Below are 72,089 nucleotides of genomic sequence, written 5' to 3'. Positions count from 1 at the left end.
AGGGGCTACGTTATTAGTAGCATTCAAAGAAAAGGGGTGTGCATAGCCACCCAGTTTCTTGCAAGAAAAGTGATGAGAAAATGTTGTGGCAATGAGGTACCAGCAACGGTCATTGCGCTGGCCGAACAATGCACAGAGGGGGTACGCTTCAATTGGGTGTAGTTCCTCTATGAGGAGTTTCTGACAAACTGCAGGGAGGCCCAAGAGCAAGGTAAGACCTTCCACTATGTGTGTTTACTCTTATCCAACCTGTTGGTTGTAGGGGAATTGCCTCAGGACAGTCAGTTTCCTTCCCTTGACCAGGACTTGCCAGAGGTAGCAAAATACGCATCGCTGTGGGCGACAAAGGATTCCACACGAATCTGCGAGACCAAGATCTTTAGGATACTTATGGAGGCAAGTGTACGTATGTGGATTAACAAATGGCCATGCATCTCCCCCATGGTATACAACATTCTATGGAGCTTTGCAGACTTTAAGGCAAATATGCACAATGTGTACATTAGGGCACGGAAGGATCTAGAGCAGAAATGGACCACACTCCCCTTCATTGCGATTGATGATGTTGTTTTCACGGTGCTTGACTCATGGCCACCTGAATGGCATGCCCTGGATCTGACGGTGCGCGATGAGATGGAAATTCAATGACAGAAGGATGCCATCAAGATGCTAACACGACAGAAGTGGCACAAGCAATTTGCTAAAGAGGTAAGGGCTTCCCATGAGGCAGCAAAAGCCGCCGCGGAGCTAACCAAGTCCGCGGGAAAAGCAGCAGTAGCACCGGCATCTAGGGCAACCACGATGTAGGAGGAAAGAGGCCTAGACCTGACCACAGGACAGGGTACAGATGACACGATAGCAGGCATGGACCCAACCATATCATCGACACAGCTAAAACAGTCACACAGTATGGAACAGACAAGGCCCCGGAAGAATACCAAGGCTTCCAAATTAGATGGGGAACCTATTACACTGACCGAGGGTGACCTATATGACATTGGCGACACAGTTCGCAAGGTCACCAAGGAAGTGCTCTAGGAAGCAATGACGGAGCAGCAGAATGTGTTGGGGGCACTCAGGGCACAACTGCAGGGACTTCAGGTGCGGCCCCCACAAGAGGGAACAGTAGCCATCTACGAGGCTACGGGTACATTAGAAACAGAGCAGTTGCTGTGGGCCAAAATGGCTAATACCATCGTGCTGCCGGAAGGAGCACTGACAGCAAACAGCATGGAGGACAGAGCCACGATAGGCCAGATCAAGGGACTTGGCCTAAACTTGGTTGCCCTTTCACGAGAAATATTATACCAGCTAAAAGACGGAGCGACGACAGAGCTCTGCGCTAGGGAAGGATGTGCAGTGCAAATGCTTAGTGAATAGCGAATCAACATCAAGCAACTGAGCCTCTAACACGATGAAGCGGTAGTGCAGAATAAGCAGCTGGAGTAGACCGTCGAGGAAGCATGTCGCTGCATCCCAGAGCTAGAGATTGTGATAGACCTACCAGTAGGAGTGCAAATCCACAAATTGGCCAGTAGATTCTGCGAGGCAAAGGAGGAAGCCATGAGGATCCAGCTAAACCTCAACCTGCAAATTGTGGAACTGCGGCTGAAGGCACAACCCTCTACACCCCTGGAAGTCAGAGAGCAGCGCAACCACGCCATTCAATTGGGGTTGGAAGCAATATAGCACGCTGTATAGGATTGCATAGGCTTGTTGGATCAGTCACTCTTCACACTCACCTCACTGCAAGAAGATCCAACTATACAGCATCTAGAAATAGAAGCGCGGTAGTTTTAGTAGGCATATGAAAATGTTCAGGGGACCACACAGATGGTCACCCTTACTCAGCGACTGGCCAAGATGAAGGAGGCCCAGGCGCTAAAGGAATAGGTGGACATCACACGTCAGGAAAACGCAGTGCTTAAAGTGTGCATCCAGCCTTGGCTCGAGGAAGCATTCATAGTCACCGCCAAGATTGAGGGAACATTAACACAGATGCAGGGCATATATGCGCTAAGGCAAGGAGGTGTCCCTGACAATGACGCATCGGAGATACGCGCCCAACTGGTACAGCAGACAACAGAAGAATGTGTTGCGGACTTACGCAAAGCGCAGAAGCTGTTGGATGGACTCCGCATGAAGATCACCACACCAACAGAGTGACTCGAGGGTGAGTCATGATGTTTGTGTTGGGGGCCTGTTGGGCATCGGATCCCCCGCGCAATAGTTTTGGGGCCTTAAAGCCCAAATTTTGGGAAAATTGTATTGTAAAGACTCTGTGAAGTGCGCGGAGCACGAGAGTCTAGGGTTGTCCACCCTAAAATAATGTAATTTAATGTAAAATGTGTCAACCTACCCATGGTCCACGGACCATGGGATTGTATAAATAGAGTGAGGCTCTAAGTGTAAAAGTCAGAATTCAGAGTTTTGAGAAGGAATAGATAGATGTGAAGGCATGGTTAAAAGATAGAAGTGAATCTGAATTGTATTGGGTCATAGTAGTAGGCAGAGGCTCTGCAGCTGAGTGCACAGAGGCTTAGTAGAGTCTGCAGCTAAGTGCGCAGACCCTTACAGCTGAGTGCACAGGGTGGAGTCGAGTCTGTACTGGATCAAACTTTGAAGGCATCATTAATAAAGATTAGTTGGTTTGACATATTGTGCATCTGGTTCATAGATCTGTATTTGAATGTTATGTGTTGATGATATCTGTTTATTTATCTGCACGCACTTATATGTATGCTTATGAATGAGAATCTTCTTAGTAATTAACGAACAAACCCTAATTAAGGAAGACTTGGGTAATTAACACTGGTCACACTATAGCAAGAGCCGTGTGAAGGTAGTCCCACAGAACGCCAGAAGTTTGCAGGTGCGCATAATCTAGTAAGCGTGAAGGTTGAATTAGGTATCGATCTCCCAAATCAAGACATCCCTAGGGTGCAGAAACCTGGTTCCAGTACCCTCCCATACTACTTCGGGTGAGACCTCAGTCTGCGCTCCACATATTGTTGCCAAAAGGGCCAGTAGTACCAGGATTTTCTTGGCCAAACTCACTGTTGAACCCGGTTCAAGCCCCACATAGCCAACATACATTATGAACGCGATTGTATGAATCCAATGCAGCCATCATGCTTGTATTGTACATTGTTTGATCATGATATAGAGCACTGTCCAATACTGATAGCGAGGTTACGCGTTAAAGGAGCACTCCAACCCCCCCTGACTCAGAACCTGCAAATGATGAGGTCTGAGATGCACGAGGAAGACCCTAATGTAAATATCGTGCTCTGGAGTGGTATTATGACAGGGGATGACAAAGGCAAGCAACCTCAAGAAAGCACCTGGGTTCGCAATGCTCCAATGAAGGAACTAGAATTTGATTTGGAGCATGCTAAGGAGACCTTCATGGAAGCTAAGAGGAGGTTCGTTGATGCCTACACTTTAGGAAGTAAAGACAGACTGGAGCTGGGCATTGACCCATCGATGCTCACTACGTTCTTGGAGACATGCATGAAGCTGTTATGCGACAGCAAGGTAGTAAAGGGGCTGCAAGAACTCATAACTAGATGTGATGGGACCGTGCCAGGAGAACTGCATGTAGTCTAGAAGCTCGGGAAGCACACGACACGAACAGGAAGGGAGATGAGATTGACCGCGGAGATCTGGGAATAAGAGATAGACCAATTGATTCTGGATATAGGATCGGACACGAATGTCCTGCCAAAGCAGACATGGGAGCGCATGGGCAGGACTGTGTTACAATGGTCTCATATCCAACTGCAAATGGCGAACCAACAAAATATCCTACCTATCGGGAGACTACAGGGGATCACAGTACATATTGAAGGAGCAAGCGTGCTAGCATATTTCGAAGTAATAGAGATTGTCGATGACAGGAATCCCTACCCCATGCTATTGGGAATAGATTGGACCACTGACATGAATGGAGTAATAAATCTAAAGAAGCACAAGATGATCTTTGAGAAAAAGTCACTATGTGTAGTGGTACCTTTAGATCCTGCAAAAGGATTCTGCTACATAGATCCAGTGCGCGACTACGACAGTGACGATGATTTGGATTATATCTACAAAATAACCGCATGGGAGCGGGACTGGGTAAATCCAACTGTGGATGGCTGAATCTTGTGGGAGCGCAAAAGCTCCTACACATCAGGTTCTGACGAGGATATAGAGCGATGGCAGAACCAGTTACACGAGGTAACCACGCTCAACTATAACATGATGACAAGGTCGCTGCACTACGTAGCAACAAAGGTAAGAGATCTGCCTATGTATGACGGGTTGAGTGAGGTGGATGACTTCCTAAACAAAGTTGAAAGAGAAGTACTGGAATAGTAGCGTTTCGACGCTCTAAAATGGGTACTAAGAGCTACGCCCGCAAGATCGTGGGGTATGCACCAAAGAAGTTTTGAGGACTGGCGCGAAAAGTAGAAGGATGATGCATGTGTGGTTTGGGAAGCCTCAAATGCGATTGAAATACATGTATGACAGACAAATTGGCCCACGCACCCACCTATCCAGGTGGATACAGGCATATGGTGCGAAACCTGCACGAATGCACACCATCCTCACGGTAGGAGACATGATCAGTAAGTAGGTGCAATAAAGGCAATGGCACGAACAACCCCTCCGGTTGGGACCACGAAGTATGGAAAGAACAAATGTGTAGAAGAATATCCATGCAGAAGCTATCAACAAAGTATGTGAAGTGTCGAACAAGGTCCACAAAGTGAAGCGGACTAAATAGGCATGCGCGTACCAGTGGTTCTCTGGGCTTATAGGACTGCATGAAAAAAACCTGACCACGCAGGCACCACCAAGGCTGGAGTATGAAGCAACCACAGTAAGCCCTATAGTACTTGGAGGACTTAGAATGTGCATGATAGCATTGATAGATATGACGGTTCGTGGAACCTTGGAAGCAGAAATCCAACAAGGAAATTTTAGACTCCATGAACATGAAGAAGAAAAGGTACGATTAAGGAAGAAAAGTGCTCTGGTGGATGCGGAAGTCAAGAAGCTAGAGGACGAGATAAAGGAATATTTTATTGGCAAAAAGACCAGGGTGATAAGGTAGGATGCATATGATCACGATAATAGGTTTAATACCTATCTCTGTGAATTGATCAGTCTGATGCCTTGGCTTGGACCGCACATTACTAAGTGAATAGACCAGGGTAGCATGTTGCAAATGGTAAAGCATGCGAGACCGAACATAACAATAAAAGGTGGGTATTCTCCAGGAAACATGATGGATGACAGGATGAAACTTTCCACGGGTGGTGAGACCACCTGAATAGCCAAATGAAGAACAATCTTAGTGCTCCAGGCAGTTGAAAGGGAGCGCAAAACTATAAACTATTCTGCCCGGGAGTTGCGCGATGTTGGAGTTGCACGTAGAAGAAAACAGTCACAAGGTCCTTGACCATGCACGGGGGGTTGTGATACCGTGCAAGTTGACCCAAAAGTGACCATTGAAGTCACTATTCATGATGGGATGCTCAACTTGAGACCAAATGGAGCAGGTAGCAAGCATTTAAGACATGATTTATGGGCAAGATTTGGGAAAATCTGCCACCAAGGGAGCATTAATGAGCTGAATTTGAGGGGAACGGTCGAATTCAAATTCACAAAATGCTATTAAATACAAAGGGCTACCCAGCGAACAACACTTGGCCATTTGCAAATTAAGCTACTCAGTAGAGCCCTGATTGTTGTGTGCCAAGCGTTGATTGAGCCCCTGAGTTCGCGAATGCAAGATTTCTGGATAGATACGATGGCATCAGTTGAGGATGTTGTCGAGATAACCAAAATTACCACTGAGGAGGGCCGCGTAGGCCCTGTATGTGGGGGATGCTCCGGAAGGTGCCGGGATTGTGGCAAAAATCCAGAAATCACTGTGCATGCCAAGACCCAAGAAGGACAAACAAGCAATGGTTCCCATACGTGTGTTCCCGCGGAACCCACTGCACAATAATCTGGCAATGGAGGAGAAGGGGAAAGTCGTCACCATAGAGACCGATGAAGAAGAGGAAGACCTAGAGGACTTAATCATCGCAGAAGACAGGGATGAAGGCATGGAGGAGGAAACTCAGCCGGCGCACCCCTCGGCAAAGTTGGCCACCTATGTCCCCCCATGAAAAAGGAAGGCTAAAGTACCTAAGGACTTGGACGAGACCAAGAGCTCGCTCCAAACCCTGCTCCTCCCAGACAGCATTAAGTTTGAGGGCACGCACTTGGGACGTGTTCCGAGCCTAAAATTCGAAGACTAGGACCTCGCTGACCACGAGAAGTTCCCTCACCTTGAGACCAAGCACCTCATGAAGCCCAAGCAGAACATGGCAACAGGGGTTACAGAACTAGAGCCGTGAAAAAGGTTGCGCAGGGTGAAAAAGGTTGGACTATTGAACCTGCTCTAGGTGCCGCATTTCCACCATGCCCCAATAACCATTTTCGTCATCAGGCAGCTGCTCTACCTGGTGCATGATGGGTGTTTGTGGCTGGAGGAGCCCATCCCCATCACGGAAGACTTGATTCACCATATCTCCTGGCTCCCATGCAAAGGAGAGGACCCCGCAGACATCTCAGAAGGGAAGAGCAGTGACTTGGCCATTGCGGAGGCCATGAAGAAAAAATACAAGCTGGCGAAGAAGAAAAGGGGCTACGCCATATCTAGCATCACTGACAAAGTAGTAAAAGTGGCAACCCAAACACTGGTTGGTAAGGTTATGCGCAAGTTTCGCGCAGACGAAGTACCCGTGCTGGTGGTCACATTGGCTGAGCAGTGTGCGAAGGGGGTCTAGTTTAACTGGTTCGAGTTCCTCTGCAAGGAGTTTTTAGAGAACTGTTGCAAAGCTCAAGAACAGGGAAATGTGTTCCACTATACATGGCTTCTGCTATCCATAGTGCTCGTGGCAGGGGAATTACCAGAGGATAGTCAATTCCCCATAATTGACAGGGACCTGCCAAAGGCCACGAAGTATGCTTCGCTCTGGGCCACAAAGGATGCCAAGACAATCCGCGACAGTAAAATATTCTGGGTGTTCATGGTTGATGAACCTCAGAATGGAGATCAACCACAAGCCACGGTTGTTGCCCACTGTCTACAACAGCCTACAGAGTTTTGTGGAATTCAAAGTGGATATCCACAACATTTATATCAGAGCGCGCAAGGACTTGACCAAACAATGGATAAAGCTACCCTTCGTAACCACAGACGACGTCATTTTTAATGTACTAGAGGCATGGCCGCAGAAGTGGCATGTCCCAGACATCATGGAGATAGAAGAGTCGGCAGCACAAAGAAAGAAAGACGAGGCCAAGCTACGCATCGCACAGTTGGCCGAAAAGCGAAGGAAGGAAGCAACAGCAACAAAAGTGCGAGTGGCACGGTATAGTGCACAGACAACACTTGAGTAGGAATAGGAAGCAGCAGCAACATCAGCAATGCAAGAGGTAGACGCAAAGGGCACATGAGGGACAACCGTCACCTTTGCATGGGCAATAAGAAGAGGAAGAAGAAGAAGGCACGGACCCCCGAACCACTTCAACACAGTTAAAGCACTAGCACCCAACCGAGCAGGCCGGGTCGTGTAAGAAGGTCAAGGCATCAAAGTTGTCGATTGACCTGATCACCCTAACCGAGGGTGATCTGCATGACATCGGCGAGATAGTGCATTATGTCACCTCTGAGGCCCTCCATAATTTCATGCAAGAGAACCAGATTGTGTTGGGGGCCCTCAAAGCGTAGCTGCAAGAGTTACAGGTGCGCCCTCCTCATGCTAGTACCCTTTCAATGAACCTCGTAGTCAGCTCAACAACAACAAAACAAATGTTGCGCACGTGAATGATGAATACCATAGTGCTGCTGGAAGGGGCACTAGTGACATCAAATGAAGCCAATAGGACTACGGTCAGCACACTGAAAGGTCTCAGTCTCAATATGGCTACACTCCTGCGAGAGACCTTATATATTTTGCAAGATGGGATAACTGCAAAGTTGTGAGCTAGAGAGAGCCCATGCACTGCAAGTCCTCGGGTAGCATAAAATCAATATGGAACAACTGGGCTTGCAGCATGACGAAGTGGTGTTGCAGAATCAATAGCTGGTACAGGTAATAGATGACGCTTTCCAAAGTGTCCCAAAGCTGGCTATCCTAGCAGACATGCCAGCAGAGGCGCAGATCCATAGGTTAGCAGCAGGGGTCCGTGAGGCGAGGGAAGAAATGATAAAGGTTCAGCTGGAGCTAAACCTTTAGATCGCCGAGCTGCGATTAAAGGCGTAGTCATCCACCCCTTCATAAGTTAGAGAATAGCGTGCTAGCACTATCACAGCTGGACTGGAGGAAATTGGCAGTGCAGTACGAGACTGCACCAGCATGTTGGAAGAATCATTTGAGGTCCTCACAAATCTTTAGGAGGACCCCAACATCCAACACTTAGAGACAGAGGCGCAAGAACTCCAACAATATTATGACAATGTCAAAGGAACCGCGTAGACGGTGGCCCTCACTCAGAGGCTCGTGCAGATGCAACAAGCTAAAGTGCTGAAAGAATAGGTGGATGCGGCATGACACAAGGAAGTAGTCCTGAAGGTGCACATTCAGCCTTGGATCAATGAGGCCTTCATCATCACAGTAGAAATTTAAAGCAATCTCACACAAATGCAGGGGATTCACACCTTAACGCAGAGAAGCACTTCCGACACAGAGGTCTCAAAACAACGTATGCAGCATATCCAACAAGCAGCAACTCAATGTGTTGCTGACCTTGCCGCAGTTCGAGAACAGTTGGAGGGACTCCGCGAAAAGATCTTCGTGCCGAAAGAGTGACTCGAGGTGAGTCACGATGTTTGTGTTGGGGGCCTGTTGGGCATGGAATCCCCCCCAAGGCACATTTTGGGGCTTAAAGCCATAGTTTTGACCGAATCTTGTTGTAAAAGCTCCACGAATTGCCCGCACAGGGAGCGAAAGTGTAATAGAGTCACAGGATTGTCCACCCTAGTTTTTTTAATGTAATGTCAGCTGGATAGACCTACCCATTGTCCACGAGACCATAGGATTGTAAAAATAGAGCAGGGCTCTAAGTGTAGAAGATAACTAAGAAGGAACCAAGGAACTATTAGAAGGATGAGAAGTCTAAGTGACTGAGTCGAAGTGTAAAGCATTTTTGTGGGTCGTAGAGTAGGAGAAGGCTCTGCAGCTGAGTGCGCAGAGGCCTAGTAGTCCGTAGCTGAGTGTGCGGACCCCTGCAGCTGAGTGCACAGGGCAGGTCGAGTCTGTAACCATTGGAAGAATCAATAAAGAGAAGTTTTGCTATAATTTTGTGTATCTTTTCCTGGTTTAATGCATGATTGGATATAATTTGCAAGTATACTATTTATTTACTACGTGCACTTGTATGAATATTTTGTATTGTTAAGTATAACTTAAGACATTTAAGTAGGCGAAGGTGCTTAATTAATACTGGAAGATAAATAAGATTTCGGGTAATAGCGGAAAGCGCGACACAACCCCTGGTTAGGGCTACGTGAAGGTAGGGAATCAAGCCGCAAGGAACAGAAGGTGTGCAAAGCCACCTGCATGTAGGAACAAACAAAAGACCAGTTGAACCTATCAGACATCTCAAGGGTGTGGAAACCTGGTTCTAGCACCCTCCCATACTACTTTGAGTGGGACCTTAGTTCGTGCTCCACGGACTGTTACCGAAAGGGCCAATAGTACAGGGATTTGTTTGGCTAATTAAACCCAAACCTGGGTCAAGCCCCAACAAGACAACATTAATGGGTGGAGCAGGATGAGTGAGTTGTGGTTGAGATGGAGGTGGAGGAAGTGAAGCAGGAGGTTGGTTGAGTTGAGGCCTCCACCATTGTTATGGGTTATTCCACTGAGGATGTGGAGAAGCATATGTCTGAAATGGTTAATTGACAGGTTGGGGAGGATATTGAGGTGCATAAGGCCAAGAAGGAGGTGTGGGCCATGATAGATGAGTGTAAGAGTACCAAGGTGGCAAGTGTGCATTCTCGTTGGGATGGTAATAAGAGTAGGATGCACCTTGCATGCCCTATTGGTATGGTCGAGGTCCTTGAGGAATCTTTTGATTGATAAAAGAGAGTTGCTCAGCCCCACCTTCTACCCCTTGGTAGACAACTTTCAATCCAGGAAAGGAAGGACATTTATCTGTGGCATGGTTTTTCTCACAAACTAAGAAGACCTCTATGACATTTAAGAGGCATTCATTTATGGGGTGCCTTCTAGCGCACTTAGGGAAAAAAATAGCTAAGCCCCTCTCTGATTCCTCTTGTCTCCTCTTGATCTGCATGGTATCCATTTGCAAAGTAAAGGTATGCAACATTTCACTGTTAAAGTCCTCCAACATGTTTCCAATTTCATTCTTGATGGATGTTTTGGAGGGAGAGGAACTCACCAAAGATTGACTAGTTCTACTCTTCTTCCTAGTAGCCCTAGAGTCATTCTTGAACACTGTTTTGATGTCTTCATAGGATAAATGATATATGTCTCCACCAAACAACATGTTTAGGGTTTCTAGCATGTCCTCCCTGATCCCTCAGAGAAGAACTAACTGAATCAAGGGTGCATCTGGCCCTCCTATAACTCAGCTCGAATCTTTCCTCATATTCCTCTAGGGATTCATCAAGTCCAAGAGTCATTCTATAGATTTCTTCTTTGGTTTCTTTGGATCTACAGTAGTCCCTATACTTGTTGTTAAAGGCTTGTTTCATTTGAGCCCAGGTAGTGGAATTATCCTTAGGCATACCCATAAACCAACGCAAGGTTGCATCCTTAAAGGTAGATGGGAATAACTTTAGCTTCTGGTCATTAGAGGTATATTCATAGGTCCTATAGACAACAACAAACTCAAACATAAAAGTAGCAGGGTCATTATAGGTTAAGCCATGGAAGCGAGGAAGGGCGGTAGGGCTTATATTCTTCATTCTAGCCTCTCCATTAGTCTCTCTGATAGGGAAAACTTACTCATTCCTATTTTCATCAATGGTTTGAGTAGGTGAAATGGATTCTTATTCTTCCCCAATAGGTTCTTCAAAAATCTCAGGTTGTTCCCCTAAGGGGTCTTCTAACTCCCCTGTAGTCAGAGAGGGAAGTTGACAGTCATTGAAGAAGAGTGAAGGTTGACTATTTGATGGTGTGGGGGTGTTTGGTAAGAATTTTCCTTGAGTATATCTATTCCTATGAGGCATGAAAGAAAAAATTCTTCTTTTATGTGACTTTTTCAAAACTGAATGTAAAATAGAAAAAAATTCTTAAGCAGAAATAACATCTACCTTGACACCTCCCCGACAACAGTGAGAAAAAGTGGTGAGCCCTGGTATTCCAACAAGAGTGTTGCAACTCCCAAGGTCTCCTCAACTCTATTTATTAACCTGGGGTTTTTACAAACTTTGAGGTGACATTGCTATATACACAATAGATAGAACTCCACTTTTGCCACCCTCAACTAGTTCATTTGATCATTAGATCTCCAATACCATTCTTCTATTGAATTAGGGGAAATTAACTATTGAAAGTGCAATTCAAAAGCTATCTCTAATGTAGAAAAAGTAAATTCTTTTCAAATCTAACTTGTAAATTATACCAACTTGTAAATGCTATTGAATCAATTCATGAAAGAACACAAGAATTATGCTACCTGCAGAAAGGAAACTACACTAATTGCAATCAACCATCTAGCTATCAAATTCACTTGAAAACAAGAAATTATTCTACCAACTCATAGCTCAATATTTCATGCACCATCTATCTAATTCACACTTTCATATAAAGCAATGTCCTACTTTCCAAATCTGCGATAACGAAACTAATGTTTTTTTCTCTTGTAGTGAAGAAAAAGGAATGGTAGGAATGGCCTAGGTGCTACCTCTGATCATGGAGTCCAATATGGGGGGTCAACCTACTTCTAAACTAAGGAAAACTTGCATTATAGGTCAAAACAAGGGCAAAATAGGCTACTACAAGCATGGTATAAGAAGTTGCTATAGGAAGTCTTGTAATGCTACAGGAAGGTTGCTGAGAGGGTTTGGAAGGTAATAATGATGATATCAAGGGATGGCAAGATGGATGAAGGTTGTGGTGGTGTTGTGCTCTACAACAACCCCCCATTTCATATTATTATTCTTTTTATTTATTATCATATGAAATGGGTCCCTTTAGAAGTTAGTTGGTATCAATACTTCATTATTTCAAAAAAACCGATAATCAAATGAAATCATTATATAAAACCCTTTTTGTAAAACCCATAAAATGGAATAAAGCAAATCTTTGTCATTGCGATAAAGCGATCACAAGATCGCATATCGCAATGACATAAGGAATACAAATAAGCTGCACATTAATCTCCGCCGATGCGATATCGCAATCGACAATCGACGATACTTTATGCAGGTTTTAGAGCACCCACATGCCATTAGTTCCGATGCGATATGCTATCGGCGATCGGCGTTCGGCGATATTCTATAAAACATTCTTCATGCGCCCAAAGCTCTCCACCCCGATGCGATGCGATATCGCAATCGGGGATCGGCAATATCCAATGCACAATAAAAAAGGCGCTCAGGTCATACCCCCGACGCGATGCGATATCGCTATCGGCGATCGGAGGTTGTGAATAGTGTCAATACAAGAAGGTTTAAGGTTGTCCCAATGCCCGATTGCGATAAAGCACAGATTTCAATAAAAAGCCGTTAAGTGATGGGATATCACGGTTCATTCATATTTAAAGCTTGATCGGTTAAGCAATCATTCACCTGCGCTCAACCGGCAAAATGCCCACTGCACGCTTAAATGAATCATTCGGCCTATTAACGATATAATGGGCATTTAAGGGATGACAGGTTTTAAACAACCAATTAATGTGATCATAAGTCCTAAAATCTTCCCATGGATTATGTCCACGCCCATTTTAAAGGCTAATCCCTTATTACGCATCTGTCCATATTTTCTCATCACTTGCAAGTTTTCATTGCTATTTCTCTGTATTACGTATATTTGTGCCGCTGTGCAGAATTCATCCATAGAAGGAAGCTTAAATAAGATGGGGAAGAAATCTAAGAAGATCGCAGGCGCTTCCACTACACCAGCTGCAGGACAAGCTCTCGTGGACAAGAAGAAGGGCTTAATATCTGATACTACATGCACGGGTCTCACCAGAGTTACTTGGCAAGGCACTTACAACCTAATTGAAGCCGAAGAACCAGAAAAGACAGTAACAGAAGCTACTGCGGATCCTACTCGGAAGTCTGAATGTACTCTCAAGGATTTAGCCGACTCTTTCCTTCACAGAATAGCGGCCAGGGAGCAAATTCTCCCATACACAGATGTAGTGCGGTGGGCGATTCAAGAAATCCCAATCTTGGATAGAACTTTCAGCACTAGAGATGGAAGAATCTTTGGATCATTTAGGGCGGATGATCTAAGGCAAATGTATCATTTGCCCGAGCTGGAGAAGATATATAACAAAGCGTTCCTGGAGAAGTTTGCAAGCGAAAATGAAGTTGAATCCGAACCCATCCGGGATTGGAGACAAAATCCAGCCAAACACAAACACGAATCTTCCGGTAAGTACTCGGTTGATTCTCTGGCTTCTCCTTATTGCAATGCGGGAATAATGATGTGTAGATTATGGGGATTGCATGACTCTGCTAATTTTACCATAGAAATGGTTCCTCTAATGGAGGCAGCAGTAAACAATATAATTATGGATTGGGCCACCATCCTTTCTGAAAAATTAGCACAAGCTGTGCGTGATTTTAGAAATCAAACAGTCATCACTGAAAGGAAAATTCCCCCATTCTATTACAGTGCATATATCTTAGATACACTATGTTTCAATTCTGAATTTCCTGTGCTCGGCTGGAGGTGGACACCACAATATCTCATGGCTATCCACATATACCATCAGAAACTATGGAAGTCCTCTTACAAGCACCATCTGTACCAAATTTGCAATGGCTTTATGGTGCCTATTCATTATTCTATTTTTTATAAACCCATTCCCAAGATTTCCTATCAAGCTTCGTTTGATATAACAGCGGTAGAAAGTTGGTTTGGAGAGGAGAAATTTACCTACATAAGAGTTTTCGGCAATCAAGCCAACCCACATGTTCTCCCTTTGTATATACCAGATAAACTGCTAGCAAGAGAAATCGCTTATTAGATTATGGCTGAGAGTGTTACACAGACTCTCAAGAAAGAAAAGAAGAGGGGCTGGCCCTCTTTTCCCTTTAGGTGTGGTGTCTATACTCTGCATGATCTCAAACATGCAGAAAAGGAAGCCACAAAGCTTCAATCCTTAACTCTGGCAACTATCCCAAACAGGCCATATGATCCAAGCAAAGTTGCCTACAATGCACTAGAACAGGCCAAATTGACAAAATTTGAGCACAAAGAAGATATGTTTGACGACCTATTCGTTGCAGCCGAAACAATAGGTCAGGCTAAAGAACTCGCTCGAATGAAATATAATGATGAAGGGCTGACTGAGTTTAATAAGCTTAGAGAACAGAGGTTGCAAACTCTGCCTCTAGATTTACTAGCAACAACCCCGGCGACATCATCAAGTGAGCCTGTTCGGCAACAGTCAAAGGAACCTCCGGTTGTAACAAAGGATCATAAAAAGGAACAGGAGGAGAAACAGAGAAAAGAGCATGAGGAAAGGCAACAGAGGGAACAAGAGGAGCAACAGAAGAAAGAGCAAGAGAAAGAGCGAAAGGAGTCCCAAGCCGAAAAGGAGAAACAGACCACCACTGATGTCAATGTGGACACTACCATAGACCCCAAATTGCTCCAGGAATGGCAGCAGTTTCATTCCATCATCAGTGGATAGGAATGTTCGAAAGATACGGACACTTCCAAGACAAATGATACACAGGACATCACTTCACCTCAGGTTCTAAGTGGAACCAGCGGCCCACCCATTTCTAAGGATGTTGAGGTAATACCAAAAGACCCCTCCGACCAAATCATTCTCCAGGTAGAAGATATTCCTCCCCTAGATGTTTTCTATAGCCCGAGGCATAAGGCAGTGGTAAAAAGACAAAGGAAAAGGAGGAAGATTGATCAACCTCCCCTTTTTCCAGAACAAACTGTAACGGGCAGCGTGGTTTGGAAGGAGGAATTCGACCCCTCCGATGACCTAACAAAACTGTCACAGTATGCGGGAGCCTATTCGGCAGTGACAATCGAAAAGGCATCAGAGGTAAGTCTTCTACTAAAGACTAAGGACCAAGAAATTTTTGCATTACAGGCACAATTGACTGAAACAAAGCAGAAGGCAGAGCAAGTAGAGGAGCAATTGTTGCCACAACAGCAAATGAACAATCAATTAACCCAGCAGTTGCAGGAAGAAAGGCAAAGGATCAACCAAAACGCGATCCAGAAACAAAAGGAATTGTCGGAGGCATTGGCACAATTAAGAGCAGCGAATGAGCAAATGATGAAAACAAAGGATGAGCAAATCGCTCAATTGTCATTGCATCTCGAAAAAGCAAAGGGCACTTCACAAGTGGCAGAATTCAGAACGGAAGCATCACTAATCAACAGTCCATTGATATCCCAGGTTAAGCTCTTATGTCAGCAAATCGCTCAAGCAGAGCCATTATGTGAGTTAACGACATCTATAAATCAGCAGGTAGAGAAGGCCAGAAATGAATTAGATCAAGTTGAAGAGGTCATAACTGCATTTCTTGATTGGCAAGATTCTGAGCAAGGGAGAGAAACAAATTTGCCCAGGATCTCGGAAACACATAAAGACATACTCTTCACTGAATGGCATTCTCAGATGATGAAAGCAGAGAGGGCAGCTTCAAGATGTAAAGCAACTTCCAGCAATCTAGTGGAACTAGTTAACAACACTCTCTACTTATCAAATATGATTTCTCAATGCACACCAGAAAAGATCACAACAAAAAACACATTAGAGCAATCATGTTATCCTGAATTAGAGGAAAAGGGGAGATTAATCGTTGGGATTAATAGTTTAAGCTTGGAAGCATATTGGCTCTTTCTGATTAAGACGCATACACAAAGAGCCGCCCTTAAGTGCCTAACAGATGCAATCGGGTATATAATTCCCGATATTCAGGATGCCACCTATGCCGCTCAGCTCAGTTCGTGCCTCAACAAACCTCCTGAAGTAGAGCCAATGCTTGCGATAAGTCAGCTCAGATTCAAAGGAAAGCAACCGACTTGATGAATCATGCTCCCGCTTGCCAGATCGCATGGAAAAAATAGGATCAAAAGTTATTGATGCCAATTAAGTAGGATTTCTGTTTATTAGATATTTAGATTAGTTTAGTATTTATAGACCCTTTCGTTGTTTTGGAAAGGGTCGTAAATTTTTGTACCAGACTTAAAGACTGAAGTTTGCACTATTGTGCTTCAGTCAATATTCTTTTATGAAACTGGACCAGTTTTTCTTAATTCAACAAAGAGGCTTTTTATGCAATTGTGCACTATTGTCATTGTTGTGAATTTTTCTGCGTTGAAGAAAGAATTACAAGTAGCGATTGATATCAGGAGTGTCAAAGCGGCTCATATGGTATTTCTATCTATGTCTGAATTCATTCCTGTTATGTGAATTGTTATTTGATTATCCTTGCTATTGTTGATTATATGCATGCGCTGTAACAGCAGATCTACATTCATACCACTATTGGATGTTTTATGATATGCTTTCCTTTTAATTATGTATATGTCGATAATATAAATGATGAGTGTGGTAATATCGCATTAATCGCTGGGCTTAACTATTTAGGCATAATAATTTTAAATGAATTAATATCTATGTCTGATTGATGGAGTCATCTATATGCCTGTCTTTAGACACAGACCATCAAACGCTGCACTTTAAAAGCTTAATAGATTCCCGGGATAGGTCATAGTTCTTTTATTCTTGTCAATAGTTTTAGTTATTCGCCCATCGCTAGCTTAGTTTTATAAATCATCCATTCATCCCGTTTATCTACTTTTGGGAAACTGGTCCCATTATCCCCAGTCGGAGCCACTATTCCAAACGGAAAAGGAGCTGTACTAAGGTCCGGACTGGGTGGTTATCCCCGATGTTGTTGCAGCGATTTTCGAGGCATCAACATTTTTGGCTCTAGAAGGAGGGCCTCGATTGTGAATGGCACATAAGCCAAAACCTATAAGCCATTCTAAGAGTAATTCTCCCTCCGAATCCCCTCGATCTTCCTATTTGCATACTGGTTCGCCAGTATCCAAACAAGAAGAAGAGGAATCAACTACCACTGCTCAAACCCATCATACTCCAGAACAACTAAGTCTTGAATCACCTGAAGTCCAGTCTCTTATCCATAAACTTCAGAGCTTCTCGATTTCACCACAGAAATCTGAGGTATCACAAAGCAGTGCGACTTCACAGTTCAATTTACCTCACCCTCTCACCAGACTTCAGAACGAAAAGCTCGGTATTGAACCCACTAAGTTCCCTTTACCCAAAAGGAAAAAGGCGAAGAAATATACTAAGGATTTGATAGTGAAGAGCTTTCATCCACATCCTCCATTGCATCTTCCCCTCTGCAAAGTCTACCATCCACTTCCCCATTACATATTGTTGTTCACCAGGGATTAGAAGCTTCAACATCCCAACCTGCCCACTCCTCAGTATTATTTCCTTCCCATACATCTGGAATTCCAACAGTAGTATCAACCACTGTCACTATTACAATGGCAGATCCATGGACCAGACCTGGTGTAGTCAACATGCTTGCGCCATTGCATCCATTACCAGATTATCCTGAAAAATGGCTACCCAAGTTTAATCCAGATGATGGAACCCAAGGTGAAGAACACATCAATAATTTCATGCTAGCTGTCAACTTAAAAGGAGTAACAGAACAAGATGTTGTTGTTAGACTTTTCCCTTATACCTTGCAAGGATCAGCAGGATCCTGGTATTTCTCTTTACCCTCTGGTTCCATTACCAGTTGGAACACTTGCCAAGAGCAGTTTCTTACCAAATATGGAGATGATAGGTCTTTGGCAACTTTAATAAACGATCTCTCCAATCTGAGAATAGAACATAGGGAACCAATTAAGGAATTTAATGCACGATTTAATAAACTCCTAAATAAAATCCCTACAGCCTCCAAACCAAGCGAACAAATTCGGAGCGAATGGTATATAACAGCTCTGCCTGCCAATATAGCCATCTTTGTAGATAGAGCCGGGAAACCTACCTTAGCCGAAAACATGAAAGAAGCGCTTGCTGTGGAGAAACGCATCAATGCTCTAGAGAAGAAAGCTGCTTTAGAAGACAGAAAAGCCAAAAAAGTCTCATTCAAAGAGGATTCCAAGAAGAAAACCCCAAAAGACCCATATGACATGGAGGGTTTGCAAAAGGTCCTGAAAACTTTGTCTAACGAAATGGTTGAAATAAAGAAACAGGTGGCCGAAACCTCAAACAAAAGACCATTTAGGACTTATAAGAAAAATGAGTCAAAACCCCCAAATGTCATATCTAATGCGGACTCAGAGCAAGAAGAAGAAGAGGAAGAGGAAACAATCACACCGACTGATGATGAAGAAGAAGTAGTAGAATTTCATGGAATGTGGGATTTTATACTCCCCAACTCCGATATAGATAATGAGGAAGAGGCGTTCCCAATCACTACTAGGAGCAAAAGTATTTCTGAACCTGTTCAGGTATCATCAAAGAAAAGGAGTGCAGGTTCCGCTACAACCAAAGAAAAAACACCTGCAAAGAAATCACCTCCAGCAGTTCCCCAAAACCAGCCTTCAACTTCTAATACTCCTTCAACATCCAAAACATTAGTGGTATCTGATTCAATGGAATATAACATTGTTGATGACATGAAGAAAACTAAAGCAAACATAACTATGTTTGAACTTAGTAAATTAAAGCATCAGCAAAAATTACTTCTTAAAGAATTGAATGCTATTCCCTCTACACCCCTTCCCAGTGCAAAAGCTGCTCATGATTCAGGCCAAACTCCTCCAGGTATGGTTGAAGCTACCGATTCAGTTATGATTGGAGATAGATCAAATTCTCATACTCCACCCTTCCTTCTAACCTATGAGATCTATAACAGAAACCTGCACAACTGTTTAATTGACTCAGGGGCATCATCTAACATAATGCCAGCTTCAGTTTGCTCTAAACTGAACATTGAACCCCAGAAGTCTGCTATTCATATTGTACAGTTGGACAGGACCAAAGTACAGGTTGTGGGAGAAATTAATTCCATAACCATCAGGTTGTCTGTTGATCCCAGAGTAGTACAAAGAATTGACATCCTAATAGTCGATATACCTGAATTTTACGGTTTAATTTTGAGTAGGGATTGGTCCGAAAAATTGCATGGGTATATTTCCACTGATTGGTCACATATGTGGCTTCCCTATAAGGGTAAGCCAAATCAAATAAGGATCGATCGAGAAAAACATATGACCCACACAGTTACTGAATTTGAACAAGAAAACCAACCCGTAGCATTCAACAATAACATTTTGGGAAATTATTCATCAGAGTCATTCTTTGGCAACTTTGTTGCCCAACCATCTCCTTTTTCAGCCAATCATTTTACATCTCAGATTGAGAATTTTTCACAAACTGATAGGTATAGATGTTTCAATGATGCTGAGAAAACTGTAAATACATTTGTTAATACCTCTTTATTTTGGTCTTTATATTTTGATGGCTCCAAGTCCAGCGAAGGCTCAGGAGCAGGTTGCATTTTGGTTAGTCCACAAGGAGAAAAGACAATGCTGTCCTGTAGGCTAGAATTTGAATGCACTAACAATACAGCCGAATATGAAGCCTTAGTCCAAGGACTGTATAAAGCGATCGGTCTTAAAGTGCAATATTTGAAAGTATTCGGTGATTCTGAAATTATTGTTAAACAGGTGAGGAATGCAATCCATTGTCTTTCAAATCACCTCAAGCACTATCAATCGCTAGTACAAGAACTTACTTCGCACTTTTCCGCATTCAACATTTCCTCCATCCCCAGGACTCAAAACTCAGCAGCCGATCTCCTAGCCAATGTAGCTTCTAAGCTTCTACCTTCTGAAGACTACAGCCTTGATAGATTTTCCGTAGAATTACTTTTTAGGCCTTCAATTCCTGACAATGTCACTAATTGGAGAGTATTCAATCATGATGAGGATATTTTACAATTTCTAACTTCTGAAAAGTCCTATGACGATCAAATTATTGAGGAAAATGACCATGATCTACAAATGAAAGAAACACCTCAGGAAAATTCAATTCCTAAGCCAGTGGTAAAGCTCGAAGATCTTTATGATATCAAAGACAGGTTTAAACCTGTAATTAATGCAAAGCTCCAAAGTTCTACCCTTAGGTTTGAATTGATAAATCTAGGTACTGACCATGCTCCTCAAAATATTAATTTAGGATTAGGACTTTCCTTAGAAGAGAAGGAGGCATTCATCAAACTGTTAAGGAAAAATAAACAGGTTTTTTCTTGGAAATATGATGATTTGAAGACTTATGATACATCCATTATCCAGCATACCATTCCTATGCTTCCCGATCAGAAACTGATTCAGCAGAAGTTAAGAAAAATACATCCAAATTTAGAGAGCCAGATAAAGTCGGAACTTAACAAACTCTTGAAAGCCAAGATTATTTTTCCTGTCCGACACTCAAACTGGGTCTCTAATATGGTGCCAGTCAGAAAGAAAAATGGCGACATTCGAATTTGTATTGATTTCAGAAATTTAAACAAAGCAAGCTTGAAAGACAATTTCCCATTACCTACTATGGAACAAATACTCCAATCAGTAGCAGGCTCTGAATTAATGTCCTTTCTTGATGGTTTCTCAAGATATAACCAAGTTCTGGTTCATCCTGATGACCAACTTAAAACCACATTCAGAACAAAATGGGGAACATATGCGTATCAGAAAATGCCTTTCGGACTTATAAATGCAGGAGCGACATTCCAAAGGGCTATGGATATAGCTTTTAGAGGGTTAATTAATAGAACAGTAGTCGTCTATCTAGACGATATAACTGTATTCTCTAAAGAGAGGTCTAATCATTTGCATGACTTGAGTCAAATCTTTCAACGCTCCAAAAGATATGGTATTTCTCTTAACCCTAAAAAGTCGTTCTTTGCTCTTGATCAAGGGAAACTCTTGGGTTTTATTGTGTCTAAAGATGGCATTTATATTGATCCTGATCGGATCAAAGAAATCTCTGAAATCCCTTTCCCACGCAATAAAAAATCAATGCAGTCATTTTTAGGCCAGATCAATTTTGTTAAAAGATTTGTTCCAGATTTTTCTCAAATTATTTTGCCACTTCAAACAATGATCAAGAAGAATTCAGTCTTTAAGTGGGGATCAGCAGAAAAGGAATCTTTTGATCTAATCAAGCAATCAATAATCAATTCCCCAGCCTTGAATACTCCAAATTTTTCTAATCATTTTACATTGTATACCATTGCATCCGACTTGTCTTATGCTGCAGTACTCACGCAACTAAATGATCACAATTTGGAAGCACCCATTTCTTTCTTCAGCTCAAATCTTCAGGGTGCTGAATTGAATTACTCCGATGTAGAAAAACAAGCCTTTGTTGTATTTAAAGCAGTCAAGCATTATAGACCCTTCCTTTTGAAAACCCACACAAAAGTGATAGTTCCTTTCCCGGCAGTTAGGCAACTATTAATCCAAAAAGAGCTGGGTGAAAAGAGGGCAAATTGGGTCACAGCGCTTCAAGAGTATGACTTAGAAATTAGGCCAGCAAAGATTGTTAGGGGCCAAGGTTTTTGCAGGATATTGGCAGGAGCATCCAACATTCCTGAATCAAGCGATACAGATCAAACTGAAGAAATCAATCAGATAAGTGTTACTGATTCTGGATCTCAATATGCAGATTTAATCTTTTATTTAAAGAATGGTTATGCACCTCCAAATCTGTCTTACAAAAACAAAAGGGCCATTAGGTTAAAAGCGAAGAATTTTACAATTATTGATGATGTGCTTTTTAAGAAGAATTATGATTCTGTTTTATTAAGATGCCTTGAGAAACCTGAAGCCCAAAAGGTTTTGCAGGAGTTACATGATGGACCAGCAGGAGGACATTTTGGAGCTGACACAACAGCTCACAAGATTATTCATGCTGGATATTATTGGCCCACTCTATTTAGAGATGCCCACGAATATGTAAGGAAATGCCTCAATTGCCAAACTTCTAGTGGAAGACAACGGAAACCGGCTTTCCCTTTGCAACCAGTCAACATTGAACAACCATTTGAGCAATGGGGATTGGATATCATTGGGGAAATTAATCCACCTTCTTCCAAACAGCATAAGTATATCCTTACTGCTACCGATTATTTTACTAAATGGGTTGAGGCAATCCCTTTGAAGGCAACAAATTCTGAAGCAATCATTGAATTTATAGATCAATTCATCATTACCAGGTTTGGTGTCCCAAATGCTCTTGTTTTTGATAATGCTTCTTATTTCTCAGGCAATGCTATGTTCGATTTCGCTATTAGAAGAGGATTTAAGTTAAAGTATTCTGCTAATTAATATCCCCAAGGTAATGGTTTAGCGGAGTCTACTAATAAGAATCTGATCAAAATCATTAAGCGAACTATCAAACAAAATCATAAAAACTGGCACAAATCTTTAGTGTTTGCATTATGGGCTGATAGGATAACACAGAAAGCTTCTATAGGATCTTCTCCGTTCAATCTTGTGTATGGAAAAGAAGCAGTACTACCCACAAATCTTGTTCTTCCTTCTTTAGCCCTAGTGCAGTTCATTGAAGAAAGTCCTTCCTCTTCTATTCAGCTTAGACATGACCAAATTCTAAAATTAGAAGAGGAAAGAGAAAAAGCCAGAATTATTCATGCCAAACATCAGCAAGTCATCATAGCAGCTTTTGATTCAGTCTCATCCGGTTCAAAACAATTCCAAGTCGGTGATTTAGTTCTGAAATGGGACAAAGCCCATGAGGACAAGGGCAAACACTCCAAGTTCCAGAAGTTGTGGCTTGGACCATTTCAGATCTGTGAGAAGATAGGCCATTCCTTTATATTGCAAGATTTATCAGGTTTGAGAGATTCTCTCCCTGTTAATGGCCTTATCTTGAAGAAATTCTTTAATTGAGGAGGTAACCCCTTCTCCTTTCATTTTGGTAGGATTTTATTGTTTGTAGGATTTTTAGAAAATAAGGTTGTGAGATATCTTCCATTGACCTTTTGCTCTGTTTGAAAAGTTGTCCCACAGAACTAGTATGAATATTTGCTTTTAAATAAATAGAACTTTTAACCAAAAAGGATAATTTCTAGGAAATTAGATATCATTGTATTCTGAAACCACAGTTCAAGTTTGTCAACTCCTCTCAAAGCATAGAAGTATTGTAAATCATTTTCTGTTTTCAAATTGGTCTCAAAAGGTTATCAATATCAAGATAGAAGTCAATCCAATTTCAGCATCTTCAACTCTTACCCTGTCATCCATTTACTCTTAACGAGAAGATTGTTCATCCCATTCACTAAAGTTTATGATTATTCAGAGTGTAATTCTAAAATATAAGATATTAAAGATAAGAGGTATTATTACAAGCCTGCTTACCATGTTCATAGGGAAATAGTTTATGTGACATTACCAATACTGCAAACCAAAACAGGGTAATGGCTTGAAATTACAAGACAAGGGGTCTCATCACGAGCCAGCTTGTTCAGTTAGACTACTACCAGTGAATGGAATTGTCAACAGCTGGCCACCAAACCAGGACAATGGCTTTTTATCTTATCAACAACAGAAAAGGAAATGAAATACAAAATATGAAAACATGTTTTGAATTCATTCTGTTAATCGCACTCTTAATTGGATGGGACAATGGACAATCACATGGTTAAAAGGTATCCCTGTTGAAACTATAGATGTTTGCTGGCAGCAGAGGCTCTACCTATGACAGATGAGTTTACTATAAAAGCTGATTTGGAAAGGTTTTCTATTTTATCATTATAAACCAATAAAGGCCTATTTTAAACTTAGAATGTATTTATTTTCTTAAAAAAGGGAGGAAGTCAACAAAATAGTTTCATTTTACTCAGAATGCATAGAAATCTAGTTATATTAGAATTTTCCCCTTTGATTGAAACTCTATTCTGAAAAAGCTTAAGTATTTCTATGATTTCTAGAGATAACTGGTTCTTCCAGCGAATCGCCAATTGTTGTGCTCTACAACAACCCCCCATTTCATATTATTATTCTTTTTATTTATTATCATATGAAATGGGTCCCTTTAGAAGTTAGTTGGTATCAATACTTCATTATTTCAAAAAAACCGATAATCAAATGAAATCATTATATAAAACCCTTTTTGTAAAACCCATAAAATGGAATAAAGCAAATCTTTGTCATTGCGATAAAGCGATCGCAAGATCGCATATCGCAATGACATAAGGAATACAAATAAGCGGCACATTAATCTCCGCCGATGCGATATCGCAATCGGCAATCGGCGATACTTTATGCAGGTTTTAAAGCACCCACATGCCATTAGTTCCGATGCGATATGCTATCGGCGATCGGCGTTCGGCGATATTCTATAAAACATTCTTGATGCGCCCAAAGCTCTCCACCCCGATGCGATGCGATATCGCAATCGGGGATCGGCAATATCCAATGCACAATAAAAAAGGCGCTCAGGTCATACCCCCGACGCGATGCGATATCGCTATCGGCGATCGGAGGTTGTGAATAGTGTCAATACAAGAAGGTTTAAGGTTGTCCCGATGCCCGATTGCGATAAAGCACAGATTTCAATAAAAAGCCGTTAAGTGATGGGATATCACGGTTCATTCATATTTAAAGCTTGATCGGTTAAGCAATCATTCACCTGCGCTCAACCGCCAAAATGCCCACTGCATGCTTAAATGAATCATTCAGCCTATTAACGATATAATGGGCATTTAAGGGATGACAGGTTTTAAACAGCCAATTAATGTGATCATAAGTCCTAAAATCTTCCCATGGATTGTGTCCGCGCCCATTTTAAAGGCTAATCCCTTATTACGCATCTGTCCATATTTTCTCATCACTTGCAAGTTTTCATTGCTATTTCTCTGTATTACGTATATTTGCGCCGCTGTATAGAATTCATCCATAGAAGGAAGCTTAAATAAGATGGGGAAGAAATCTAAGAAGACCGCAGGTGCTTCCACTACACCAGCTGCAGGACAAGCTCTCGTGGACAAGAAGAAGGGCTTAATATCTGATACTACATGCATGGGTCTCACCAGAGTTACTTGGCAAGGCACTTACAACCTAATTGAAGCCGAAGAACCAGAAAAGACAGTAACAGAAGCTACTGCGGATCCTACTCGGAAGTCTGAATGTACTCTCAAGGATTTAGCCGACTCTTTCCTTCACAGAATAGCGGCCAGGGAGCAAATTCTCCCATACACAGATGTAGTGCGGTGGGCGATTCAAGAAATCCCAATCTTGGATAGAACTTTCAGCACTAGAGATGGAAGAATCTTTGGATCGTTCAGGGCGGATGATCTAAGGCAAATGTATCATTTTCCCGAGCCGGAGAAGATATATAACAAAGCGTTCCTGGAGAAGTTTGCAAGAAAAAATGAAGTTGAATCCGAACCCATCCGGGATTGGAGACAAAATCCAGCCAAACACAAACACGAATCTTCCGGTAAGTACTCGGTTGATTCTCTGGCTTCTCCTTATTGCTATGCGGGAATAATGATGTGTAGATTATGGGGATTGCATGAATCTGCTAATTTTACCATAGAAATGGTTCCTCTAATGGAGGCAACAGTAAACAGTATAATTATGGATTGGGCCACCATCCTTTCTGACAAATTAGCACAAGCTGTGCGTGATTTTAGAAATCAAACAGTCGTCACTGAAAGGAAAATTCCCCCATTCTATTACAGTGCATATATCTTAGATACACTATGTTTCAATTCTGAATTTCCTGTGCTCGGCTGGAGGTGGACGCCACAAGATCCCACGGCTATCCACATATACCATCAGAAACTATGGAAGTCCTCTTACAAGCACCATCTGTACCAAATTTGCAATGGCTTTATGGTGCCTATTCATTATTCTATTTTTGATAAACCCATTCCCAAGATTTCCTATCAAGCTTCGTTTGATATAATAGCGGTAGCAAGTTGGTTTGGAGAGGATAAATTTACCTACATAAGAGTTTTCGGCAGTCAAGCCAACCCACATGTTCTCCCTTTGTATATACCAGATAAACTGCTAGCAAGAGAAATCGCTTATCAGATTATGGCTGAGAGTGTTACACAGACTCTCAAGAAAGAAAAGAAGAGGGGCTGGCCCTCTTTTCCCTTTAGGTGTGGTGTCTATACTCTGCATGATCTCAAACATGCAGAAAAGGAAGCCACAAAGCTTCAATCCTTAACTCTGGCGACTATCCCAAACAGGCCATATGATCCAAGCAAAGTTGCCTACAATGCACTAGAACAGGCCAAATTGACAAAATTTGAGCACAAAGAAGATATGTTTGACGACCTATTCGTTGCAGCCGAAACAATAGGTCAGGCTAAAGAACTCGCTCGAATGAAATATAATGATGAAGGGCTGACTGAGTTTAATAAGCTTAGAGAACAGAGGTTGCAAACTCTGCCTCTAGATTTACTAGCAACAACCCCGGCGACATCATCAAGCGAGCCTGTTCGGCAACAGTCAAAGGAACCTCCGGTTGTAACAAAGGATCATAAAAAGGAACAGGAGGAGAAACAAAGAAAAGAGCATGAGGAAAGGCAACAGAGGGAACAAGAGGAGCAACAGAAGAAAGAGCAAGAAAAAGAGTGGAAGGAGTCCCAAGCCAAAAAGGAGAAACAGACCACCACTGATGTCAATGTGGACACTACCATAGACCCCAAATTGCTCCAGGAATGGCAATAGTTTCATTCCATCATCAGTGGATTGGAATGTTCAAAAGATACAGACACTTCCAAGACAAATGATACACATGACATCACTTCACCTCAGGTTCTAAGTGGAACCAGCGGCCCACCCATTTCTAAGGATGTTGAGGTAATACCAAAAGACCCCTCCAACCAAATCATTCTCCAGGTAGAAGATATTCCTCCCCTGGATGTTTTCTATAGCTCGAGGCATAAGGCAGTGGTAAAAAGACAAAGGAAAAGGAGGAAGATTGATCAACCTCCCCTTTTTCCAGAACAAACTGTAACGGGCAGCGTGGTTTGGAAGGAGGAATTCGACCCCTCCGATGACCTAAAAAAACTGTCACAGTATGCGGGAGCCTATTCGGCAGCGAAAATCGACAAGGCATCGGAGGTAAGTCTTCTACTAAAGACTAAGGACCAAGAAATTTTTGCATTACAGGCACAATTGACTGAAACGGAGCAGAAGGTAGAGCAAGCAGAGGAGCAATTGTTGGCACAACAGCAAATGAACAATCAATTAACCCAGCAATTGCAGGAAGAAAGGCAAAGGATTGACCAAAACGCGATCCAGAAACAAAAGGAATTGTCGGAGGCATTGGCACAATTAAGAGCAGCGAATGAGCAAATGATGAAAACAAAGGATGAGCAAATCGCTCAATTGTCATCGCAGCTCGAAAAAGCAAAGGGCACTTCACAAGTGGCAGAATTCAGAACGGAAGCATCACTAATCAACAGTGCATTGATATCCCAGGTTAAGCTCTTGTGTCAGCAAATCGCTCAAGCAGAGCCATTATGTGAGTTAACGACATCTATAAATCAGCAGGTAGAGAAGGCCAGAAATGAATTAGATCAAGCTGAAGAGGTCATAACTGCATTTCTTGATTGGCAAGATTCTGAGCAAGGGAGAGAAACAAATTTGCCCAGGATCTCAGAAACACATAAAGACATACTCTTCACCGAATGGCATTCTCAGATGATGAAAGCAGAGAGGGCAGCTTCAAGATGTAAAGCAACTTCCAGCAATCTAGTGGAACTAGTTAACAACACTCTCTACTTATCAAATATGATTTCTCAATGCACACCAGGAAAGATCACAACAACAAACACATTGGAGCAATCATGTTATTTAGTGGAAAAGGGGACATTAATCGCTGGGATTAATAGTTTAAGCTTGGAAGCATATTGGCTCTTTCTGATTAAGCCGCATACACAAAGAGCCGCCCTTAAGTGCCTAACAGATGCAATGGGGTATATAATTCCCGATATTCAGGATGCCACCTATGCCGCTCAGCTCAGTTCGCGCCTCAACAAACCTCCTGAAGTAGAGCCAATGCTTGCGATAAGTCAGCTCAGATTCAAAGGAAAGCAGCCGACTTGATGAATCATGCTCCTGCTTGCCAGATCGCATGGAAAAAATAGGATCAAAAGTTATTGATGCCAATTAAGTAGGATTTCTGTTTATTAGATATTTAGATTAGTTTAGTATTTATAGACCCTTTCGTTGTTTTGGAAAGGGTCGTAAAGTTTTGTACCAGACTTAAAGACTGAAGTTTGCACTATTGTGCTTCAGTTAATATTCTTTTATGAAACTGGACCAGTTTTTCTTAATTCATCAAAGAGGCTTTTTATGCAATTGTGCACTATTGTCATTGTTGTGAATTTTTCTGCGTTGAAGAAAGAATTACAAGTAGCGATTGATATCGGGAGTGTCAAAGCGGCTCATATGGTATTTCTATCTATGTCTGAATTCATTCCTGTTATGTGAATTGTTATTTGATTATCCTTGCTATTGTTGATTATATGCATGCGCTGTAACAGCAGATCTACATTCATACCACTATTGGATGTTTTATGATATGCTTTCCTTTTAATCATGTATATGTCGATAATATAAATGATGAGTGTGGTAATATCGCATTAATCGCTGGGCTTAACTATTTAGGCACAGTAATTTTAAATGAATTAATATCTATGTCTGATTGATGGAGTCATCTATATGCCTGTCTTTAGACATAGACCATCAAACGTTGCACTTTAAAAGCTTAATAGATTCCCGGGATAGGTCATAGTTCTTTTATTCTTGTCAATAGTTTTAGTTATTCGCCCATCGCTAGCTTAGTTTTATAAATCATCCATTCATCCCGTTTATCTACTTTTGGGAAACTGGTCCCATTATCCCCAGTCGGAGCCACTATTCCAAACGGAAAAGGAGCTGTACTAAGGTCCGGACCGGGTGGTTATCCCCGATGTTGTTGCAGCGATTTTCGAGGCATCAACAGGTGGATGGATGGAAGGTGACCAACACCCCTATCCAATCTCAACACTTCAAGAAGTCCAGATTTGGACTAAGATGGCTACTCATGATGTCCTAAAAGGTAGAGATCAAGAATGGTGGTTGAGATTCATCAAGAGAGATTGGATAAGTCCTGGATGGAGATGGTGAAAAGGTTCCTTACCGACGGGTCCAATAGTCCTACAACATCACATGCACCTTCTCTTGTTATTATTTACAAAATATGATAACCAATGGTGGAAAAGATGAGTTGAATTTAGAAACTATCTAACTGATGCCAAAAAATCTGATCTATGCAATGAATTAACTTCTAAGCTACAACAATTATATGAAAAAAAAGTTAACTAATGTAGACCTTTTCCCAAGAAATCATAAGAAACAAATCATCAATATAGTGCTTTTGGGTTGTGATTGTAGATTCCTCTAGCCAGGCTCCCATGAGAGAGATGAGATAGAGGCAATATTCACATGATTTTTGAGGAATTATATTATATTAAAATATAGCAACTTAAAAACATTCTAAGATAAAAAGGAATATAAATACACAATATGGACCTACGTTACTGGAGTTTGGCCCAAACTTAAGAGCCTCAACCCTTTGAACTAACTCAGTGATGGATCAACAAGAAAATTCTCATTATCATTGCAGAAATGTCAACTACATCACATAATAAGTCAAAAATAGCAGTAATAAGTGCTTGAGCTCAATAGCTTCTTAGCTGCAAACAAAATTCGAATCCTAATGAGTTCTTTGGCATATTTATTTATACAAAAGGGTAGCTACCAACAAATCCATAGAAAATAGAGATGTTTTTCTCCCAAAACTCGAGAAAGGTGGATCTATATCTCCCTTGAATTGCATTGGATTAGCTGCCAATGACCTCATTTTTCCTAGCTTCCAATGACTTTAGTTGATGAGAGATAAAGTGGTGATCTTGGCTTATTGAAATAGTTAAGAAGGTGGACAACCTCCTATAATCTCTCCCTGTTGTCTACTCCGAGATCCTGCATTGAAGTTATCTCAAAATTGTTACAATTATTGCATTTAAACCATGTTAGACCACATGACATAGCAACACATCTTTTACCCCTCTCACTAAGCATAATATAACAAAAGTTGTAAATAAATGTGAGAAAGAGATAATTTTAAAGCTGTAGGATGGAATTATGACCCTTATGATATACATATTGATGAGCCTCATCAGGGACTACCCGAATCAATCAACAGTATTACCTTTTTCTTATTGATATGTCCTTCTATCTTGAGAGTTTGAGGAGTGGTAATTCTTGTCAATGCATTACAAGATATATTCGGATTCATTTCTTATTTCTCTGGGTTTGGTTCTTAGTGTATATCCTCTTCTTTTGACATTTCTTGTTCCTTTTCTTCCTCCTCTTCCCAATCTATGTAAATTAATTTATTCCTGGCACACTTATGACCTTTAATGTATTTGCTATGACAACTATAACAAAGCCCTTTTGCTATTTTTTTCTTCCAATTATTGTGGTGTCAACCTTGTAGGTTGTGGAAGGATAGGAGCAACAACCCTTCCATCTTGATAGTTGTGAGTGGTAGGCTTCCATGTTGCCATAACTTTGCTTTCAATTTTTCTTGCCAATATGAATTCCTTCTTCAATGAATGAGGTTCCCAAAGGTGAACCTCATGTTGGATGTTATCCTTTAAATTCCTTGTGAAGACATCAATCCTATGCTCCTATGGAATATCATTTACCCTTATATTCATTTTTTGGAAGTCCTCAATGTGTTCTTCCATTGAACCCTTTTGTTTGAGATTTATCAACTGGCTAAAGTTCAAGGCGTTTCGCTTTTTATCCACATAATGTGCTATCATTTTCTCTATAAAAATTGACCAAGTAACAATTCGTTTACGAGAAAAAATCCATCGATACCATCCAAACTGATTGGGTTCTAAATATAAACTTGCAATGCATACCTTATGTGTGTTTTTCACATTATGGAGATCAAAATATTGCTCCATCTATAGTATCCATGTTACCAAATCCTTGCCATCAAACTTCCTCTTATCGATCTTTGAAATTTGGTGGGTCTTCAATCCAACGTTAGAGTCTATGAAACCATGATTAATATTTATTTTTTTCTCATCATGAGCTTCATCTAATACCTTTTTTACATTAGCAAGCATTTCTTGTAGCAATGTTCTCAAACCTTCCTTCAACCCTTCCATGTCTTCTTTTAAACCATTCTTCAAATATCCCATCTTGCCTTTAATTTTTTCTTCTATACCATCTGTTAGTGTCAGTCAGTTCAACATGTCACTAGTGATCAAATATGCTCTTACAAGGTGTTGTTAGGGTGTCAAGTCAATTTTTTGTCATTTGAGTGAGTCTTAAAATAAAAATTTTGTCATTGGTTGTTGTGTCTAGGTCACTCTTGCTCCCTTCACTTACTCATGGTCTTCATCACTCATCATGGTCATTGTCTTCTTCGAGGTATCATATCTTCATTAGAGTGTCTTGGGTCATGAAATGGTTATTAAAATTCCTCATTTTAGGTCATGGTCTAGGGTTTCACTCCATGTGTCGTCATGATATCATATGTAAAAAAACAAACATGTCCATCATGTGATTCAGTGGGTAAATGGATTTAGTAGCTTAGGGAAAGAAAAATAAAGGTAAAGGTAATGTTTTATTTCAAATAAAAAAATGATGCAGTACACTACCTTATCTCATCATTTCTCATATAAACATTATTTCTTCAAAATATGTTTCTCACCAAATGGAGAAGAATTTTACAAAAGTGAAAGAGGTTTTTGTCAATGATAGGTCAAGGAACAAAAACCTCCTTCAGTTTATGCACAAGTATTATTATTTGAGAGAAATGCCCAAACTACACTTGCAACGAGAGAGTTGTTACACTTCTGGATAGCTTGACTTCAAGACAGTTGTTCAGGAATTTGGAGCAGGTTTTGGCAGTGCTTAAGGACTCTATTGTGTCACAAACATCCTAAGATTTCCAATGGTACCTTCAGATCATGATTTGGATTAGTGGAAGGCATCCAAAAGTGATCTACAAGTTGGCGTTGTGCTTTTGTCAGAGACACCCTTCGTTTTTGGAGCAACCTTGGGAAAATCAATTTTTCTCTCTACTGGAGTGTCCAAATTAAATTCTTGAGGAGTCCATCTTGTATCATACTTCAAGAGCTTTCCAACGAGCTATCAATTTTGCAATTTGGAGCAGTTTAAGGCCTCCAAACGTGGGTTGAAAGTTGGCACTATGCTTCTATGAACTGCACTACGCTTCTGGAGGTGGTGTTGCGCTTCTGTGAACTACACTGCGCTTCTGCCAACGACGTTGTGCTTCGGATAGAGTAGACTGAAATTTGCCAAAACTCACCCAAACTTCAAATTAAAGCTTGCATTTCTATTCTTTGCTCTTCTAAGCTATTCTACAAGTATCATCATCTTACTCACTTTTTCCTTTGGCAAAGCAAGTACAAATGGTGATTTTTCTTCATCTAGGGTTTATGTGAAATTTCATGCTTCAAAGCTAGTGAAAATGATGGTTTTGTTAGATATGACATTTCAAACTTTAAAATTTTCCATCTCATACCTTTGTATATATATAAATCACCATATCATCCACCAATCAACTCATTTACTTTCAGTTTACCTCACCTTTTCACAAACCCTAGCTCATACCTATCATTTTGAACAATTTTCCTAGCAAGACTGTTTTTAAATTCTCTTACTCATCTCTCTCTCTCATTTCACTCCATTCAAACTTCCTAAGTTTTCTACAACTCCTATCCATCTCCCAAAATTCCCCTATCATCATCTCCCTTCCCTAATTCCCTCATTTCATCATTTCACTCATTCCTCACTGTTTGTCATCAAGAAATTTAGTGGAGGTTCCCAAGGCACATAAACCTGAGGTGACCAGAATGTATCAGAGACGAAAAAGGCTTGTGTTTACTTCTCAAGTTGAGAAAAGGGCCAAGCCTTCTACATCAACAAAACAGGGATCACATGTACAGGATGAAGAGAAAATTGAACATGACTTTGAATTAGTTGACTTAGAGGCAGTAGAAGAACCTTCAAACTTGAAAAAAATTAACAAAGAGAAGGATTCTCAAATTAGAGAGCTCATGGACAATATGGCAAGGGAAAGGTTCATCATTTCATTCCTTGAACAAGAAAACATAAAACTTAGGGCTAAACAACTCATCATGGAGAAAGAGCAATCCAAGGTGTTGCAGCAAGAAGGAAAATGTAAATTAGTGTTGGAGCCTAGTGAAAATGATGAACATGAAAAAAAGTTGGAAAAAGGAAGCCAAGGACTAAGGGACTCAAAAATGCATTGAATGAGGAGAAGGGACATAATCTGCTAGATGAAGACCTAGACATGGAGGACAAAATTGCCTTGGATATCAATGAGGATAGAGAGTATTGGCTAAGTAAGGTCAATGACCACTTATAACAGCTTCTTGACAAAGGAAACATGGATAATCAGCTATTGAGGCACATGGCACATCATTATCAAACCAGAAACATGATATGTAACATCAAGCTCAAGCAGTTGAAAAATAAGCTAAAGGAAACCCTATAATACAAAAATGAGAGGGATAACTTGGATATTCTTGATGAAGCATCCATGAGGGCATGACATACCTCATTTTTCACTTCATGACCAATTTTGAAGGTTTTCTGAGCATTTTTGGTTTTTTGAGAATTTTGGTGCCAAATTCAAAAATTGGGCTAGTCACAGAAGGCGCTGCGCTTTTTCCTCAGGGCTCCAAATGAAAAGTGGCTTACATTTTTGTAAATATAATGACCTCCTCTCAAAACTCATTTCATCATATTTCTCAGAGAGGTCTTAAATGTTGAGAAAAAGGAGAAAAGGGGGTCAAAAATCATCATTCTACCACTCTTTTTGACAGGCACTGCACTTTTGGAGACACCCTGGGAGAATGAGTTTTTGAAGGCCTTACCATGGGTGACTTCAAAAAATTCAAGCTTATCTAGAAACTAGACAGGAAAGGCTAGTTGACCGTTCTCTTAGATCTCAATTTGGACTTCAGGAAGGCACCTAAAAGTGGGCTCAAAGTTGGCACTGCGCTTCTGCAAATTTCTGAGTTTTTATTTAAAATTTCACTATGTAATTTCCTAGTTTTTTAGTTTGACTTGGTCAAAGTCAAAACTCATGATGTAATTGCAATAGTTCGAGGTTAGATGATGTAATAATGAATAAATATACATGATAGGTTTTTTTTATGGTTAATTAGGCCTCATAAAGGAAGCAAAATTCAAAACAAAGTCTAAGAGAAGAGTTTGTATTTGACCTTCTCACTCTCACCTGTTGGTTGAGAGAATCTTGGAAATAGTTCCACCACCTAGGAATTTGAATCCTGAAGGTGGGGAATTTGTTTGAGTGAGTCTATATGTATCATTTCTAATTCAGAGAGAGAGGTGGGAGTTTTGTGGAGAAGCTTGTACCTTATGTTTTCTTACAGCTAATCAAGGAGCAGTTGCAACTATATTTCAGGAATACTTGTTCAGTGAGTCTATGGTGTTGTTTTCCTTTCAGATCAGTTTCTAATTGATGAAATCATCTCTCTTTTCATGCTTTATCTTCTTCTTGTGGTTTTCCTTACAGTCATATAGAAAAAATTCTTAGATTTAAGCTTTGTTTATGTGGAAAATCATGCTTGTGTTTCTTTTCTTCTATAACTAATGAATTCATGCTTATACATGCTCATTATGTTCTCCTAAACTCTCAGACCTATACTACATTGACAAAACCTTAATTTCACCATAACACACTGATATCTAGCTCCTCTTTATACTTGTTACTGTACACTTGAGGCCTTGACCTAATTACATGTTCTAATCCCTAGTCCAACAAATTAAAAAACCCTAAATTCTCAAATACTCAAACAAGACTTGTATATCTAGCCTAAAACCTATTTCTTTTTAGTTATTCATTGACAAATCCTTAGAGAGATCCCTCTCTGGTTCAGTAGGGCTAGCTACTGAACTGAAAGTGGTTCGAGGTTACCTCTTTTGATCTCCTCCTCAGCCTAGGAAATTGTAGGGGATAACACCATCCGCCTTAGCATCCAAATCTTCCATGTCTGATTTTAAACCATCCTTCAAACCATCCATCTTAGGTTCCATTTCATTTTTTATTACTCTTTAAGAGAGAAAAATTTGTTGCACTTGGTCTTGTAATTTTGATATATCATGTTGCATTTCTTCCTCTTCTTCATGCGTCATAGTAGAGCTTTTGGGTTTCTTACTAGGTGTTTCCACTTTATTTATTCAGGGAATCAATTAATGATATTTATTCTTCACTATGCCCTTTGAATCACTTCAAATTAATTTTTCAAACAAAACTTATGCAAATTTTTAAAAAAATCGCACATTTTTTCTTTCTTTGTAGGAGCTCAATATTGAATCTATTGTATCTCTATAATTTCGGATCTCAAAGGTCTGAAATTTCTTCTTTTGGTATCCCTCTGTGTCCCATTTCCAAGCCCAAAAGTCCTATTGATATTGGATTCTTCAAGAAATATTTATGCCCAATCTCCCACGATGACCTGATTATAGACTGGTTCAGTAGAGAAAACTTGTATAAAGTACCATGTGTCATTGTTTCAACCTTTGGCCCTAAAAATGATACCCAAAAAAAAACCATTTACACTCTTTCTTTCACATTTTATGAAATTCAAATCCGGTGCTTAGAGAGAAATTTATGACTATTTTCCCAAGGTAACCTGTTTGAGATGGAACTTTGGAGCTAGAAAAAACCCTAACTTCCTCAGATCATATCTCCAAAAATATAGTGAGAAAAGATTTGAAATGTGTACACGAGGTTTATCAAGATTTCTACTCCACGTGGCTTCAATATGAGCTTCTGAATCTTCGTAGAAAAAAGTTGTAGTGAAAATTCCATGATGGCCTGTTTGAAATAGCTAAATCCTAGAATCCAAAGCTCTGATACCAAATGTTATGCAACCAACTCACAAATAGATAGATCAATGACTTAAAAATTATCTTCTTCAAGGGGGAAACCTCATTTACATTACATAAATGAACAATTATTGGATGATTCAAATGAAAAAACCTCCTTTCTATATATAAGATTCTATGGGGTCACAATATAATCAGAGTCGACATAACAATAATAATGTAAGGGCAAAATAATAACAATAGTGGGTTTCTATGAGGCACAATAATAACAATATGGGGACTACATGGGAACAACAATAACAATAAGGGGTCTACACTGATAATAACAATGAGGGATTACACTAGTATTATAGGGACCTAACATGGAAATTGGCAAAGGATTTGGAAAGGCGAAGTGGCATTTATTGGCATTTATTTACGAAAATAATGGAAAATAGGAGAAAAGGAAGGTGAAAGGTAACAGGTTGTATGTGAGGAGGAAAATGAAGGAAAATAATGAAAAATGAAGAAAATAGAGGCATCATTAATAAAAAGGCTTCTGAGGATCAATTCACAACTTTTGTCAGTTCAGTTTTGGAGCTCTCATTCTATTCTCTCTCTCTCATACTCTTGGACACTTAGAGTTTTCTTGGAGCACTCTTGGAGGACTGTGGCATACTTGAGATTTGGAGCAAGAAGGCAAATTAAGAGCAGGAAATTGCAAGAGGACATCAAGATCAATGACTACAACGCATTTTTCTTGTGGGTACAAAGTTTCGTGTATGATTTCCTTACTTGTTTTGGCATGCATGTGGTTTCTTGGTTATGATTTGTCATTGGCATGGAGGATTTCCTGAATTGACAGTGGATTTTCCTAGCCTTGCAATTTTTTGGATAGCCATGGTGTTTTGGGTTTCTTTCCTTTTGTTTTTGAGTTAGTTCTTAGGCTCCTTATGTTTGTGGGTTGATTTACTAGTTCTTGGAAGCCTTGGTTGGACAAACGCTCTAGAAGCCCTATAAAAACTTGGGTTGAGTTACTAGTCCTAGAAGCTTTGGTCGGAAATGCACTCTGGAAGCCCTTGGTGGGTTGAGTTCATAGTGTTGGAAGCCCTGGTTGGACAAATTCTCCGGAAGCCCGACAATAGTTGTGGGTTGAGTTACTTGTCCTGGAAGCCCTGGTTGGAACAAATGCTCTCAAGCCTTGGACAAGTTGGGTGGAGACCAATATAGTGATGAGTGATGTCTGACCATGAGGTGGAATCACTGATTTAGGGTTGAGGTGGTTTGGTCTATGGAATCCCTGGTTTTGTTTTATTTAGATTGTTCCATGAGACCCCGCATTCATGCTTGGAATATGGCATGAGGGTGACTGACTAAAAGAGAGATTTGGTTCAGCCTAGTATATGGTCTGTTGGTTCGTGGAAGTCCCAGACTTGGTTTCACTTTGCATATGTCAATAAGAGCTCTTTCCTCTTGTATTTTATGGGTAAATGTACTTGTTATTATTTGGTTTATATGGTGGTTATATCCTTTTCATTTTTGTTGTTTATATGTTGGTTATGAGTATATTTTATGAAAATGATCATGTATGGTTCTCATCATGTTTTGATTTGTAAATGAATGAAAAATGAACATATGACCTAATAGATGATAATTCAGCTAATGTGATAAGGCATTAATTCTTCTTAGAGATTCTCAGATAAATATGCGACCCCTATGCTCATATCTGTGGTTATGACCTATAGATTACATCTTTGTGACATGTTTGACGAAATTCCTATCATGGCTAGTAGGGGTCTATTCAAGTGATTAATAAAATATTTGCATTAGTACCTTTGTCTCATTGTTATTTATAATTTCTGAATTTTTCATGAAGTTATGGGTAGTGGCCTGAGTCCTGACCCTGAAAATGTGGCATAAAATATGGGGTCGCTCGCACAAAACTAGCTAAAAAAGTCCACAATTGTTGGGTTTCCCTACTGTGGGAGCGAGTGGAGGCCTAAAGTCACATGCATGGATTTTCAAGGGAGCATATGGGGTGTTAAATCAGTGAAAAGCTAAGTTTCTTTAGGGGTTGGTCACTTGGAAAGGTTGGTTGGCTTCTGGAGGTTTTGTAGCATGTGTGGAAGGTCAGTTTGGTTCAGTTTCATCAGTTCCACTTCCTTAATAGTACATGGGGATTTGAATCACATCATAGTGGCCTCTCATCACATGTTTACCTCAGTGGACCAGTTAGCTTGGGTAAATGTGGGAGGAGGGTGTTACAATGTTTCCTAAAGAAATTCCAAGACTTCCACCAAGGAGGGAAATTGATTTTTCAATTCAATTCCTTCCAGGATTGACACCGATGTTGAAGGCTCCACATTGAATAAGTACATCAGAGCCAGTAGAGTTGAAATTACAATTAAAGAAAATTTTGGACTGGGGTTGCATTAAACCCAACATATCATCTTGGGGAGCACCTGTATTACTTGTAAAGAGGAAATATGGCACTTTACGATTGTGTATTGATTGTTGACAATTAAATAAAGCCACCATAAAAAACAAGTACCCTTTTCCAAGGATTGATGACTTATTTGACTAGTTGAGAGGAGATTTTGTGTTTTCAAACATTGAATTGAGGTCTAGGTACCATCAAGTGTGAATCAAAGATGAGGATATTCGCAAGATGAAATTTAAAACTAGGTATAGGCACTATGAAGTTGTGGTAGTGTCATTTGGACTCACGAATGCCCCAACAACATTTGTGTGTTTAATGAATAATGTTCTTAATCCATATTTGGACAAAGTTGAATTGGTATTTGTCTATGACATATTGGTGTATCCAAAAACCAAGGAGGAGCATGAAAAGCATTTAGAAATAGTGCTACAATTGTTAAGATGGCACAATATCTATGCCAAACTTAGCAACTATGACTTCTTCTAATCACAGATTCAGTATTTGGGACATATTGTATCCAAGAAAGGAGTGGTCATAGACCTAGAGAAGATTAAATCCATTATGGAGTGCCCTACACCTCAAAATGTAATGGAAATCAGATCGTTCATGGGATTGGTCAATTATTATTCGTGGGTAATCCCGAATTTCTCAAATATTGGGCACCCAATCACAACATTGCAAAACAACGGGATTAAATTCCAATGGAAAATAGAATATATGGCAAGCTTCGACAAATTAAAACATCTTCTCATGCATCCACCAATATTAAGGAAATCATTTCTAAAAAAATATTTTGTAGTTTTTACAGATGCTTGCAAGGAAGGGCTTGGTGGAGTCATCATGCAAGAATGACAAGTGGTATGTTATGAATTAAGGAAGCTGAATGAGAATGAGAAAAATTATGTCACTCGTGACTTGGAATTAGTAGCAATAGTGCAAGCATTGAAAATGTGGAGGCATTACCTCCTTAGAAGGAAATTTTTCTTGATGTCAGATAATGGAGGGCTAAGATATCTATTTGATCAAACCAAGTTGAATGCAAGATAGGGAAGATGGGTAGCCTTGATTAGTGAATTTGATTTAGAAGTCAAGTACATAAAAGGAAAGGAAAAAGATGTAGTTGATGCACTTAGCTGAAGGCCAAAGGTGGCTCATGTGACATCCATCGATAATTATGAAGTTAACATGCAATAAAATATTAAAGAGGAAATATAATAGGATGAGTGTTACTAGAAAATGAGAGGAGCGCAACAGGAGCCCGAGGGAGCATTGAGTAAGAACTACTCATTCACAAAGGATGGACTGATAAGGTTCAAGGTTAGGTGGTATATACCTATACGGGTGACTTGAATAAGCTCATATCTATTGAGTTTCATAAAAGAACTTATTCTAAGTCATCCTGGTTATCAGAAGATGACAACTATGAAAAAGATGTACTATTGGCCCAACATGAAAAAGTATGGTGTTGAGTACATTTCCAAATGTTTGGAGTGCTAGAAAGTGAAGGTGGAGTGTAGACATCTAGCTGGATTGTTGCAACCAATCCCCATTCAAGAGTGGAAGTGGGAAGTCATTTCCATGGACTTCATCACCGGGATGTCAAGGACATATACACAACATGATGTCATAATGGTGGTGGTGGATAATCTGAGTAAGGTAGATAATTAGTAGTTATTACATCCACTTGCATGTAAATTTATATTTCTCATATATGTATGAAGGAGATCTTTAGATTGCAAGGTGTACCCAAGAATATCATCTCGAATCGGGATGCCAATTTTACCTCAAAATTTTGGAAAGAATTGTTTGTTGGTTTTGGGACAGAGTTAGCTTTCAGCACAATGTATCATCTTTACATGGATAGATAGAATGAAAGGATAAACAAAGTACTGGAAGACATGATGAGAATGTATTCCATGCATTAGGTTAAGAGGTGGGAAGAGTTTCTACCTTTGGTAGAATTTTTATAGTCCCCTTGAAGCTCAGTATGGTAGGACCTATCAGCGAGAATAATCGAGTGAACAAGGTAATTTTGTGAGCTGATATATTGAAGGAAATGGAACAAGAAGTAATTTCTATCAAATAGAAATTGAAAATAGCTCAATACATGTATAATAGTTATGTAGATAAGTAAATAATGCACAAAGATTCCAAGTAGGGGACCATATTTACCTCCACATTAGACTAAGGAAAAGTTCATTAAGGATTAGGTCCTGTGCCAAATTGGCACCAAGGTTTTTGGATCATTTCAGGTCTTAGAAAGAGTGGGGCCAATGGCTTATAGATTTGCCTTTCCACCCACAATGAAGGCACATGATGTTTTTGTTGGCTTAGGGGGTCCTGAACCAAGTTCAGAGTTAACTGCGACAACCAACAAAACCCTAAACTATTGGCCCTTTCGGCAAAAACCGCGTAGCGCAGGCTGCAGTCTCACTCGAAGTAGTATGGGGGGATGCAAGAACCAAGTTTCTACCTTCAGAGGCTAGTGTGATATCTTCCAGTGCCTCATATCTGCCTTCGCGTAGTTCGATAAACTCTTAGGGCTCGTCATTGCAACTTTGTTAAAACAACCTTCAAAGCTTCCAACATCTAATTTTGACGGGGTGCGCCACTCCATAGGCCATGACACTACAATCTCTTGCACGTCTGTTTCTGAAACCAAATAGGGAAACTGGTGTCATTTTTGCTCTGGTTCCTTCCGCGTTTGGATATAGACTCTGTGTATGATCCAAGTTGGATCTTAGAATAGTCTCTAAGTTTTCATGAACCCTTTAAAAGTCATGCCAAGGATTAAAAGTCTTATTATTATTATTATTTTATTATTATTATTATTATTATTTATTTTTTTTAATTTATTAATTAATTTATTATTAACTTATTTATTTTAACTGTTGTATGTTTTATTGATTCGTTTCTATTTTTTTTATTTTTTTTTATTAATTATTAACTTATTCATTTTAACTAATTTTTTGATTTATTTTTTGATTCGTTCTATATTTTTTGAGTCTTTTTAACTAATTTATTATTTTATTTAGTTATTCGTTCTATTATTACCATTTTTATCTAATTTTCTATCTAACTCATCCTCTTAATTATTAATTTTATTCATTTATTCTGTTTGTATTTATTTATTTTATTCTTTTTACCATTTTTAACTAATTTCTATTTTTATTTTATTTTGACTCATTTTTCTATCTAACCTAACCTCTGTGGTTTTCTTCCAGTAATGGATAATTTTTAATATTTATAGGCTTTTTTGTTTTTTATTTGATTATTTTCATTTATTTTGAGTATTTTATCTTTATTGTTATTTTTTTTTATTATTTTATTATTATTATTATTTTATGTTTTTCGTAGTAACTAATTTATTTATTTTTAATTTAATTTTCATTTATCTATTTATTAATTTTATTTTGAATATTTTTAACTAAGTTTTCCTAACTAACCTAACCTCGTTTTGACATTGGTTAGGTCTTTGATACATCTGTTTGTTATTATTTTATAAATTTTAATAATATTTTTAATAAGATTATTTTATATATTAGGGTCCATTATTTAACTAATTTGTAATTTTTATTAATATTTGTGAACTAAGTACCCTTCAATTATATGTTTTAGTCCTATTTCTTACTAACTATGCTAATAAAATATTTTTGACCCGGGTCCTTGAGTCAAACTAGCCGTTGGTCAGGAGGCTCCGTTCTGCCTATTTAAATTGCTTTGTTGGATCTCTTTCTTCAACTTGTCCTGACGATGAACCACACTTGTTGGTTCGAAACGCGTCGACAAATGGTATTCCATGTGATTTTCGTCGAAAAATTCTCTCTAAATTGATATGGATCACAGAAGCCTGAACTCTATTATTAAAAGTCTTATAAAGATCAAGCTTATCGGAGATATCCTCGTAACAGTTCCAAATTGTGATCAGCGCGGAGCAACAAGGACCGTCGGTCAAGCACGCAGACCGTTGGCCCATGGTATGCGCTATCGCAAATTAGCAAAACCAGAGGTCATTTCAAGAAACGGGGGTTGTTTCCGATATGCGATTAGCGACCCCTCAAAGAAGGAAGCGTTGCAAGCCCCCGGACCTGAAAAATCATAAAATGCAACGGATATCGTTCCAATTCCGTTAGAAGCAGGGTCCCACAAAAACCGATAGGATATCGGAAGGGCTTCGAGCAGTAAGTGGTTTCAACCGAGTCCCACCCGATGCCATACAATGGTTGCCACGCGCCCGGCAGAAGAGAGAGAAAACTGCTCACATCGAACGGATAAACATCATGTTACTTATCCGCCTGATATGGACGATGACCGTAGGATTTGGAGGCTCCAGATCAACGGTGGAGATGTGTTCCGATGGATGACTGTATTTGATGGGGTCAACAGGCAGAGTTTTATAAGATTTGAAGTCTGATATGGACAATGCGTTAGCGGAAGGTTGTGTTTCGCGGGTATTCTTGGAGTTAACGGAAAAAAATGGTCGTTTCGAAAACGTCCAAGAGAACTGACACTCAATTCGTTATGAAATGGGTGGCCACCTCCCTGTGAGGCATTATACAGTGATGATTACGCAAAACAGAGGGATTTAAATGGGTAGAGGTAGGGGAACTGGAAAGCCGGGAAGCGGAAATGAACAGTTAGAAAGCAGATTGGCTTTAAAGCTACGAACTGACAGTGAGAGAAGCAGGCAAGTTAAGAAAGCTAAGAGCAGAGAGAAGAAGACGAGTTGACCTATAGAAGCAAAGGCAACATCGAGCCAGAGTCAAGACAAAGATAGAGAGAGTCAGAGAGTCTGTGTACTCCGAAGAAGGCTTGAGAGTTTCAAGCGTACTCCTCTGTAATGCCTGTCATGTATGAGTCTCAAATTGGACTCATACTGTTGTGACCAATAGAGGTCGAGAGTTCAGTGAGGAGAGTCTGTGTACTCCAGAGACTTGGGGAATCCAAGTACAATCTTACTGAATTGTATCTACTGAGTGAGACTCAAATTGAGCTCACTGTTGTAAAAAATCTACTTGAAAACATAATAGAGAGGCCACCACTGAACGTTGGACCAGGAGACGTAGCCCAGGAGTATTGGGTGAACTACTTATTAAACTTTTTGTGTTTATTTGTGTTGCCTGTCATGTTTTCTTTAACTGCTTCATTTCCTGTGTATTTTGCAATCTTATCGATCTGTTGCATAAAATAACATATGCGCATCCATGCACATGAGTTTGTAATACCTTATTCTTTGTCTTGGATCAATTCCAGATCAAGTGGTATCAGAGCTTTAGGTTGCTAAGGTTAGACAAGCTTGTGCTGGATTCTTTTTGTTGAATGATAACTAGATCAAAGCTTAAATTAGGAGAAGGAGATTTGGTTGAAGCTAACCCAGAAATTGGAAGAGTCTATCCTAAGAGGAAAATGTCAGAGGAAAGTCCCTTGGAATTAGACTCCTAGTTCATGGACAGTTTCATGACCATGAGAGCCACGGTAGAAGAAATGTATAGAGAATTTAAGAAAGGTAGAGGTGAAGAGCCATCAACCTCGAAACAAGATAAAGGAGTAGAAGAACCTCTTCTAGTTTCCCACCCAGAAGGCAAAGGAAAAGAAGAGAAGCCCTCTCCACCATCTCCACCATCTCCCCCATCATCATCTTCTTCACACAAAGAAAGCCCAGAAAAGAAAAAGAAGAAACCTTCTTTGATTAAATTAGATGTGAATTTTGATTTGCCAGTTTATGACGGAGAATTGAATGCAGAAAAGCTAGATAACTAGATTATATAGATTGATGTATATTGTAGAGTGCAGAACATCGATTCAAAAAGGAGAAAGATTCAGCTGGATAGCCTATGCCTTGGAGGCACCGCCCTGGTATGGTGGGAAGGTAGGACACAAGTTGATTTGAAGAAGCATGGTAAAATTATTTCTACCTGGAATGAATTTGTTTTTGCAATTAAAAAACAATTATATCCACTAGCTTATATGTAGCAAGCTATGATAAGTTGGCAAACTCTTCGCCAATTGAAAGGGCAAAGTGTACAATGCTACACCCAAGAATTTAGAAAAAGAGCTTTGATTCTAGGAATTTCTTTAGACTCACCTGAAACTTTGTTGAAGTATATAGGTGGTCTACATAGTTATTTGAGACATACCATTCTCATGTTTAATCCCACTAGTATAGATGAGGTATCTGTTCAGGCTACACATCTAGAGGCTAGAGGAAAGAATGTCAACCCAGAAGTTGGGGGATCATCAAAACCCACTGCAAGCAATAGCAAGGGAAAGAGAAAGTAGAAATGGAAAGAGAGGAAGAAAAATGTTGTACAAAAGACCAAACCTTCATGCAATCATTGAAAGAAGGATGGGCATGATGATGAACACTGCTAGATTCTGTATCCGGAGCTAAAACCCAAGAAGTACGATGGCAAAAAGAAGAATATTGTTGCAACTATTCAGAAGGATTTTGGGTCAGACTCAGGGGATGAAGCAACAATCATAGCCACAGGTATAAAAGGTAAAAATTATGAAGCATCTACTAGTAATTCTGCACAATCTACTGATAATGAAGAAAATGAGAGGAAAATACATGAGCTTTTTCATATTATAGTTTTTTCCAAGCATCAAAATATTGATACTTTGTTTGATAGTGGCTCACAAGTAAACTTAATTTCTGAAGCAATTGTAAAGAAACAGAGGTTACTAACTACAACTCACAAGAAGCCATATCCATTAGGTTGGTTATGTGATAAAGCAAAGCTACAAGTGACTAGACAATGTAAACTTAGGTTTTCTTTTGGGTCGGCATTTGTAGATGAGGTTGAGTTAGATATTGTTCCCTTGGATATATGTGGAATTGTTTTAGGAAGTCCTTACTTGTATGATTGAAAAGCCATTTTATATGGAGATGGAAACAAGTATCAACTTGTTAAAGATGGAATTGAAAATATTGTAAGAGCTCATAAACTCAAGAATAATTACACTCTCATAAATTCATGCAAACAATTTTTACTGATGGTTATAAAGGAAAAGAAACCTGATAAAACCAATGTATTTGAAGGCTGTAATGCTAAACAGCAAGCTTATTTAGAAAAAGTTGTTTCAAAATGTGATATACTATTTCAAGAACCTAAAGGTCTACCACCCAAAAGGGAAATAGTACATGATATTAATTTGTAGCAAGATTCTCCATTGCCTAACATCGGAATGTACAGGTTGTCCGCTTTAGAGAATGCAGAAATCAAGAAGCAGGTACAGGAGCTACTCGAGAAAGGGTTCATAAGACCTAGCACATCACCATGTGGGTCTCCAATTGTCTTGGTGAGAAAGAAAGATGGCTCATGGAGAATGTGCATTGATTACCAAGCACGGAATAAGATAATGATAAAAAATCATTATCCCCTTCTTCGCATATATGATCTATTAGATCGGTTGAAAGAAGTTGTTTACTTTTCCAAGTTGGACTTGCATAGTGGCTACCATCAGGTCAGAGTTGCAGAGCAAGATGCATGGAAGACTGCTTTCAAAACAAAGCAGGGATTGTATGAGTGGTTGGTTATGCCTTTTGGCTTAACTAATGCTCCTGCTACTTTCATGAGAGTAATGAATGATGTACTCAGGCATTTTATTGATGATTTTGTCATTGTAAATTTACATGACATTGTTGTATTTAGTAAAACATGGGAAGAAAACTTAAAGCATGTAAATAAGACTCTAGATGTTTTGAAAAGAGAGAATATTTATGTTGAGCTATCAAAATGAATTTGGCAAAACATCTTTGAATTATTTGGGTCATATAGTAGGGGGTGGTGAATTGAAGATAGATCCCTCTAAGGTTGTAGTCATTGTAAATTGGCCTAAAACCAAATCTGCTACAGAAGTTAGAAGCTTCCTAGGAGCAGCACAGTATTGGAGAAAGTTTATTTCTAACTTTTCCTTGATTGCAGCTGCCTTACATGCTTTAACAGGATTGAACAAGGTGTTTCAGTGGGGAGGCAAACAGCAAAAATCCTTCGACACCTTGAAAGAAAAGATTAGTACAGCACTAGTACTAGTACTTCCTGATCTTCAAAGACCCTTTGAGATTGAAATGACTGCTAGTGACTATGCCATGGGAGCAATGTTGATGCAGCATGGTAAACTCATATGTTATCATTCTGAGACATTTAATTCTGTAGTAGTTAATTATCCCACATATGATAAAGAATTGTATGCATTAGTACAGAGTGTGAAAAAGTGGAAACATTATTTAATGGGCAAAGAGATAGTTATACATACTGATCATCAACCACTTCAATATTTACACTCACAAACTAAGTTTCAGAAATCAAGACACTATAGGTGGATGGGTTTTCTACAACAGTTTCATCCTGTCATTAGATATAAAAAGGGCATACACAATAAAGTTGCAGATATGTTGTCCAGACCAATCATAAATGCATCTACTATACTTAAGCATAATTCAGTATTGCATGAAAGCTACATTGAACAATATGCTCAAGATATAGATTTTAAAGATGTATATGCAACTTTAAGTCATGGAAAACGAGTAGAAGAATTGGATCATCATGTTAAGGACCAACTCTTATATCATTTGGGAAAGTTATGCATTCCTCAAACTGAAAGAGTGAAGATAATTCGAGAAGCACACACTTCTCTAATATTAGGTCACTTTGGTGTAAGTAAAACAGTTGCACAGCTACAAAGATTTTGTTATTGGCCCAAAATCAATGAGACAGTTTCTAGATATATAAGAGGGTGTACCATGTGTGCTAAAAGCAAGCCCAACAATAGAAAACTAGGCTTGTACACTCCACTACTAGTTCCTTCTCATCCTGGGGAAAGTATTTCCATGGACTTTGTTGGGGGACTGCCTAAATCTAGAAAAGGTCATGACTATTTATATGTTATCGTGAATAGGTTCAGCAAAATGTGTATTTCAATAGCTTGTAACAAACAGATTACAGCTGAACAAACATCAAAGTTTTTCTTTTAGCATGTATGGGTTCATTTTGGATTACCCATTTCCATTGTATCTGATCAAGATTCTCGATTTGTTGGGAAATTTTGGTCTAGTTTGTGGGAATTAATTGACACCAGACTGAAGAAGAGCATAGCCTTTCATCCACAAATAGATGGCCAAACAAAGGTGGTCAATAGGACAGTGATCCAGTTGCTCAGAGGCTATTGCAGCAAGCATCCCAAGCTTTGGGATGAACATTTGTGTTATGTGCAACATGCTTACAATCGGGCTAAACATTCTTCTACACAGAGATCTCCTTTTGAGACTTGTTTTGGTTTCATACCAAGGTCTCCCTTGGATTTTGTCTTTGGTAAAGACATAGTGGTTGATGGACACAGTGATGTGGACAAGGCAACCAAGTTCATTGAACAAATCCAAGAGATTCACCAGGCAATACAGGAACAGCTGGAAAAGAGCCAAGCCAAGTATAAGGCAAGGCATGATAAGTATCGGATTGAGCATAGTTTCTAAGTTGGTGATCAATTCTGGCTGTATATCAGCAAAGACAGAATGCAAGGTGAAGGTAAGAAGCTGAAGCCGATAAGGTATGGACCTTTCAAGATACTTGAGAAAATCGGTGAGAATGCTTTTCGCCTTGATTTGCTAGCTTACATGCACATCTATTCAGTAGTTAATGCAGAAAGCTTGAGACTGTTTGAACCTTCATTAATTGAAGATCCCGAAGAGCAGAGTCAATTTCCTTCTATTGATGATCTGTTGCCTAAATATCTCAATGAATTGCAGGAAGATATAGTTCTAGACAGGAAGGTGAGAACTACACACAGAGGGGATGTTGAGTACCTCAGGATTGGACTCAAAGGTTCAAATCCAAGCAGTACAAGATGGATAGAAATTGGGCAAGCAAGGAATCTATATCCTCACTTGATTGATGCTTAAAAACCAACTTTTGGTGGTCCAAAAGCTTTTTTTAGTGGTAAGGCCATGATCCAAATTGGATCCTAGAACACTCTCTAAGCTTTCATGAACTCTTTAAAAATCATTCCAAGGATTAAAAGTCTTATAAATATCAAGCTTATCGAAGATATCCTTGTAACAATTTCAAATTGTGATCAGCACGGAGCAACAACGACCATTGGTCAAGCGCGCAGACCATTGGCCCATGGTAACGCATGCTGTCGCAAATTAGCAAAACCAGAGGTCATTTCAAGAAACAGGGGTCGTTTCCAATATGCGATTAGAGACCCCTCAAAGAAGGAAGGGCCGCAATCCCCCGGACCCGAAAAATCATAAAATGCAACGGATATTGTTCCAATTTCGTCAGAAGCGAGGTCCCACAAAAACTAACAAGATATCAGAAGGGCTTCGAGAGATAAGCGGTTTCAACCGAATCCCGCCTGATGCCATACAATGGTTGCCACATGTCCGGCAGAAGAAAAAGAAAACTGCTCACATCGGATGGATAAACATCATGTTACTTATCCGCCCAATATAGACGATGACCGTAGGATTTGGAGGCTCCAGATCAACGGCAGAGACGCATTCCAATGGATGATCAGATTTGACGGGGTCAACAAGTAGAGTTGTATAAGATTTGAAGTATGATATGGAAAATGCGTTGGCGAAAGGTCGTGTTTCGCGGGTATTCTTGGAGTTAATGGAAAAAACGGTCGTTTCGAAAACGTCCAAGAGAACTGACACTATGTTCGTTATGAAATGGGTGGCCACCTCCCTGTGAGGCGTTATACAATGATGATTACATAGAACAGAGGGATTCAAACGGACAGAGGTAGGGGAACCGGAAAGGTGGGAAGCAGTGTTTCTGGGAAAACTAATATTCCTAAAGAATGCTAGCCCTCTAGGTTTCGCAGCTACCCTAGAAACAACGGTTTAAAGAAATTGAACGATTTCTTCTATGCGTAACAAATAAGAGAAAGATAATGGAACCAACCTGGAACTTCCGCTTAATCCGTTGCTTGATCTCTCTCCCCTTTGACAGATCCTGCAACTCCTCCCCATACTTAACACGCTTGGAGAGTACCTGCACAAGTACAGCAACAAAGAACCTTCAAAGCATCGTGATCTATTACAACATAAATATTACAGAATCAGATATATAATGAACAAATGATAGCATTCAAAAATGATAACATTCACAATTGCACAATCATATGGAAGAAAACTTGAAGAACTTTATTAATAGAAGGGAGAAATACAACCCAATTGTCTGATCCAGAATCATCCTCCCAGCTTCAATCCCTCTTCACCTCATGAAATAGAAAGATCACACCAACATTACAATGCTCTTTCCTCAATTACAAACTATCATCACTTCCTTGCAATTCACAATATTCCAGCCTCCAGATCTCTTAGATGAGGGATCCATTTATAGATGTGTGCAAGGGTGTGAGTCATCCATGGGGTTTGATTAGTTTCATTCCACTTGTTACAGTTAATTCCATAAGAGAAGTGATTGGAGATTTTCTTAGATCCCTTACTCATCCTTGGGCGAATTCAGAGAGGCAAGTGGCACAGGAGAAGTTTCTAGAAGATTCCATGAGCAACCACCTAGCAAACTATCTCAGACATTTTTCCATCCTCAACATCGCACCCTATAGAAGGCCTAATCAGTATGCATCACACCTTGGCAGTGTACCACTCAGTATGCATCGCAATTTGCCAGTGGAGCAGTCAGTATGGTTCAATTTAGGCAATTTCTAGATGATTTCTCAGATGGAACTTTTGGGGAATGTTGTATTTAGATGACTATGTTCCTTTAGGGTATGAAACAAATCTTAGGGGTTGATGAGCCCTAATACATCGACATATAAGTTTGGGGTTGATGTGCCCAAATATGTCTATAACAAGTGGAAACGAACAGTCAGAAAGCAGATTGGCTTTAAAGCCACGAACTGACAGAGAGAGAAGCAGGCAAGTTAAGAAAGCTAAGAGCAGAGAGAAGAAGTCGAGCTGACCTACATAAGCAAAGGCAGCATTGAGCTAGAGTCAAGACATAGACAGAGAGAGTCAAAGAGCCTGTATGCTCCAGAGAAGGCTTGAGAGGTTCAAGCGTACTCCTATGTAATGCCTGTCATGTATGAGTCTCAGATTGGACTCATACTACTGTGACCAATATAGGTCGAGAGTTTAGTGAGGAGAGTTTGTGTACTCCAGAGACTTGGGGAATCCAAGTACAGTCTTACTGACTTGTATCTGCTGAGTCATACTCAAATTGAGCTCACTGTTGTAAAAAATATACTTGAAAACATAATAGAGAGGCCACCACTGAAGGCTAGACCAAGAAATGTAGCCCAGGAGTATTAGGTGAACTCCTTATTAAACTTGTTGTGTTTATTTGTGTTGCCTGTCATGTTTTCTTTAACTGCTTCATTGCCTATGTATTTTGCAATCTTATCGATCCGTTGCATAAAATAGCATAGGCACATCCATGCACATGAGTCTATAATACCTTATTCTCTGTCTTGGATAAATTCCAGATTAGTGGAAGTCAGCCTTGAGTGCCACATAGGCTGAAAGTTGTGTGAACAAGGTTGGGAACAACCTTAGACATTGATTGATTGCCATACGAAGATCCATTTCCACAAGAATCCAAAATATCTTTGTCTTTGTAATCCGCATGGCATCCTTTGTAGACCATAAGGAGGCGAATTGCGTTGCCTCCAACAATCCTTCCTCAAGCGGAGGAAATTGGCTATCCTCTGACAATCTCCATGCAATGAGCACAATTGACAACAACAACCAAGCGTAGTGGAATGACTTGGTTTCATCCTGGGCTTCTTGGCAGTTTGCTAGGAACTCTTGACAGAGGTACCTTGCCCAATTAAATTGTACGCCTTTCGCGCACTGCGCAGCAAGGGAAACCACTGGCGCCGGAACTTTGTCCGCGTGGCATTTTCTCATAACCTTCCTTGCTAAAATTTGGGCAGCGAATTGAACTGCCTGGTTTGTTATGGAAAGAATGGAATACCCTCACGACTTCTTGAGGAGGCTGTAATCCTTCTTCATCCTGTCTGCAAGATCTTTCTCCCCAGTCTTCCCTCCAAACTCCTTAGTCGGGTTTGCACCTTTGTAAGGTAGCTGTGTGATTCTGTGAATTAGCATGTCCGTGATGGGGATAGGCTCTCCTAGCCATAAACATCCATCGTGCACCAATGTGAAGAGTTGGCGCACAGATATCATATTAATGGGGGTGCGGTGATAATGTGGCACCCACAGCAGATCGAGCAACCTTGATTGATCGACACCGCAGACCCATTCCTTCGTATCCAGTGTTGTAACACATGTTTCTTCATAATAGACCTTCCGCATATATTTATGATGAGCCTCATCATTAGGTAATTATATGGGCCTTAATTCATCTCCTAGCTTAGTCAAACCAACTATTCTCACAACTTATTTCATACTTCTTATTATATTTTGTTTATGAGATGATTTAGAGTTGGATATTTTGCTTTATGGTTTAATGTGCATTTAATGCAGGATTAAAGGATAAAAGCAAGGAATTTTGGCAAAGACCTTGGTCAAAACTCGAATGGGACAAGGGAGAGGAATTATAGGAGGTAAATCCTCCTCATTTACTACCCCTCCATTCGAATATTCCTCCATCAGCTCGGAGTGCAAACAGCCAAATCATGAGGACTAGAAGGTAGCCAAGCAAGTGAAAGACAAAGCACCAGTTTATCTCGAGTTTGGGAGCCAAGCCTCCCTAATTTTAAGGAAGTCGTTGGAGACTTTAGATGTATAAGTAGAGAGGCCTAGGACCTCAGTAGGATTCAGATTTTTTATTGTAAAACTCTACTCTATTTTCGAGCTGCAAGACTTGTGACAGTTTTTTATGTAATCCATGGTTTTGATAATAAAAATGAGTTTTGTTTTGAGCCAGCACTGAGCTAACTCAGAGGGCTGAAGCTCTTGGGTTAGGGCCCAACCCTAGCAACCAAGGATCCTCTTTATTGTACATGTATGCTAGCATAGATTCATGATTTAATTGTTCATTTGCTTAAGTAGCTGCATTTCCATTACAACAGTGTAGAGTAGATTGGTTGTTTTTTAGTTTGCTTCCATTTGTGCCTTCTTTCAATTAGTAGGTTAGAAATGAGAAAAAGATCACCGTAAGATTGTCAGCAGGTGTCTCGGCCTCACATCCTCCCTCTGGGACCATGACTTGAGGAAGAGACCCTTCAGCAACCCCAAAAACACGGATTTCTAGTTCTTGCATGAGATTTGGAGTTTGTTATCTTGATTCAATACTTGGTTCATTGCATTGTCATCTTTTTCCATCACTCTCTTTTTGCAATAAGATCTCACTCATGTTCTCATTCCCTTCAATACTTTCTTCATGCATAATATGGGCAATTGATTCATGCTTTTCTAGTTTATGAGAATGTATCTTATTGCATAATTCTTGGAAGACACGCACTTTTTAAGCATTGCAGGTACTTCAAGAGGAGGTCTAGACTTCATCACCAACATCCATCTTCGACCTCATCCACCTCAACCATCTCTTGTTCCAAAATCACCCTCACTAGTATTTTGTCTTTTATATTGAAATTCCCCTAGACACATTGAGTAATCTAGCCATCTCTTCTCTTGGATATTGACTCATGAGTGTTCCTAGACCTTCTAACACCCTATCCCACTCATCAAACACCCTTTCCAAGCTTCCCAACACCTCACAATTAGCTCTCAGTTATATCCTATAGGTTTCCTGTGATTCCTATAGGAACATCCTATATGTTTCTAGTACATCTTATAGGTTTTCCTGAAACGGCCTGTTTTGAGGCTGAATTGATGGGGAACCTCTAGGAAGTCACAAAAAACATATTAGGACCCTTCCAAACCATCCAACCACTCTCTAAACCTTCTAGCCATCCTCAACCACCTTCCATCCACCTGTCACATCCACAAGAACAATTAAATTGCATGCTTGATTTTACCAAAGAAAACCAAAAATGTGAAAACAGATTTAGTTTAGTTTTCTTACTCACACATTAGTATGGTTTGATTCTCTTTACTTCTGTAACTTAGATAGCAGCATTAGGTTAGTGTTGATTTAGTAATTCTGCTTAGCATAACTGTTTAAATGGTTAATTAGGATATGGTGTGATCTAGCATTACATGTTGTTGCTTTCCTCATTACTGCAGTAGAGTAGCTCTCTTAGAATAAATTTTCTCTTCTTCCATCAAATAATCAAGCTTCTTTTGACTCTATAGAAGTCTGGCTTGGAAACCTTGGGGTCTCTCGCTGGATGAACAGTGACAACAGGCAGGACCTTCACTTTTACTTGTGCATATAGCACTGTCACCTCCAAGTTTGTATGAACACCAGGTTGATAAGTAAAGCTAGTAGCCCAGGAGTTGCAGCATCCTTGCTGCAATACTGGCACTCATCAATTTGTCCGTCGCAAAATGTGGAAACTTAGTGTGGTCTGCGAGGTCCCAATCCTCCATTTTTAACAACGGGATCCTCGCGAGCTGAGGGCCTTCAAAAGGGACCTACTTAGGTAGCAGGGGTGTGGATATTGTAAACTTCTTAGTATCTGGGTCCTTTGTGATCTTTTCTTTTCCCTTCCGTGGAGGGATATACTTAGGTAGACTTGTCATGGGTTCCACTCCTTCAGCATCAATATCCTCTGTTCCCTGGAATTCTTCTGCCTCCAGGTCCACTACTCTCTCTAGCTTCTTATCTTTCTTCTGCTTTTCCTATGTGTCGGTATGCTTCCTTGGGGATGCGCGCACCGGCACTGGCTTCTTCTGCTTTTCCTTCGCGGACTATTTTGACTTGGTTGGTTGGTTTTCTCTGGTAGGAGTATGCTTCGGCCTAGGAAACCTTGGCGCCGTAGGCATAGTAGCTAAAGCTTCCATACTTTCAACTTCTAGGTCAGCTTTGTTGGAGACAACATCGCCAACACTAATAGTTTTAGTAGGACTTGGTGCAGACATTTGCTCAAGAATAAGATTCTGGCTTATCTCAATCAATTCAGCAAGCACGGGGCTCGCAACTAAATCTTCCCAAACTGTTCAGCTCATAGGAAACAAACAGCGAAATTCACCAACAATTCTTAGAGAAAAATGTGTTTTATGTTGGACCAGCACGCGTAATTTATAAGGGGTTTTGAATTCAATTCCAACCTTTCCCCCCAATTTCTGATAATTAATGTTTTTTTGGAGGTAGATCTTCAAAGAGTTTTTCCTTAATTGCCGCCACCCTGCTCCACTTAATCGTCTTCTGGCCATCAAGTCATGAACAGTAAATCCAATGGTCATTTTCCTATTTCGTTGCACGGTACCTTCCCCCATGGTGCGACTTCCTAAGCGCAACTTCATAGGTTTCTTCTTCGTCATTTTTCCACATAGCCTCCTTCCTACGTTGTCCTCCAAGATGGGCAATGTACTTTATAGTCTTGCGCTCCCTTGTAACTTCCTGGAGCACTAAGACTATCCTGCAGCCATATAGTCATTGTGCAGGATCCCCTGTATACAATTTCAACTTGCTCCCATTCACTTTTCTCGGGAAGGGTTCCCCATTCAGCTTCACAAGCTGAACTGCGCCTTCATCTATAATTTATTTGACAATATATGGCCCTAACCAATGCATCTAGAATTTACTCGGAAATTTAGTGAATTTACTATCATTTAAGAGGACAAGATCGTTTACCTTGAATGTACAAAGCTTGATATGGTGATCATGCCATGATTTTTCATGTTCCTTCTATACTTATTGATGGAATCCTTCCAAAAACTGATATTCTTTGAGCTCCATCAGCTGCACGAGTCGTTCCTCAAAGGCCTCGCGATCTGCCATATCCATTAGAGCTTCTATGCGCAGACTAGGCACAATGTACTCCATCGGAATTACGACTTCCACTTCATATACTAATCTGAACGATGTTTTCCTTGTCAGCTTCTTACAAGTAGTCTTATAAGCCCACAATACTGCAGGTACATGCACATCCCAGTTGTTCCGCTATGCGTTGCATATCTTTGTCAGCGTGTTCTCCAAAATCTTGTTAAAGCCTTCAATAGTTTCATTTGCCTGCGGGTGATATGGTGTACTGTTTTGATGATAGACCTGGAATTCCTCAATTAATGTGTTGATCGTTTCATTCAGAAAGTGCATACCCCTGTCACTCATCAACACTTTCGGGTAGCCAAATCTGGTTAAGACATACTCAAACAAAAACTTTGTTGTCGTAGTCCCTGTACAATCTTTAACTGGCTGTGCCTCCACCCATTTGGTTAGATCTTCTATCACAGTGATAATATAGTGCGCACCTATTTTCTTTCTAGGGGATGGATTGGCCCAACAAAATCAATCTCCCACTTCTCAAAGGGTTGCAAAGATACTTGAGGATGTAATGGTAACTCATCTCTTCATGATAGTCTGCCAGTGCTTTGACATGCATTGCACGCCTTACAATATGCTTTGGAATCCTTGTGCAATGTTGGCCACCATAGACCTATGCCCAAATTCTTCTTCATAGTTGCCTTGCTTGCATAATGGCCTCCTGCAGCTCCCCCCATGAGCTTCAACGAGAATGTTATCCCACTCAAAGTTCGTCACATATCTTCACAATATTTCATCTGCGCCCATATTAGACAAAATGCTCACAATAACTGAAAAATCGACCGCACGCACTACTAATTCCTTCTACTCCTTTCTTGTATATCCTTCCAGTGCCATCCCCGTAGTCAAGAAGTGAATAATGTCTGCAAAATGGTCATCTGCTACATGCACCGCAAAGAGCTACGCATCTGACAACCCTTCCTCCAGATTATTAGGCTCCTCTCCTGTTTCGATCCGCGACAGATGGTCAAGTCCCGCATTTAACCTCCTTGGCTTCACAATGACTTCAAATTCATACTCTTGAAATAATAGCAACCATCTGCAAATCTTCCCCCCCCAACACAAGCTTGTTGACCATGTATTTCAAGGCAGAATGATCTGTGTACATCTTGAAATGCCCTCCTAATAGATAACACCTGAATTTTTGCAACATGTACACCATGGACAATCCTTCGTGCTCAGTCGTTGAATACATTTTCTCAACCTTCGATAACTTCATACTTGCGCAGGCTATAGGATGGTCCATTTATCCTTCACAGGCCTGCATTAGCACTGCACCCAACGTAATGCAAGAGGCATCCACATGTACATGAAACTCCTTTTTCCAATAAGGGAATACCAAGATCTGTGTATTGGTCTTCTTTTCTTTCAACACATCCAAGCTGCACTAACATTCTTTGTCCCAATAGAATGTTGCATCCTTCTTTAGCAGTTTCTCCATGGGCGCAGTAATTTGAGCATAAGCTTTGATCAATTTTCTATAGTATCCTGTATGTCTGAGCGTCGCGCGCAACTGCTTGACATTCCTAGGGGCCTCAAATTCACAATTACCGCAATCTTTTTAGGGTCCACCATCAATCCTTGCTTATACAGAACATGCCCCAGCAAGATCCCAAAGGGAACACCGAATATGCATTTTTTCAAATTCAGTGATCTAGTATCTGCGACATGTATCCAACATTAGGCGCAAACTTGCTACATGGTGCTTCACTAATCCAAACACCATCCAGTCATCAAAGTATACTTCCAGAAACTTATGAATGAACTCCTTGAACATTGCTATGACTACGCAGGAAAATATCGCAGGTGCATTCTTGAGTCCAAACGGAATCACAGTGTATTGAAAACAACCCCACTCCGTCGCGAAGGTCATTTTGCTCCTATCCTTTGGCGTGATCTTGATCTGATGATACCCGGAAAACCTGTCAGTAAAGGAATAGGCCTCCTACCCTCCAACATTGTCTAACACTTCATCTGTAAATGGCGTTGGGAATAGGTCGTGAACACACACATCATTACGCTTCCACAAATCTACACAAATCCTTATTTCACCTTTTTGTTTCTTCTCCCAAACCACCATTGGGTTCACCCAATCAAATTCTTCAATAGGTTCTATGATGCTTGCCTCTGACATCTTATCCAGCTCTTGGTGAACCTTTTCCTTGTATTTAGGATTAAGATGATACGACCTCTATTTAATAGGCTTCATGTCTGGCTTCAGAGTGATCTTCGTAACACCCAAATCATCAATTATGCCCTTCAAATCCAAAATCTTACTGGGGAAGAGAACCTGGTATTCGCGGAGAAACTCAAAAACTTTATCCACTATAGCATCATCCCAATAATCTCCAATTTTTGCGAACTTCAGTTCTTCTTCAATGCCAATGTTTACTTGCTTTGTATTCAAAGGTGCGAAGATGCTTGGGTTTTCTATTTGTGGGCCTTTGACTTCGCGATGCCCTTCTGCCTATGGAATATTAATGTTTCTTGGATCTTCATCTTCCTCTTCAACGGTCACATTATAACATTCCAACGCATGGCGCAGCTGGGTGCTCCAGTCTGGTTGGATCCATTCCATAGGTTCCTTCGGCGTTCTAAAGATAACCGCCTTAATATCTTGTAGTGCTTCATCGATGCTTGTGAAGCTGTCTTCAAAGTTGAAGGTCAATAAGAACCCTTCCTTCAATACATCCCATTTCGCGGTGCCATGGTGGAGCTCCATTTCTAGATACCAGTTCATGGGAATTGTATCCAAAGTATGGAAAAATATGTGTACCCACTCTGGCTATGGTTTTGTTCCCCATGCTTTAGTCCATTTCTCTAGGTGATCGCACAGATCATCCCTTCCATTATATTTCTCAGTCATTCTAGTGTTAGCACGCCCAAACTGTAACCTCATCATTCTTCGGTAATATCACCATCTAGAAAAACTATCCTTATGCGTACCCCACCATCATGCAAGCATAACGCGTAGTGCCAACTCTAATTCTTGGAAACGGTGATCGTCAACGACTTCACACTCAAATTCATCCAAAAACAGATCTACATCAGTTAAACCATCATAATAGGGTAATTTCCTTACCTTCGACGAAACATAGTGCAGTGACTTCGTCATCATATTGCATCGCAATGTAGACACTTCATGTAAGTGATTTTGCTAATGCTCTAACTCCTCATCAAAATCAGAGGTGGAGGAACTCTCTTGGTCCTAGGCAATCCATCCATCTACTATTGGATTGATCCAGTCCTGATCTCGCATTGTTATCTTGTAAATATGATCCAGTTCATCATCACTTTCGTCATAATCGTGGACTGGTTCAGTATAGTGCGCCCCTTCTATAGGATCTAGTGGCACTATAACCCGCAGCAACTTTCTTTCAAATGACATCGTCCTTTTCTTCAAATTAATGACCCCATTCATGTCAATAGCCCAGTCAATTCCCAAGAGCATGGGGTAGGGGTTATTGTCGTCAATGATTTCTATAACCTCAAAGTCAACCATCGCGCTCACACCTTCTATATCAACTGTTACTCCATATAACCATCCCATGGGGATGATTTTCTACTAGTTCGCCATCCTAAGCTGAATCGGAGACCACTACAGTGTAGGTCTCCCCATCCTTTCCCATGTTTGTTTCGGTAATACGTTCGCATCGAACCCCAGATCCAAAATGACCTGGTCCATCTCATAATCACCTATCTGCGCGGTGAGCCTCATCTCATGCCCTATTCGTGCCTTATGTTTGCCAATTTTTCTGACCACCCGATGTCCGTCAGGGACTTTCTCTTTGTTGGCGCATTTATTTATTAATTCTTGCAAGCCTTCCACAGCTTTGCTATCGCGCAACAATTTTATGCATGTCTCCAAAAACGTAGTGAGTATAGAGGGATCAACCTCTACAGGCACGCTGATTTCTTGTATCTTGTCTTGGCTCCCTGAGGTGGAGGCCTCAACGAAGCTCTTCTTGGCTTCCATAAACATTTTCTTAGCGTGATCCAGATCAAAGTTGGCTTCTTTCTCTAGCACTTTGCAAACCCATCCTTCTTCTTTAGGTTGTTGACCCTTATCAGCGCCAGCCATCATTCCACTTCTTAGCACAATGTTAACGCTTTGATCTTCTTCATGGGGCTCAACCCTCATCATATGTGGATTCTGCATATGGTGTTGAGGCTGTGTTTTCTTCTCTTTCATTTTAGTTATTAGCAGTGCGCATTCTTCTATAGTATGGTCAAACTATCTACAATATTGACAAGACGAGTTTGTAGGATTCTGGCACTCTCGCGCGTAGTGCCCTGGCTATCCGCAGTTGTAGCATATAATCTAACCGCGGCCTCTACTAGGTCCTCCTCCTCCTCGGCCCCGTCCTCGACCATGATAACCTCTGCATGCTCCTCCAGCACCTTGATCTAGAGGCTGGGTTTCTTCTTGCATCCGGTATGTAGGTGTCCTTTCCATCATCAACTCATAGCTTCGACAGTGGTGCTCATCATGGCCCACAGATTTGCAGAAGTTACAGAACAACTGCTAGGGTGTCTGGACGAACTTTTGAAGTAAATGGAAATTATTTGTCACATGTTGGCTAGTAACTTGAAAAATAGAACACCATATCAGTGCCCCCACGCTTGGCCCTGCTGGGGCTTCTGGCTTCAGGGGAATTGGCCCCCCTCCTGTAATATAATTCATGTACACTGGATAGTGGTCTTTATCGTGCCCATGGCCCTTGCACTTCAAACACCAGACTTCTGCGTGCACTTCTGGTTTAGTCTCCTTGTCTTTCTTCAAACTTTGTAACTCTAGGTGTAAGCTAGCTAATTGTGAGTGGATCTATTGTACTCCCAGGTTCGTATCCTGAATAGGTGATGCATGCAGCCTCATCGCGATTTCCAAGGCTTCTGCTTGTGTTTCTATCTTCTGCTGTGACAGAGCAATTCTCAAGTGGGGCAAGAGCGACACTATAAACCATTCACGATGTTGGCTATCTGTGATTTGCATGTTAGCTTCTTTGATCTAACACTTCAACCTCTAATCAAATTCCCAGGGCGTCTCATCGACCCTCATCATGATTTCTTTAAATCTAATTACTGACTGTGAGTCAAACTTAGGCTTACTAAACTCTTTGTTTAAATCTACCTTAGTGTCTACTAACGTTGCAAGAGGATTATCAGAACAATACTTAATGTACCAGGTTAGCGCGCGATCCTGTAAAGCGGTAACCAACTGTGCCTTCTTTATATTGTCATCAATAATATGTTGCGTTGTCCATACAACGTTCGCAACAAACCAGAACTACTTTGCATCTTCACTTCCTATGCCCTTGAAAATCGGCATCTTCATCGCGTTTTCCATGTTGAATGGTGGTGGTGGAGGTGGAGGTGTGGGCGAAGGTGTATGCGGTGGAGGTGGAGGTGAAGGTGGAGTGGAAGGATGATTTGCTCGAGGAATCCCCTGAGTGATTAGCTGAACAGTGCTTCATGGCGTAGTCTGTTGCACCCCTTCGTTGTCACTTGAAGGAGGTCCAATCAATGGACTATATTCTGGTCCTGATCCTTCACGATTTCTAAATAATCATCCACTTCATGTAGCTCCGAACATCAAGGTAATGGCATCACCCATTTTTCACATAACAACATTTTAATCCAAGTATTCAATGATCTTAAATACTTACCTCACGGTCCTTTGAAAAATCTTCGCTCCACTTTGCTATAGTTGACTGAGGTATCAATTGCAAATTCTATAACAAATCCTCCTATAATTCGATCGAGCCAATGATCGACAACCTACACGATCTTGTTTTCAGAGGTTTCTAGTCGTCACACTAATTCTGGAGTCCACACTATAGGATTATCGAGCTTCCACCTTCCTTGACTATCTGTCAATTTAGCCAACCACTCATACAACTCAATGGGGAAGGTGCAGAAGAAGATCTCGTGTATTTCTATATATAGATACATGTTCAACCACTCTTCCTTCAACAGGCGCATATTCCTGTTTTCTTGTGCTGCGAACTTGTGAATCTTCTGATCCAACCACTTTTCAGTTTATTTCTTGGTCAGATTCCAATGATGCGACATCACACATCTCTTTCAAGAAGATCCCAGTCCCGGCAATGAAGCCATTTGTTGGCTTAGGGGATCCTGACCCAGGTTCAAAGTTATTTGTGCCAACTAACAAAACCCTACCCTACTGGCCCTTTCAGAAACAACCCGCGTAGCGCAGGCTGCAGTCTCACCCGAAGCAATATGGGGGATGCAAGAACCAAGTTTATGCCTCCAGAGACTAGTTTGATGTCTTCCAGTTCCTTAGATCTTCCTTCGTGTAGGTTGATAAACTCTTAGGGCTCATCACTATAACTCTATTAAAATAGCCTTCAGACCTTTGCGAAGGTCTACGATCAGTCCTTGCGGACCTTTAACAGTCAATTTGCCTACTTACACGCATCAGAGAGCAGTCCTAAATTAATGTTCACGCATATTTACTTAAGTCATTAGTAAACATAAGAGAAATCACCAGAGTCTTCGTGAAAGTATTTAAACATACATTGCATACATTATTAAGACTTATTCAAGAGAATCACGTAAAATTCAATCAATATCTCATAAAAAAATTCATTCATCAACAACATATAACATTAACAGAGATAAAAAAGAATGCACAAGAATTCTTTAGAAAATTGTCTTTATTGATCTTCAATTCAAGATTACAGACTCAAACTGCCCTGCCCACACAACTGCAGGAATCCGCGCACTCAGCTGCGAAATCTACCTAGGCATCTACGCACTCAGCTGTGGAGCCTTTCTTTTTCTATCTAAGCACATGAAGCAGAGCCTTCTTGCCCTAGCTCCTGTCCTAGACTCTTCAATCAATCCAATTCCTTATCTTAGTTCCATCTAGTTCTTCTCGTTCCTTCACTAAGACTCACTATTTATAGACATTACATACAATGCCATGGTCTGCGGACCATGGGCGAATCTCAAAACTAACTCAAAACTTTACATAAAATAAGGGGTCAAGCCCCTTTGACTCCTATTCATCTACGTGCTCTGCATCCACAAATCATAGAGACTTTACATTATTTACAAAATTGTACCAAAATTTGGATTATCTTAAACCCAAACTAAACCAGGGGACCCCATCCCAACAGTTTTCCATGTTGATTTGCTTAAAAAGTATGTACATGATGCTAATCATGTGGTTGATTGTTCTATGATATAGGGGTAATCTGGGGAAGAATTTTATATAGTGTCATTGTGCAATATGGATTATAGGCAAATCACATTAAGGAATCATGTAATTGAGCAAGTCAAGTTGCAATGGAATCTCTTTGGACCAGATGAAGTCACTTGGGAAATGGTTGATCATATGAGGGTATTATAGCCATTTTTGTTTACTAAGAAAATGTAAATGTAAACAAAGTTATGTATGTAAAGCTCACTATAAATTTAGTGTTCGGGTATAGAAAACCGAGGACCATGTTCCTCTAAGGGGGTGGGGTTTGTAACAACAATTTTTGGTTGCATTCCCTTGTAAATATTTTTATGTACAACTGTAAATAATTGCAAGAAAAAAAAATGACTAGATTGAAAGGAGGATATGGATTTAGATTTTGTGGAGGGAAGTTACTTGGGAATGGCTTGGGGAAGTATCCAAACTTTAAATGTTAGAATTTAATCTCCACCTATACCCCTGTTAAATTAAAGAGAAAAATGTACATGCATTTAAGAATGTGTATGAGTGCCTAAGACAAGGACAAAACAATCCTACTCTAGTGGTACGTGTTGGCCCTAGTTAACACACAACAAGAATTGGGAAAGGAAAAAGGTATTATAGGAGGCATGATTCCAATTTGGATAGACAAAAGGAGTTATAGTGTGGAAAGAAGAGGAATGCAAAAGAAAACTCAAGTAGTGTAATAGTGGCAACATGAAAGACTACACATTAGTGGTGCATGTGAAGCACTAGAAGAAATTCAATGTAAGCTCGAGCATAGAAGTTTGTTGAGGAACATTGAAGAAAGGAAAAGTTATGGTGTTGAGAAGGTAGAGCGACAATGGAATTTGGACTCCTACTTAGCAGGTGGAGACATTCGGTACTCTAGGACTTCTCTTGGTGTTTTCATAGGTGGAGACCCTAAAGGTGGACTTTGGATTCTCATGAAAGCTATCGAGTGGAGGCATGGTGTGCTCTAGATTCTTGTTAGATTGCAAGTGGAGGCATTATGGGCTTTGGATTCTTATAGTGTAAACCGGGTGGAGACGTCGTGGATTGTGGATTCCTATAACAATTGTTGGTTGGAGCACTATGTGCTCTAGATTCCATGAAGTGTTGTCTGGGTGGAGACATTGTGCTCTCTATACTCTTGGATTTCGAGTGGACGTATTGTGTTCTATAGATTCCCATGTGTTTGTAACTTGAGTGGTGTGAATTTCCCTTGATTACATCACTCCTCAGGCTTTGAAATTCATTATTAGATTGATTTGCACATAGGTCTCACATAGCCTTCCCATGTTATTATATAATGTAATAGCTTGCGTATAATGCATTATTTTGTTTTATATGTTTTATGTTACTTGTGTTTAATTACAACATTGTGGGTTGTATTCTTGGGGTGGTTGGCAAGAAGAAATAACAACAATGCAATAGGCCTATATTTGGGAGGAGAGTTGAAGTACCTCTTTCAGTTGCCAGTCATCTAGTTAATAAGATAATTTGTTTACTTGTATATTTGTGTATGCTTGGGCAATGTGAATGATAAATATGATTGTTATATGACAATGGTTGTATCAACACTAATTATGGATGAATATGTATCTTTGTATGTTTGCAATGAGATGGTTTGTGCCATTATTCTCATGATGTGAGGAATCTGTAGGTTCCTGTCACTGCTAATATACTTCCTGAATTACAAAACTACTTGCATGAGTATTGATGACTATTTAAGAATCTAGTTAAACTGATATGGTGTGTGAATTTTTGTAGTCCGAGAGCCATAATTGACAAAGGTTATTTGGGTTTGAAAATTTAAGAGTTTGTTGTTGAAGAGTTGTAAATGACTTGTTATCAGTTCACACAGATCCCTGTTGTGCATGGTTGATTGTTGCTTACTCATGGAACAATGAATGAAATAATGCATTATGCACATAGATATGTCAGGGGATTTTATGAAACTATTTAGATTTGATTATAGAGGATTCTAGTACTACTATAGTTGGAATTATATAATACAATACCTACGTATTGGCTTGTTTTAATGCATGAGTGGTAGGCACATTTACATCTCTATGGATGCATTTTATTAATGGTTAGAACATGAATTTGTTGTGTTGATGTAAGGATGTATTCCCAATATTGTGCATGTTTTGGGGAGAACCGAGATCTCGAAGAACCTTAGTTAAATCCTTGAATGCTTGAATAAAACCCATAAAATTGTTTTGATTCAATAAGGTGGAAGTCACTTTCATATCTGAGTCAGATTTGGGCTATCCATATATATCCAAGAATTCAAATATCCGAGAGAAATGACAAGTAAAAAGTCGCGGAAGAACCAAATACGTTTGGAGAAGAGACAAAACAAATATATCCGCGGTCAGGCCTATTTTGGGTAACCCCACAGGCCGAATGTCTGGGAGGTGGTACATATGGCTTAGAGTCAGATGGGTCGGACCAACGGTCGAGGCAGAAATCCAAGAGTAGGGGAAATAGTTAGTGCACCAAATTCATGGTGCATCTGGATATCGATTGTGGACTACTTCATCTGAGGGTATGAGGGTCTAGAACATTTACCATGTCGGAAATACATGGAACACCATATCTCTTGATAATCCAAATATTACATAAAACAATGTTTTTACATGGAAAGGATGGACTCAATGGGGTTCGTAGGATAGTTGATGTGGCAGATGAAGTGGACTTAGTCACATCCACATAGGACATCTGAGATGATGTGGAACCACTAGGGTGAGCTGGGGTTGCAATTTGGGTGCCACGTGGTAGGTCCTTGCTTATGTGGTAGGACTTAAATGACCAAACTTCAAATGAGCTTAACTTTTGATATGGGCATCCAATTCTGATAAAAGTTACATCATCAGAAAGCACCCAATGAGTTGAATGTGTTGGGTTAATTGAAAATAACACCTCCCATTCAACCTGGAAGACTTCAAGGGGGTGGGAGGGGGTGCTACAATATCAGTGCACATTGAAATTGACATGTGCACTAAAATCAATGTGTTATGAATTGGATGGAAATATAAGTTGTCATTGAATAGAAACAAACATTGAAATAAGATAGAAATTAACATGTACATTCAAATAAATGCATAGATCTTAATGTATGTGCATTAATTTCATTGTACATTTTTCATTATTCAAGATTTTTACTTATTTCGTAATGTAACTCTTAAAATATACTTTTGAATAATGCTCTCTATATTCTTAACACACTCATGAAACTAAGCAAATTTAAGATACTTAAATTCATCTTAGTCATATACATATACATCATTTTAAAAATGCTCCAAGTGACAATGGGAATATTTAAATTTTTAAGTTTATAATTTTCTTGAGACTTGATGTGCACAAGTTTTAATGGTGGAATTTCAACAATCCCCAATATTTTGCCAAGAATAATTGATTTTTATCTTTAGTAAATTGTAGCAATTGTATTCCTTTAGAAAACAAGATTACATGGCTTATCATGTAACAAACCCCAAAGCAAAGTGCTCATCCCTGCTTAAAATGGAGAACATCGTTTATTAACAATAGAAATACCTGTATACCCAACAACAAATCCTACATTCTTGGAATTAACTCTCAAGACATGACATTGGTTTTTCTTTCTTCCATTTTCTCCTTCGAACAACGGTCCAACCTGCCGAATTATTAAGCCCAACTACAGATGAATCATTTTCCTCATCTCTGTGAAATAATTCCAGTGCCATGGAATCAACCATGCTTGTCGTCTCTTTGTCACTGTCAGAAAGATCTGATTCATGTGATCTTTTCTACCGACTTGGTGCAACCATTATAATAGTTGAAACTATTTCTTGCACATTTCTTGTAACGTTCACCCCTAATGGGGATTGAGGCGATGCCGTTGGGGCCCCAATGAAAACTAGGAATGGTGATTTCCTTGAAGTTGCCTCAGGATGTTGCAATTTGTCCCTTCTCTAACCATATGAGTCTTTGGATCCATTTCCATCCTTAGGATCCCTCCAACCACCGCTGGAATTCTTGGATGCCTGCGAGGAGGCAACCCCTTTCAGAAAGGGACATACATTCTTAAGGTGACCAACTTGTTGGCAGTTCTTACATCAAAATGATGTATTCTCATAGTCTAAGGGTTGAGAAAATAAATTTCCTATACACTTGAGCTCTATTTTATCTAGCAAACCTTTATTGAGATCAAATTAAACACAAATGCAGACATAGGTGAAATTTCCTTTATATAACCTTTCTTCGTCTATTTTGATAAATCAGCCGATCAAATTGCTCAGTTTTTCTAAGATATCTGGATGGCTAAAGTGAATGGGAAAGTTGGGCAACCTTATCCATACCAGAGTAGTCACTGCCGCTATAGTGAGAGGATTGAATTCTAGGAACCACGACTTCACTGAAAGACAAATTTGTCCCCAAAACCATGGACCTTGGTTAAGGATTTTTTTCTTATCTTCAACACATTTGAAGACCACCACAAAAAATCCCTTTGAACAAAATATCAAATCCAAATTTTAAGTCTAGTTTTGATAGACCCACTCCATGAGGGTAGAAGACGAGGGCCAAAATCCGTTGAACTAACATATGATTGCCTTTCCTAGATACTCCACAACATTTTTTTTGGTATCAACATTTGTCACTTCGAGACATGGAGTATCTATAGAATGATCAACCACAAAACCCAAACCTGAAATATCTTTAAAAGTTAATGAGTTGGAACTAGGGTTAAGGGCTTCCTTAAACATGGTCTTAGAAGCAAAAGAAGCCATCCCCCCTCTAACCTCCCCTCCCCCCCTTTTAAGCCTTGGCACGAGGGAGATTAAAGCCACATTGCGGATGCCATTGTCCCCTAGAAGGAAATCCTCCTTGAGTACCCTCCCTTCATAAAGAAGCCTTAAAAGAGCAACCAAAATTCTTGTTTGTTCTTGGAGACTGGTAGCAAGCATCACTACCAAGTCATTTGCTGACACCGTGAAACAGAGAGTCCCTCAAGAAAGAGGTTTCACAAATATTGTGAAGTTTCACAAATTAGAAAGTGTTCCAAAAGATTTCAAGGCATTGATAACTAAGCTATTGACATAATTCTAAAAAATTACAATAAAAGAAATATAATTTGATTATTTTCAGGACCTTTTCAAGATTTGGATTGTTTTTTTGTAAGCATGGCAAGACTGCATCTTCAACATGTCTAATATATCATCCCGATCGGGGCTAGGAATTGAACCAATAACTTCACATCAAGGAGTACCTTAAGAGAGCACCCAATCACCCCGTGGACTTCAAGATTTAGATTATTAAATAAATTCTAAGTCTTTTATAAAAAATTGAAAGTAATCAATAAAGAGGTCCAAGATAACTTTCTGCAAAACAAAAAATGCTTTAAATCTTGTTTGATTAAAAACTTGTAGATATTGCAAGAAAATTGATAAATGATTCTTTAAATACTTAATAAAAATGTACTTTTACAAATCCCAAAACCGTTATAGGAAGAATGGACATATTGAAATAAAATGGTTAGATAGTTCTTTAAATACTTAATAAAAATTTACTTTTGTGAACCAAAATCAAATTATTTTAAAACAATTTTGATTTTTTTTTAAATTTAAAAAATCAAAAGTTATAAAATAAAGCTAGGCTCGATACAAAAGTATTTTTTACTTAAAAAAATGAATTTATAAAATCTTTATAAAAAAATAATTTACTTATCTTCATGAAATTTTAAACCAAATAGACCAAATAATAGTGAAATTATACCATAATCCTATATTCAAAATTTTTAATCATTCGCAAATGATGAAGAGAAAATTATAGAATCATTCAAATTATAGTTTACTAAATATCATAAGTTAATTTTTATTTTTTTTAAATAGCTCATTGAAATCACAAGTTTGGATTGGGAACTCTCCACGCTCCGAGTGTCCTAAGGTTTTTTCAGCATGCTGAATTCATATATACAATAAAAAAAAACCCATTTTAAATAACAAAAATAACAATTTTACCAAATTATTTTTAACTGGACCGAAAATTCCAAAATGTCTTATAAGTAAACAACACCTTTAAACCTTTGAAATTTTGTAAAAGTTTTCTTGAAATCTAACAATTTTTTTAGTAAACATTTAAGAATGTATAATAAGAAAATAAAATGCTAAAAAATTAACAAAAATTAATGAAAAAGTATCTATCAATATAGATAGATTACTTACAAATTGTATTACTATATTAAAAATTAAAATAGATCAATTACAAATTGTGTTACTATATTAAAAATTGAGAAAAACAAACTGAAATTAATACTTATTTTTAATATTTTTAATTAAATAAAAAAATAAGTGAATTTTAAATAATTAAATTAAATTTAAATATATACATTATTCCTTTACAATTTTGTTTGTACACCCATGAATCTAGTTTAAAATCTAGATCTCCTCTCTTTAAACTAGATCTCCTCTCACCTATAATACCTCTGCCACTCAAGTTAATTTTTTTATTTAGAATATTATATAATACTAATATAATATTATATGTCACTTTTAATTTTATATATATATATATAATGAATGGTACATGTCGTACTCCTTACTCTAACAGAAGTATGTGGTCACTAATACCATGATAAAAATATCAAAAGTATTTGGTCACTAATACCATGATAAAAATATGTATAAAGGATTGATTATAATGGTTTTATAGTTGGAAGGATTATTAATGTCCACACTTTTAAAAAAGGGTATTGTTAGGCTAGTTGTTTAGGTTTTTTGGAATCCTTGCGAAATGAATGTTGTTGAATATTTCTATGATGTGTGGCCCAAAAGTGTTTATTCTTCATTTTATATATTTCCTTGAAGTTCAACCAAATCCTTTTCCTTTCCTATTTTCAACTTGTTAATTCCAATCTAATCTCCACTTTTAAAAAGAGATATTGCTAGACTAACTGTTTAGTTTTTTCGGAATCCTTCTAGAATGATGTTGTTGATATTTAGATAATAAGTGACTCAAATATGGAAAATGTTATTTTCAACTTATTAATTCCAATCTAATCTCCACTTTTAAAATAAGTATTGTTATAAGTTACTTGTTTAGTTTTTTTGGGAATCCTTCCAGAATAATGTTATCGAATATTTCGATGATATGTGGCTCAAAAATGTTTATTCCCCACTTTAAATATTCAGCTTCAAACCCAACAAAAATCCTTTACATTTCCGGTTTTCTTTCCTCTTTTTAAATTGTTAATTCCATTCAATGTCCACTTCAAGTAGTGTGAAAAACTTTGTCGTTGCCGTATTTGTTACTTTAACAGTCGCTTGCGGCTTTATTCAAAGGTACCCTCATCTCAATTTCAGTGAAGTGATTCACTGGTACCACGATAAATCTTCTTCCGGTAGTGTGAAAAGCTTTGTATTTGCCGTCTTCGTTACTTTAACAGTCGCATGCGGCTTTATTCAAAGGTACCCACATCTCAATTTCAGTGAAGTGATTCATTGCTAATTCCATTCAATGTCTGTGAAAAACTTTGTTGCTGCCGTATTGGTTACTTTAACAGTCGCTTGCGGCTTTTTTCAAAAGTACCCACCAGGGGTTAAATTTGACGGGTAAGGGACGGGTCCCATTAGAATTTTTTTATGATGGTTTTATATTTAAATTGTTTTTTATATGATTTCTAATATTTATTTTTACTGTGTATAATATTTTTTATATAAAAATATAATCAACAATAATTTATCATTTTTTACTCTCAAAATTTATAAAGTAAAATAAAAAATTAACAAATGAACTGGACATACCAGCACGGGTTATCTCAAGTGTTCTCATCTGTTCTAGCATATTCACATCACATTCACTGTATTATCATCTCTTCTAGCGTATCCCCAACGCATCCACTGGGTTATCATCTCTTCTAGCATATCAACATCACATCGACTGCATTATCATCTCTTCTAGCTTATTGCCAACACATCCACTGCATTATTATCTTTTCGAGTGTATCGAAAGCGCATGAAAGGTGTAACATGAAGTGAGGGGGCATCAAACCCTCGCAACAGTGATAGTGCATCCTATAAGAAGTAATCACTCTTCCACATACATTGCATACATGAGTACGAGTGCCACTTGTGGAGCTTCGACTTGCACAAATCCTGTGGGTGAGCTCCCAAGTCCATGAGGCATTCCTATCATCCCAACATCTTTTAAAGTTCGGGAAGAAGCCATTTTCACCCCACATTGAATGCAACTTTTGTAGAGAGAAAGTATAGGGTTTGCTTTTTAGTGTCGAGAATGTGACACTTACCTTCATCCTAGTGGGTAAAGTAGCCACATTCAATGTGGCATGCTTTGCATCCCCACCACATGCTTCAACTCGGGCCTTCTCCACAACCATCACATGTGTAGTTGGAACCATACATGTAGCACAAGGGGTGCTCACTATGGCTAAAATGTCGAATCCCCAACATTCTCATCCACCTTTCCTTCTTCGCCATGCTGCAATTTTTAATAGATAGTTAAAAAATGATAAAAACGATCTACCTCTGCCCATTTCTGCCCCAAATCTTTTAGAGAGTACTCTAAAACACAAAAAAAATAGTTGGAGTATTAAATAAATGAATTTAAATGCGACACAAAAACTCATGCATTGTCTTGTCAATCTCAGAGATAGCTTTAAATTTGTGCATATTTACACCTAATACATAATTTATTATAAAATTTATAAATAAATTTAATAATCTTTATTAATTCAATTCTAATGAAAGTTGTCAATAATTATGATTAAATAATATTAATATATATATATAGAGTGATTTAATTGTATTTAACACAGGGAATTTGGAACATATAATCCAATACCATTGTAATGGTGAGAGAACATGGAACTTGTGGTCTAACACTTGCGCTTCACATAATTTTTCAATATTATTCCATGATTATATAAAATTAAATAGGAATAATTTTTATAATTCACTTATAATTTTGAGGATTAAGTAAAAGTTGTGTAGATTTTAAAATTATTTATTTATAAATAATGGTTAAATAAAGTAAAAGGAAATAAATTTGACCACGACACAAATTTTGTGGGTGCATGGGCCGCGTTTGTGATGGTAATTTAAATTTATCTACTTCTTAGCATGGGTCGGTGTCTTCATTGATTGCACTGATCTTTGAGATTTTACCATTGATGTCTGTGATCACCCCAGATTTTACCATTTATGTGGGAGTACTTTAATGCCTTGAGCGCTGGTTTTTTTTTGGTTGTATTTGAAGGGTTTATGGAAGATCTTCATGTTTGTATTTTCAAAATTATTTGCAAGTTAACGTTGACGTGTATATTTTAGAATTAACCGTATTTTACGGTTAAAAAGCGGAGAAACGGGTAAACAGGCGTCAAATTTAAAGCCTGGTACCACGTCTCA

The sequence above is a fragment of the Pinus tabuliformis genome, chromosome 4_2 (genome assembly GCF_031772625.1).
Source record: "Pinus tabuliformis cultivar Carrire ecotype Pingquan chromosome 4_2, CPIR1, whole genome shotgun sequence".
In the NCBI taxonomy this organism is placed as follows: Eukaryota; Viridiplantae; Streptophyta; class Pinopsida; order Pinales; family Pinaceae; genus Pinus; species Pinus tabuliformis.
Note: the sequence above shows the minus strand (reverse complement) of the source record.